The sequence below is a fragment of the Aquarana catesbeiana genome, linkage group LG09 (assembly GCF_042186555.1).
Source record: "Aquarana catesbeiana isolate 2022-GZ linkage group LG09, ASM4218655v1, whole genome shotgun sequence".
NCBI lineage: Eukaryota > Metazoa > Chordata > Amphibia > Anura > Ranidae > Aquarana > Aquarana catesbeiana.
This window is the reverse complement of record NC_133332.1, coordinates 72,058,492-72,130,580: the sequence shown is the minus strand read 5'-3', so window position 1 is coordinate 72,130,580 and position 72,089 is coordinate 72,058,492. Positions and strand designations below refer to the sequence as shown.

At 43.4% G+C, this 72,089-nt stretch overlaps 1 long non-coding RNA gene across 1 annotated transcript; it reads left to right on the top strand.

Moving 5' to 3' along the window:
- Window positions 1–38,832: 38,832 nt before the first annotated feature.
- On the top strand, window positions 38,833–52,536 carry LOC141107177 (uncharacterized). The gene is made up of 2 exons (XR_012235807.1): window positions 38,833–39,094; window positions 51,721–52,536. It is a non-coding gene; the product is annotated as an uncharacterized lncRNA (long non-coding RNA).
- The last annotated feature ends 19,553 nt before the right edge of the window (window positions 52,537–72,089 follow it).

The following is a 72,089-nucleotide window of genomic DNA, read 5'->3' as shown; positions in this document are numbered from 1 at the left end:
AAATCTTCAGGCATGCTTATATGAGTGGAGTGGTTAACCCAACATAAACCAAAGGCATCTTTTTACCTTGTTTCTGGTGAGTGTCCATTTTAGAAGGTGGTGGTGTTTCATGAATTGGTGAAAGTTTTTTTAATCACGGATGTGGATTTGTGCACGTGGGATTCGGATAACCATCTTTTGAAGAGGATTATTGGGGCTGTTTTTGTTTAACACATGATTTTATATTTTTTTTCTTGATTAAGAAGGAAAATTTTCTTTATAATATTGCAGTTCAGGACTTAAAATTTACACTGTTATACAAGCTGTACACTCACTACTTTACATTGTAGAAAAGTGTAATTTCTTCAGTGTGTAAGATTTAATAAAATATTTACAAAAATGTGAGGGGTGTACTCACTTTTGTGAGATACTGTAACCAAGTTAACCGCTTGCCGACCAGCCACCGCAGTACTGCAGCAACATGGCTTGGCTGCGTGAATAGCAGTCATGTTATGTCACTTTTATATTTGCCCACTAGGGGCACGCACGCGCCCCCGCTCGCCCACGGAGCCGATGCGAGTGCCCGGCGGTCGCGATCACTGGTGGGCTCCCGCGATCGCTTGGGGCACACGGACAACCGGGAATTGTGTGTGTAAACACACAGTTTCTGGTTCTCTGAAGGGAGAACAGACAGATCGTCTGTTCGTACAGAGTATGTACAGCGGTTTGCGGTGGTTTTAACCCTTTCTCGGCCGCTAGCAGGGGGGTAAAACCCCCCTGCTAGCCGCAGAATACCGCCGCTGAAACGACGGTAAAGCAGCGCTATTTTACCGCTGACGCCGCACCCGCCCCAGTGCGAAAGGGGCCTTAAGGAGAGGAGGATTTTATTCTGCTTTAAGGCTGTCATCAGATCAGCCTCTACAAATTCAGCAATGCCTAAAAATGCCTAAAATGGGAGAGCAACTGAGCATGTGCAGAGCATGGCGAAACAGTGTATTGATGGATTTTACACAGTACAGGCACTTATTTTTAATGTGTTACATAGCTATACCTGCAAAAGGGGCCAGCCTGAAGTGATCTAGCAGGTCTTACTTTCCTGCCTAAAGTTCCACTTTCAGTTCCACCTTTATTACTGCTCCTTGTGTCAGTGTTTTGATTGCAATCCTTGCTGCCAAATCCTTATGCCTGTGTACCCTGCTACAATGTATATATAAGGGCACTCTGAACGTCAGGACCAAGCAGATAATGTCTATATTAGAATGGAGGGTCCGATGGTGAATCTTCAACACTTAGAGCTGCACTTACAAAGAGGAGCAATCTCTAATAAAAATAGACAAAAAGAAGTGCAGAATTAAAAGCTTTTTTAATATCCCCCAAAGGGATTAAAAACACTTACAAGATCTATCATTCATTCATAGTGCAGGTGATCCGGCATCAGGAAGGTCCCCAGTGTATTATAGATACACAGGGCTGTTCATATACTGCGGCAGAAGATCCCAAAAACGCCAACAGAAGAGTGCCCAAGGTACTGGAGATACCGATGAACAGTCGCGCTGTCCTAGTCTATGGAGAGTGGAGATCCCGGAAGTGATGTCAGCAGAGGGGGACAGCAACCAGCGTGGACCGGAAGCTGGATGTAGTCATCAGAATGGAACGCGTTTCGAAACTACTGATTGGTTCCTTTGTCAACCTAATGACTGCAAGTTTACATAGACATAACTTATGCTCTCTGGGCGGGCTCCTGCTCCTGGTTCCTGTACCCAGTCTTGATTCCCCCTTCCTTGCATCCCTGGTATTCCCTGTTACCCGTGTCCCTAATTTTTTTCATATTTTGTATATAGTTAGTTGTTAAGTCTCCTAAATGCCCCTTCTAGCGTTCTGTATACTGTACTGTTTTAGGTCTTATGTCTTACTGTACTGAACTGTACTCTGTTCTCCTAAATGCTCCTTCCAGCATTCTGTATACTGTACTGTTTTATGTCTTATGTCTTACTGTAATGTACTCTGTTCTCCTAAATGCCCCTTTCAGCGTTCTGTATACTGTACTGTTTTATGTCCTTATGTACACAATACTGTAATGTTATGTGTGCTTGTATTGTATACAGGTATTACCCACACCATGTCAGCAAATAGAAAAAGCGTGCTTGCACCTGCTGAAATTGCTCAGAAAAAAAGAAAATCTATTGATCTTGATATGAAAAATAAGATCATTAAGGACTATGAGGCTGGGAAGAAAGTTAAAGAAATAGCAAGTGAATTGGAACTTGCACATTCTACCATTTCAACAATCCTAAAGGATAAAGATAGAGTGAAAAAGGCAGTAAAAGCATTGATAGGATATCAAGCCGAAATAACTAGGCAGCAGAAAGGCCTCATTCATGAAATGGAAAAATTGCTGGCGGTATGAATTGACGACCAAATAAAAAAAAAATGCCAATCAGTCTTTTATTGATTCAAACCAAGTCATGCAGTATTTTTGAGAATTTGAAAGTGGAAGAAGATTCGACTGACACGTTTACAGCAAGCCATGGGTGGTTTCAAAGGTTCCATCGAAGATTCAACCTTCATAATCGGAGTATCAGTGGGGAGGCTGCAAGTGCGTATGTGGAAGCAGCTGAAAAATTTGTGGTGGAGTTTGATAAAATCATCAAAAAATTTGGCTACTGTCCAGAGCAGATATTTAACGGGGACGAAAGTGGACTTTTTTGCCCAAAAGGTCCTACATACACAAAGTAGATAAAACAATGTCCCGTTTTAAGACTTTTAATGACAGGGTCACGTTGTTGTTGGGAGGAAATGTTACTGGGTTCAAGTTAAAGCCTCTCCTCATCTATCATTCACAGATTCTACGTGCATTGAAGCAGGTTAGTAAGCACACTCTGCCTGTTTATTATAGTGCAAATAACACAGCATGGATGACACAAGCTTTTTTTTGATGACTGGTTCACCAACTGTTTCATACCCTCGGTCAAGTGTTATTGTCAGCAAAAGGGTGTTCCCCTTAAAATTATCCTCCTGCTTGACAATGCTCCAGGCCACCAACAACATCTTGATGACCTACATCCAGACGTAAATTAGTGTATCTGCCTAAAAACACAACTGCTATCCTACCAGGGACGTGCAGTCAGGGGAGGCAGGTGAGGCAGAGAATCACCTGCCATGAACATTAAAAAAAAAAAAAAGATGTCGTAGCTTAGCGACCTGAGGTCACAGAGGCCCCAAATTTGAGGGGTAGGTAGCCTAAGTCCTACCCCTCCACTGGTGTAGGCTCCTACGACCTATGGTTCTGAAGATACGGGGCTCCTTGTGCAGCCTGTCAGAAGTTACGTACAGAGCGGCCAGTTTAAATACAAGTTGGCACACTCTGTTTGCAGCAGACTTATAGGTTGAGCTCACAGTGCCTCTTCTCACTTTTTGTCAGAGGCACTCAGCTCAATGGACAGCTTGGAGTCTTGGACCAACGGTAAAGTACCATTAGCCCCAACTGTCCAATAAAAATGCTGCAGCGGAGGCATGCCTCCCCCTGCAGTGTCATTGAAGGGGTATGTGTCTAAAAGACAAATGCTCCCTTCCAGCCCAGCTCTCTTAACTCTTAACTACAAGGAAAAAACATGGGTTTATGTGTATAAGATTTACCCACAATCCCATGTTTTGTGGGTAGACAAAACATGGATAGCAGCGCAGCCATTGGCTCCCACTGCTGTCAATCAAATCCAACGAGGTGGCGCAAGGGGGGCGGGGCCGAGTCCTGCATTCTGTGTGAATGGACACAGATACAGGACACCTTAGGAGAGGCTTCTCCAACGTGGAGACTCGATGCAGGGAGGAGCCACCAGCACCGCTGAGGGACACCAGAAGAGGAGGACCGGGGCCACTCTGTGCAAATCTAACTGCACAGTGGAGGAAAGTAAGACATGTTCGTTATTTAAAAAAAAAAAAAAACTAGGGTTACAACCCCTTTAAGCCACCTGCTTGAGTACAGTTTTTGAAAATATAGTAAATTACCTTAAAAACAATATATAATAATTATTTGTATATTACTTACTTATGGTAATTAACCCCTTGACACCCAGGCCAATTCTGACACTTCTCTCCTACATGTAATAATCATAATTTTTTTGTTAGAAAATTACACGGAACCCCCAAACATTATATATATTGTTTTAGTAGACACCCTAGAGAATAAAATGGTGGTCGTTGCAACTTTTTATGTTATAAAAGAAAAAATTTGCGCTATGTGTAAATAAATGATGATTCCAAGTGAATAAAACAAGTGAAAAAACAGCAGCACTTACACATATGTACACATCATAACAGAAAATAAAAATCAAAGTGTTGCGCTGTTACTCCATGAACAATATTTATAGTGTGCACAAAAGTCCATCTTTTGAAATGTAGTGAGAAAATGGAAAAATAAGTCCAAAATTCCAACTAAGAGTCCATATAGTGAATTTAAAAGAAGTGTCAATCCAATTTCGGTCGGTGCAGACACCTGATGCTCCCCACAGGATAAGTATGGTAAATATATTTGCTTACCAGGTACTAAGACCTGCCAAGGTCTATAAGCACTTCAGTGAGCATTCACCCCTCACTACAGGTATAACTACTTTAGCTGTCCAGCCAACTTGATTGGATTCTAGAGAGATATCCCTCACAGTGATTATCCTTCAAAGAAAGTCAGACCATTCAGCAAATCATATGGAAGAGGAAGATAGACTCATTGTGCAACATTTGTTTAAAAGGCACACACGAGTTTATTAAATGTTCTACTTACATCAGATCAAATAAAATAGGCTTATATGGAAACATTTTTTCGTCCGGCACCCTCCATGGGTGTACCGACATCACTGCTCCTCCGCGCCTAGCCTAATTTTTTATTTTACTTGGTATTTGCGCAGCAATTTTTCAAATGAATCAAATGCATTTTTCATGAATATTAAAGAAAAAACAAAAAAACACTAAAGATAATCCGATTTTTTTGTATAATGTGAAAGATGATGTTACGCCAAGTAAATAGATACCTAACATGTCATGCTTTAAAATTGCGCACACTCGTTGAATGGCGCCAAACTTCAGTACATAAAAATCTCCATAGGGGATGCTTTAACATTTTTTACAGATTACATGTTTAGAGTAACAGAGGAGGTCTAGTGCTAGAATTATTGCTCTTGCTCTAACGATTGCGGCATATGTAACCTGTGTGTATCTGGCTCTGATACTAGCCGGTGCCTCACCAGCCACTGACCTCACCGCACGTCCCTGTATCCTACAACCCATATATCAGGGTGCAATTGCAACATTCAAGGCTTACTATTTGCACAACACCTTTTCCAAAGCTGTAGCAGCAACTGAAAATGAAGTTACCCTTTGTGATTTTTGGAAAGCTTACAACATTTTACACTGCATAAAAAACATTGCATCAGCTTGGGAGCGAGTAACAGAAAAGTGTATGCAGGGTATATGGAAAAATGCGTGAACAATAGCAAAGAGTTTGATGAAACAGATGATGAAGTTATAATTTTAAAAAGTGTGTAACTTGCTAACATGCTTGACTTAGATGTTGAAGTGAACGATATTAAAGAATTCATGGAATTTGTTGAGGGAGAGCTAAGTAATGAAGATTTAATAGGGTTGGAAGCTCAGCAGCAATTAGAACAGGAAGAGGAAGAAAAGGAAGAAACAATGGAAGAAGTACAAAAGAGGTTCACAGTCAGGGGGTTAGCTGGCGTGTTCTCAAAAGCGAATGCAACTTTATTACAGTTAGAGAGTATGGACCCAAATGTTCAAAGGTTCTCTAAAGTGGAACGGCAGATGAAGGAACTTATGCAATGTTATCATGAAATTTATGACGAAAAAAAAAAAATTACAAAGCAGAGCACCTTAACAGAATTCTTCTTGCAAGCTACCCCTACCAGTTCTATCATTTCCTCGTCGTCTACAACTCCTGATGACCCTGCTGGTAACTCCAATGATGATACTGATGACCCTGCTGGTAATTTCAATTTCAGTGATGACACTGATGACCCTAAAACACTATCACCCTTTGAGGGATTTGATGACTAAAATGTTACTCTTAATGGCTACTGTACAGTATACGTTTACTTTTTGGGCACTGTACACTCTATATATCCTGTACAGTACAGTAGAGTATGGTATTTTTGTTTATATTGTTGTGTTCTGTATTTCTGCAAAATAAAACAACATTATTGCATTGGAGTTTTGTGTTTAGACCTTTTTTTTTCAGAATACAGTACAGTACAGTAGTTAAGCATGCTTAAAATATTGATTACTTGTGGTTCCTCATTTAACCACTTCCCACCCAGCCTATAGCTGAATGAAGGCCGGGCAGTGGTTCTGTTATCCTGACTGGGCGTCATATGATGTCCAGCAGGATAACATGCCGGCGCACGCCCACGGGGGCATGCAGAGCGGTGATCGTTGGTGCTGTGTGTCACTCTGATACACCGCATCTCCGATTGTGGTAAGGAGCCTCTGACAGAGGCTCCATACCACGTGATCAGCTGTGACCAATCACAGCTGATCACAGCGTGAAATAGGAAGTGCCGGTAAACGTCTTTCCTCGGTCCGTGCTGACAGGGAGAGCAGATCGGCAGCTCTTCCTGCCGGGGGGGGGGGGGGGGTCTGCGCTGATAATCAGCACATTGATTATCAGTGCAGCCCCCATGAGAGGTGCCCATCAGCTGCCAGTCTATGCCCAATTGGTAACGCCTGTCAATGCCCATCAAAGTGCAAATCAGTACCCATAAATGTGCCAATCAGTGCCCATAAATGTGCCAATCAGTGCCCCATCAGTAATGCCTGTCACTGCCCTTCAGATGCCAATCAATAATGCCCGTCAGTAGCTCCTTATCAGTGCTGCCTATCCAGTGCCATCTATCAGTGCCCATCAGTAACGCCTATCAGTTCCCATCAGTGCTGTCTATCAGTGCTGCCTATTAGTACCCATCAGTGCCACCTATCAGTGCCCATCAGTGCCACCTATAGATGCCCATCAGTGCTGCATATCAGTGTGGCCTATCGGTGCCCATCAGTGCTGCATATAAGTGCTGCCTATCAGTGCCTATCAATTCTAGATATCAGTGCCTCCTCATCAGTGCCACCTTATCAGTGCCACCTCATCAGTAGCCATTAGTGCCACCTCATCAGTGCCCGTCAGTGAAGGAGAAAACTAAATTTTATAACAGAAACAAAGAAAACATTTTTTTTTCAAAAATGTTGGTCTTTTTGCAGTTTGTTTACCAAAAAATTAAAACCGAAGAGCTCTATTTGTGGGGAGGAAATGATAAAAATTTAGTTGGGTACACGGTTGTATGACCGCGCAGTTGTCATTCAAAGTGCGACAGCGCTGAAAGCTGAAAATTGTCCTGGGCAGGAGGGGGGGAAAGTGCCCGGTACTAAAATGGTTAACAACCAATTCGTTTAACGACCTGATCGCTGTAACGGAACCCGGTCGTTAAGTGAGGAGTACCTGTAATGCAATACAACTTAACTAAACCCATGAGATTTTAGTCAACTAAAATATGACTAAAACTAAAACAATTCAGATGACTAAAATACGACTAAAACTAAAATGGCATTTTAGTCAAAAGACTATGGCTAAAACGAAATCAAAATTCGCTGCCAAAATTAACACTGCTTGTTAGGCACTGCTTGTTATAACACCAGAAACTGCACATAACTGCACTTTTTGACTGCATGTTGACATGCATTTGAAGCACGTTTGAAGTGCGCTTGATATGCGCTTTGCATGCGTTTTGTGCTGCGTATTTCAATATGTTTTTGGGCTTGACATAAAGAGACACGGTTCAGTGCATTTGAAGCGTGTTAGTAGCGCGTTACTTGCGTTTGCGGTGCGGAAAAATGCAGCATGCTCTACTTTTTGTAAGTGCGCTGAACTTCACTGCAATGATGTGAAATTTGCCCATCGGATTACCTTGATTTTGGGCTGTCTATTGAGTTGGAGTTCAGTTCAAAATGCATCCAACTGTAACCAACTGCGTTTGGTGTGAAAGTGTCCTTAACCACCTCAATACAGGGCACTTACACCCCCTTCCTGCCCAAGCCATTTTTCAGTTTTCAGCGCTGTCGCACTTTGAATGACAATTGCGCGGTCATGTTACACTGCACCTTAATTAAATTTTTATCATTTTTTTCCCCACAAATAGAGCTTTCTTTTGGTGGTATTTGATCACCTCTGCGGTTTTTATTTATTGCGCTATAAACAAAAGAAGAGGGACAATTTTGAAAAAACACAATATTTTTTACTTTTTGCTATAATAAATATCCAATTTTTTTTTTTTTAACAAATTTTTTCCTCAGTTTAGGCCGATACGTATTCTTCTACATATTTTTGGTAAAAAAAAATTGCGATAAGCGTATATTGATTGGTTTGCGCAAAAGTTATAGCGTCTACAAAATAGGGGATAGATTTATAGCATTTTTATTATTTATTTATTTTTTACTAGTAATGGCGGCGATCTGCAATTTTTATTGTGACTACGATATTGCGGCGGACACATCGGACACTTTTGACACATTTTTGGGACCATTCACATTTATACAGCGATCAATGCTATAAAATTGCATTGATTACTGTGTAAATGTGACTGGCAGGGAAGGGGTTAACACTAGGGGGCGCTCGAGGGGTTAATGTATGACCTAAGGAGGTGATTCTAACTGTGGGGGGAGGGGACTGACTGGGGGAGGTGACCGATCGCTGTCCCTATGTACAAGGGACACGCCATCGGTCTCCTCTCCTCTCTGACAGGACGTGGATCTGTGTTTACATGCACAGATCCACGCTCCTGCTCTGTTACCCGGCAATCGCGGGTGCCCGGCGGACATCGCGGCCGCCGGGCACGCGCACCGGGTCGGGAGGCTAGTGGCTCGGGAGGGCGAGGACGTCATATGACGTCCTCCCAGAACAACAGAAGCCTCGTCCAGCCGTCATATGACGGTGGGCGGTGGCTTAGCGGTTAAAGAGGAACTGCAGTCTGTTCACATAGTTTGTAATAAAAACATCTTTGCTATTCTGAAGCTTCCCTCCAACCACTTTGCATTTTATTTTATATATACTGCGATTCTGTACTTGCCAAATATGATGCAGAAATCTCCCTTCTCTAAGACTTATGACTTATCCCCCCTCCCTTCCTGGCAAACTCTTACGAGAGTGAGAGAGAGAGCTGTGCATGATGTCATAAGCCTAGGCTAATGGCCAGACAAGAAACAGGAAGTGGGCTGTATAAGATATTTGCTGGCAGAAAAAAATTTTTTACTATCCAAAGTTAAAACAACAAGGGCAGAGGATTTAATAGATGGAAGGTTAAAAAAAGACTGAAGGTCCACTTTAACCCCTTGATTACCCGAGATGTTAACCCTTTCCCAGCTAGTGTGATTAGTACAGTGACAATGTATAGTATTATCACTGATCACTGTATTAGTGTCACTGGTGCTGTCAGTGGCAGTTAGTCAGTCCCTATCCAGTGTCAGATTCCCGCCACACAGTCCCACTATAAGTTGCTGATCACCGCCACTAGTAATATAAATAATTAAAAATTCCAGTATATATACACCACAGTTTGCAGTCATTATAACTTTCACTCAAATATACACTTTTTGGGATTTGTTTTCCAAAAGCATTTAGCAGAATACATTTTGGCCTAAATTTATGAAGAAATTCGATTTTTTTACATTTTTTTATTAGATATATTTTATAGCAGAAATAAAAAAATATTGTTTTTTTTTTTTTTTCAAGAATGTTCGTTTATATAATAAAAAGTAAAAAACCCAGTGGTGATCAAATACCACCAAAAGAAAGCTCTATTTTATGTGAAAAAAATTACATAAATTTCAGCTGGGTACAGTGTTGCATGACCGCGCAAATACCAGTTAAAGTAGCTCAGTGCTAAATAGTAAAAAAATGGCCCGGTCATGAAAGGGTTAAAACCTTTTAGAGCTGAAGTGGTTAAAACGTACATTTCTATTCTTCAGGCAGGTCACTTTGTTTAAAAAAATTAAATACGATTGTGGTACAATTGGACAAAGCTTATCAGTAAAAACCTGTCATTTAATTGCTATTTCAGTTTAATCCTCCAACAGTTTCAACGATAATTGAAAAATCATTTTGCAAGAAGTAACTGAATCTAAAATAGTTCATGTAGCTGTAGGCAATGACATCATAATGTCACAGTATACAGCAATATCCCAAGGTATGGATATGAATCCAGAATGTTCCAAAGGATCCAATTTAAAGCTGTTGCTAAAGTTACCCACTAATCACAGATAAATCTATAAATGTGCATGATCCTAATAAGTTGAGGATTCCTTGCTGTGTTTCATGGTATCCTTAGCACCGGTCGCATGCCCGGGTCCTAAAGATCTAAACAAATAGCCAGTGTCTCTGTTGTTGCAAAAATATGGCAATCTTTGTACAATAAGGATTCCTTGTTGTATATAACTGTTGCCCAAGCACCAATCACGTATCCCGGCCTCTGATCTGAAATACATCAAAGAAGAAAGTTGTGTCTCTGTTGTTACTTAAAAGACTTAATTGTTTGTCTCCCATGTAAATGAATTATACTAGCACCAATCTCATGCCAGAAGATGTGTCCATTATGTAAATCCATGCATTGCTAGAGAAACTGGAATACAAATAGAGCTGAATTCAAAGCTGAAACACATGCAAACAGCTAAACACCCAGTTGTAGTTTTACCTGCCAAAGCATTTGAAATTATGTTCAATCACCTTTCTGTTTAAAAAAATACGGGGGTGCTATTAGTCCATTAGTAATGGAAGGACCCACTAATTAGGGGTACTTTGTCGCAGTAAGTGGGCTTAGCACTATATGACCATATAGTGTGACCAAACCCCCGTATTTTTTTATAATAGACTTTGACCAGGTTTTCTGGGCTGGAGCACCCCTCCCCCTCCTCATTACCTCTTATTTAGTGGCCACCAGTGTATAGGATACATCCCCTTCAGTTCTCCCACATAGAGGAGTTCAGCTCCCATGGTTGAGACAAAGAATCTTCCATTCTATTACTAGAGTAGGACCCACTAATTCGGGGTACTTTGTCGCAGTAAGTGGGCTTAGCACTATATGACCATATAGTGTGACCAAACCCCCGTATTTTTTTAATAAGTTCAGGTGTTTTTAACTAGCCTTGCAGGAAATGTCATTCTTGAATGTGTGCGCTGTAAAATATTTTGTACTGTTTGTAGGTCTTATAGCAACACCATCTTGAATTTAAACTCATTGTAGGGTGTGTCCCCCAAATATGTTATTTGTACCTTTTGTATTTCATACACTTCTGCCACACAGGACAGCCAGGAGGGGCACACCATTTTCACTGATAAGGTTTGTTGCCACTAGCAGTTGGGGGGAGGGGGGGTGTTAAAACCACAGTTGGAAAAGCAGCAGCCATGGGTGTAGACATGCTGTGGCCATGATGCTTTGTGCTTTGCGGCCATGGCAGGAGTTATACCCCTGTCACGTTCGGTGGGCGGTAGTGCCAGTAAATGGAGATTGTGCTGCAACCGCCACATAAAACAGTGACGCTAGATTCATTTAATACTATAGATATATGGATATTGACTGAGATAAAAAGGATTTAAAATGATATATACAATATAATAGTCCATATGAAGTCCATGAGAAGTATTCAGTTGGCACAAGGAGGCAGCACCCTTATGCCCTGAACACATGATCGGCCATTCCGACATAAAAATCCATGGATTTTTTTAGGACGGATGTTGGCTCAAACTTGTTTTGCATACACACGGTCGCACAAAGTTGTCGGAAAATCCGATCGTTCTGAACGCGGTGACGTAAAACACGTACGTCGGGACTATAAACGGGGCAGTAGCCAATAGCTTTCGTCTCTTAATTTAATTGCCCACACACGGTCGGAATTTACGCAAACGGATTTTGTTGTCGGAAAATTTTATAGCCTGCTCTCAAATTGTGTGTGTCAGAAATTCCGATGGAAAAATTCCGATGGAGCCCACACACGGTCGGAATTTCCGACAACAAGCTCCGATCGCATATATTCCGTCGGAAAGTCCGACCGTGTGTACAGGGCATTAGAGTGAAGCTGAAGACTCTGTGGAGTCAACCATTTTCCTGCTGCAACCGCCACATAACCGTCGCTGCATAATGGTAGTCCAGCATTTAAGGGGTTAAAACAGGCTCTCTGGAGAGCAATCTGAATGCAGATCACTCTTCAGAGCAATGTGTACGCAGGTTGTGTTATTCTGCCTTAGTTAGTTAGAGGCTGGCCCAGGCTGGGAGGGAGAGTTAGGTATGTGTATGCTCAGGTCCCAGCCAATACACCTGTTCTATAAAAAGAGGGAAGGCTGAGTTCCAGGGCTCTCAGTTTGGCTCTCAGCACCTTGCAGTTTGTTTGGGGCACCAGGATCCCGAAGGGCATCCAAGCCATGGAGAATACCATGGACTACCACCTCGCAGAGGTATGACTGGGCAGACCTTACAGCTATAGCTATTGTTAGGGATTAGACTCTGTTCCATACCTCCTAACATTTTGAGATGGGAATGAGGGACACCTACTAGCAAATGTATGTAGGCATAGGGCACGCCCACTGCCACACCCCCTTAAAGAAAAATTAACAAAAAAAAGGTTAATTATATCCACAAGGGCTTTTTTTACCACTGCTATTCCTTTATATTGGCTTTTAAAATTTACAAATGCAGCCATTTAGAAATTGGATGAAAGGATTAGCACTGGGAAACACTTTTTGAAAGATAAATAAAGCATTTTTTTTACAACTATATGGATCAGACCAAAATGAGGGACAAATGAGCAGGAAGGAGGCACAGAGGGACTTTATTCCAAATCAGGGACAGTCCCTAGAAATCAGGGACAGTTGGGAGGTATGCTGTTCATATTGGTCTGTAATGTTGAACTTTTTTCAGTAAAGTTGCATCAACTGTTCTGAGACTGGTCTAAAGTTATTCAAAGGGGTGCATTTTGGTTCTGGTGTATCTAAAGAACCAGGGTCTGTAAAGCACAAAGGGGTATGAAACAACACCACTACAAAAGGGTTAACGCAGCAAGACAAGGAAGAAAGGAAGGAATGGTAGCTGCTAATGAAACACAGCAAAAGCCTCTAGGTCTCCCTCTTTCTATATCCTCAAAAAGCAGTGATATACTGTATACTACTAAAATACTAGTTATGGATTGCTAATTTGCTAAGAGTAACAAAGCACTAGTTCAAGGCACAAGTAACCAGTCTTTAGGCGTGGTACCTGGCAGTGTTGCCAACCTACCAGATTAAAATTTACTGACACAACACCCAAAAGTTACTGGCACAGCCACGTTTTTACTGACATTTCCAAAATTTACAAAATCACAGTTTTAAGTGCAAATGAGAGTATTTAGGCTACAAACAGATACAATATGCAATTAGCAATATGATTTAAAGTAAATAATAAGGCAAAAAACATATTTCTTATTTTATTTTCGATATAGTAAGTAAGTAGCTCAGGGGCAGGACTCAGGAGGACAAGAAATTAGAATGGGCGGCACACACAAATAAAGCTGACTCTCACAGTGACACTGAAAGCAGTGTGCAGTAGCACAGACTATGATGACACCTCATTGACACAACATGTCCCCTCCTGAGTCACAGTGACAGTCTCTCTCCAAGCCAAGCGCTCCCTCCAGTCTAAACAGCACTAACAGTCCAGGTCCCAGCCTGCCTTGTTCCCATACCGCAGACCCGCACAAGAGGCTCTAGCCACTCTGCTTGGCTCCATTGAACTATGACATCACACGACATGCTCAGGCACCGCCTCCGCCAGAGCCACCCAATCACACTGTAGCAAGCACTAAGATGGTCTCAGCCAACTCTGGACCAAGCCGAGCATCAGAGCCATATTTTTTACTGGTAACCTTTTACTTTTACTGGCATTTACTGGCAGGAGAAAATTCCCTGTTTTTTACTGGCTGCCAGTAAAAATACTCACGGTTGACAAGACTGGTACCTGGTAAAGATGACAGGTCCTCTGGTAGCGAGGGGGTCAATTTTCTGGCTCCCTCCCTAGTGGTCAGTATCCAGTAGCAAAAGGATCTGAATCCACGTTATTGAGATCCATGACCTGGTCACATGGTAGGAGAGTGAAGGAGTTAACAAGTGCATGGATGAGGTCCGCGCCATGTGACCCCATTCTATTATTGGGAGTGAGGTAACAGAGGTACGCTGGACTGCTGGAGTGGGCGCAGGCTCAGTACTTCCCTCCTAATGCAACATACAAGTTACAGTGGGTTGATTTACTAAAGGCAAATCCACTGTGCACTAACAAAAAAAAAACAAAAACTTCCTTTAGTATCAATTTAAAGCCCCACTTTGGAATAAAACTAATTTTTTTACCTTCCCTCTCTCCCACACCATCTAACCCATGCTAATATTCAATTTTTTTCTCCTTACTTTGTAAAGCCAGATAAACACACCTAAGTCCCCCCCTCATTGGTTCTGGGTGTGGAGAAACCATTTATCCTACACTGTAGTGCCCTCTCCCCCCCAGATCACCAGTCCCCTGCTATCTCCCTTAATTAACATTGTAGTCTTCTGGATCCTGAGAGCACCCCTGGACATCCAACTGGAAACATCCATGTCAGGTAAGCACAGACGTGGAAACAAAGTGGATTACATTTTTTTCGGAAGTGCAGAAACCTGGATCCTTTTAATTTTTGTGTTGCATGGTTTGGATGAGCAGAGATGAGAGATAGAGAGGATTGTAGGGGCAGGCCCACCTGGAGCAGCAGCATACACATTGTAACACTTCCAGGAATGTTTGAGGCTTTGAGTGGCATTGGTTTCTCTTCCTGACCTTTATGTCAGCTAAGGTCCTGGCAGTGATTGGGGAAACCTTGTGGAATCTGCATTCACGGTGTTAAAGTTCAAAAAAGGCCACTTGTCAGGTCCTTGGTTGACATTAGGGCCAGGGAGGGGAAGAAGGAACACACAAAGAGACTCCAACAATCCCTGAAGTGTCGAAGATGAATAAGTAAAGACTGAGGAAATAGGGGGAACACAAGGCAGCCCAAGACATTGTTATGTAACAACCTTGAATTGGCATGATTACCTACTTGATCATGGCGACAGGGTTTTCTTAAAATATATTTCCACCTTGCAGTCAAGTTGGGATACCACCATTGGGATACCGCAACTTTATATTTAAGTGTTCTTGCATAGCAAGACCACTTACTGTTATCTCACATATATATTATTATTATTATAGCCAAATTTACCACCCTAACTCCTCCCACAATTTTTACACTACATAGACAAGTAATATACCAAAACGTGCGGATTGTTCCCGAATGGTGTGCTATTACTTTATGGAACGTTTCGCCAAATGGTTCACGAAATATCATCGTTTTTGCGGCGAAATTGGTCCCATAGGAATGAATGGGGAAACTAGAGTGGGAGGTGACAAAAGCTGAAAAATCAGATTTCTAAACTGCCGCCACTCCCTCATTTTCAAGCCCACCTACACAAATCTTATATCAAAACGTTCAGCTATCCCTGCTGCCACTAAACATGTCCATGGCTAAGCCATAGTCCTGATAGTTTTCACAATATGACCATTTGTTTGCAACTCACACCGTCCATTGACATTCATTATAACTACACTCTAGCCCCTTCAAATTTGAAGGGCAATTTCTAAACTGCGACCGTGCCTCCAATTTTAATATTTCAGAGACATACTATGCATCTAAATCTAGGTCTGGGTCTTGTGATTCTCACAATATAAAGATCTTCGCTGTAGGATTTATAGTTTTTAAAATACGGCCATTTGAATTACTGCACAGTTACTACAGCTATCATGGTCCTGTGTATTGTGTATTGAGCAGTATTTGTGAAGCATAAACAGGACATGAGCGTTGCTAGGAAACAGTGGTTGTAAACACAAGATGCTGAGACCCCCCAAATGCATGTGGTCATACTTTCCTCTGCTAGACTTGATAATGCTTGTAGACTCCTCCCACAGTTTTTACACTACAGAGACAAGTAATATACCGAAACGTGCGGATTGTTCCCGATTGGTGTGCTATTACTTTGTGGAACATTTCGCCGAATGGTCCACAAAATATAGTCGTTTTTGCGGCGAAATTGGTCCCATAGGAATGAATGGCGAAATGTTCAATGTCATTTAATTGGTGTGCTATTACTTTGTGGAACGTTTTGCCGAATGGTGCACGAAATATCGTCGTTTTTGCGGTGAAATTGGTCCCATAGGAATGAATGGCGAAATGTTCAAAACTAGAGTGGGAGGTGACAAAAGCTGACAACCCCATGATCAGCCAAAACATTATGACCACCCCATAATCAGCCAAAACATTATGACCGCCCCATGAAAAAAAAAAATTATTTTTGAAAAAAAAAAAAAATCATTTTTGAAAAAAAAAATCATTTTTGAAAAAAAAAAAAATCATTTTTGAAAAAAAAAAATTCATTTTTGAAAACAAAAATTATTTTTGAAAAAAAAAATTTCATTTAACCACCTCAATACTGGGCACTTTCGCCCCCCTCCTTCCCAGCCCAATTTTCAGCTTTCAGCGCTCTCACACTTTCAATGACAATTGCGCGGTCATGCTATGCTGTACCCAAATTAAATTTTTATCATTTTGTTCACACAAATAGAGCTTTCTTTTGGTGGTATTTATTCACGACTCTATTTTTTATTTTTTGCGATATAAGCGAAAAAAGAGCAGAAATTTGGAAAAAAAAACAATATTTTCTTCTTTCTATTCTATTTTAAAACAAATCCAATAAAATCAAATTTTGTCATAAATTTAGGCCAAAACATATTCTGCTACATGTTTTTGGTAAAAAAAATCCCGTTAAGTGTATAATAATTGGTTCATGTGATCACGGATACGTGCGCAAATGATCATGTACAGATGTGCGCAGGTGACATATGTGTGCAGATAATCATTGGGACATGTTATTTTACTGGGACTTATGTGGGGGACATGTGTTTTTACTATGTGGGGAAATGTGTTTTGGGGACATGTGTTTTGGGGACATTGTGTGTTTACTTAGTGTTTGTTTTGTGTTTTTACATTGTGTGGGGTCACTAGACTGGTGATCAGTGAGTAAAAAGCTGTAAAAAACAGCTCATACTCACTGATCACCAGCCGGCTGAAGCGATCCGCTCTCCTCTCCTCACTGACAACTTCCGTGCGAGGAGAGCAGAGCAGATTGCCTAGCAACCGGCTCTGTGTTTACATCACATGACGGCCGTCATGTGATCAGGAGGGCCAATCGCAGATGCGCCGTGTCTGGGTGACACGAGCGCATCGGGATCGCGCCGCTGCGCGGGCACGCGCGCGCGATCCCACTCCTTCTGAGGGACGTTCCTGAACGTCCACTCAGAAGGAGAGAGCGCCCACCCGGCCGTATATGTGCAGTGGCCGGGTGGGAAGTGGTTAAAAAAAAAAAAAAAAATCATTTTTGAAAAAAAATTATTCATTTTTAAAAAAAAAAAACTTTTGAAAAAAATGTTCAGCTCTTTCAGCTAATGATGGAACTTTTTTACTACTATTTATACTTTTTAAAATATTAAGCTTTTTAACACTTTTCACAGTTACTCCACCCACTCCAGTTGTAGAGGCAAGAACACTTTTCACAATTTCCCCAGAAATTGTAGCTTTTCTAGTTGTTACATGTTTTTGTTTAAATAGCATACCTTTGAAACAAATTAAAAGTTGCTGCTTATATATTTAATTGCTCTTTTCTCAAAATTTTACAACTAAAGATTTTTTTTGCTATAACATTTTAACCTCCCTGGCGGTTTTCCCGAGTGTGGCTCGGGGTTAAAATTCAGTACCATTAGCGGTAACCCCGAGCCACACTCGGGATCGCATTGCAGGATCCTGGTGCGGCGTTACTTACCTTGTCCCCGGGATCCTGCGATGTCCCCCGCAGTGTCCGAGGGCTCCGTCCTCCTCCGAAGCCTCTCCGTGCCAGGCTCCGTTCCCTGCGAGCGGCGTGACGCACGGGGGCGGAGCCTGGCGGCAAATTCAAAAAAATGTCAAAATCATAACACATACAGTACTGTAATCTTACAGATTACAGTACTGTATGAAATGATCTCACATCCCTTTTGTCCCCAGTGCTCTGGCCCATGCCCTGCATGCAGTTTTACATGATATACACTGTTCTTTCTGCCTGGAAACTGGAGATTGTCCATAGCAACCAAAAAGTGTCCCTTTATGTCAAAAGTGGCTTTAGACCAGCTAGAAAACAGCGATAGTAAATTAGAACACTTGCAGAATTGAGCGATAGTGAATTGTGGGGAAATTTATTTTATTACTATTTTTTTTAATTTTTTTTAATTATTTATTTTTATTTATTATATTATAATTTATGTTTTTGTGTTTCAAACTTTATCATACCCGGGATATCTACTAGACTCTGGTTTGGACAGATTTAAGTGTGTTATTGTTAAGATTTACAGACCTACAATATAAAACGCCAAATTTCCATGCAAAATAATTGTACCGCTTTCAGCACCTAAAATCCGAAATAATCATACCGCCAGGGAGGTTAAGGAGGGGGTTGGGGAGTTAATGTTTACCATTATTAATCTTGCCTTTACTGTTCTGGTAGATCTTATTATCAGTTGTAAACCAGAAACACTGAGTGTCCTACAGAGAATTACGCAGGTCATACACAGTACAAATTTCTGCAAAGTTCGCACAGTTCCCCCATCAACACAGACAGTGCTGACAGGGGAATCACCTCTACCGAGCAATTGTCTTCTCCCGGCGGGGGGAAGCTATCCCCACCGGGAGAAGATAGTGATTATCACTAGCAGCTATAGCAACCGCTAGCGATAAATGTAAGAGAATCCGACAGGCTGGTTGTACTCAAGTTGATTGATCAATCAACTTAGTACCTTCATTCTGCCCACTAACGGTTAGAATTTCATCTGGTTCCTGCTGAACTGTTCCAGATTTGAATCGTGTATGGCCAGCCTTAAAGAGGGCTTGGATTATGCAATGTATGTGGCCCGTCCATTAGGGGCACCTGGGCGCCGCTATCCTTGCCACTCCCTATATGAATAATGGATAGATAGCATGAATCTATCCATGGCCCCCGCATCCACCCCCTATTTAGGCGTCCGGCTCCTTTCAGGACATCGAGTGCCTGAATTACAGCGGCGGGGGTGTTTTTTTGAAGCACCTGATTAGAGCCATATCTAATAGGCTTCAAAGTAGGGTGCGCTTTGAACCCACCCAGGTGTTACAACAGCGAATGAATATTTGCTGTTGTAACACTGATCCTCAATCTGGCCAATCAGAAGCGGGTGTGAGACCCGTTTTCTGATTTGCCGAAAAGAGAAGAATCCTGATTGGCCGCCGATAAAGAGGGAGGAAATGGAAGCTGCCGCCACCATGGAGACCTGTGGAAAGCAGGGAAATGGGAGGCCGCCGCCGAGCATGGGAAACCGCAATGGGGTAAGTGCGACTGACCGTCCCACCGACCGACCAACTGGGTAAGGGGGTTGTTGGTGGCATACTGTTTGCCGACCCCCCACCCAAAAAAAAAAAAATTCCACCGGCCGCCACTGTTGTATGTTAATGAGGGGAATTTCACTCTGCCCCCACTTTGTCCCTGCACTTTCACTTTGTAATTGTTCAGAGTAGCTTGCGGTCTGCCCAAAGGTCTGCTCCAAAGAAACAACTAGAAAGGTAAGAAATATTTTTTTAACAATGTTTAGGGATGCTGTGTAAATGGGAGCACATAAATATATAATGGGGTTTACTCAAAACTGACTGCAAAAGTAGAAATATACCTTTACTTAGATCAGTAGATAGTCTGTGTTGTAACATATACACAGCTGTAAACATTTGCTATAATGTATGTGGAATGAACTGTAGATCAGCAGCTGCTAAACACTTTTTCATATACAAAAAACTTTATTTGGTTGGATCTTAGCACTGTGATAGGAGTTCAATACCAGTATATATTCTGCACCAATTGCAAGAATAACCTGATGTTCAAATGCTTAGTAAAAATACCTGCAAATCATGAGGGTAAGTTGGCCCACAAGAGGCCCCTATGAAGGCAGTAAAGGGCCAACTTACCCTCACGACCCGTACCCATCCCTTTAACAAAGCATACAAACGGAGTGTTATCAAAAACCAGTTTGATTTATCAAGAATTCTGAAAGAACAACTTTCCTAGAGCAACCAATCACCTCATTTTCATCACCCCTGTGCAGCACAGCCAAATAAAAAGGTAAATCTGAACAGCTATAGAAAGGCTGGTTTGCCAGCAGTCCGAAATTTAACAGACAGTCTATAAAAATCCAAGCAATTAAGGAAAGTCCATAAAGTCAGTGAATCAATTAAATGTACATAAAAATGTTCTGATGTCTCCTTTCATTTGCATATCAGTCAGTCACAGGGTTCTAATCACATTTTAATCTAGCGAAGGCTTAAATATTTATTCTGAGACCACCTCCCATTGGGGAATTGACTGTGAGTCACACAGCACTCTACAAGTCGTACTGCCAACTGCATGTGCATTGATTTTGTCAAAGGCATTGGTGTTGTGTTAAACAGCCAGTCCGCCAAAAACTATTTCAGAGAGTTAAAGCAGAGCTAAACCCTTCTATGTTTTACAAGCAAGGAAGCTGCCATCCTAGCCACTGTTTGATCTGCAGTTGCCATGGTGCTGCACATGTGATCAGTTATGACACCAGCGATTTGAAACCTTGACAGTTCAGTTGAGGAAATAAGCTATTCTAATTCATGGCATGCCCTTCACGTAACTGTTTTGGAAAACAGTTACATTGCTAGGTTTAGTTCCATTGTAAATCTGAATTCCAGTAATTCAGCTACTTTATTAAAACTGCAGGCATCCTATGAGTTAAAGTGGAGTTCCACCCACTTTTACAACTCTTCAGCATCTCTCACTAAACTGTGCACTGTAAACAAATTGGATATTTTTAATTTTTTTTTTTCTCAGCACCTACTGTATATCTGCTGTATTCATTTTTCACTTCCTCCTCCCTGGCCGTGGCCCATTGCATCATTTCCTGTTTGCAATGCCTTCTGGGAAGGGGCGGCAACTTCCTCTAACACTGCCGTTGCTATGGAAACCTGACCTGAAACCTATTACACTGCTTGTGCTGCACTGAGCATGTGTGAGATCTGCAAGGATGAGATCCAGGAAGAAATACAGTCTGGCTTCAGATGCCCACACTTAAGATGGCCACGGCCTGCTGTAAGTTTATAAAATAACAAACTACTGCTATAAACTAACAAAACAGACCTTAGTTTACAGACTAACTTTACTAGAATACATTAAGCTTGTGTATTATAGGGGTATTTTTATTTAAAAAGTATAATTTTGGCCAGAACACCACTTTAAGTCTAACAAGGTGCCTGCCGCCTCCTAGATGTATCTCTATTATTCACATCTGACAGGTTTATTGTGCTCCAGGAGCTTCCGGAGCTCTAACATTGCTCATTGCGGTTTCAGTTCCTTCAAGAGCTGAGTAGCTGGAACTGCTATGCCCACCCTTCCCCTCCTTCTGTCCATTCAAAGAAGCCTTTGTAGTATGTGAACGCATTCATAAAATACAAAGGCTTCTGTGAATTTGCAGCAGAGGGGAGGGGCAGGCATACATGTTCTGTGTGCTTCTCACTGTTCACAGCTGAAGCGATCAAGATGACTGGTAGCAAAACTCACAAAGTGAAGAGGCAGCGGCCGACCCGATACCTGGATGGATATTGCGATCCCTGAAACGGCGTGGGATGTTTCCACTGAGCTGGGTGCTGCTTGGGTCACCGATCAGGGTTCCTGAGCGTAACGGTGGCGGAACGTGTGGGTGACACCGATCCTGGCTCCTGTCTATCTTCTTGCAGTGCTCTCCTGGTCATCTCAGGAAAAACATGTCTTTCTCTCTCTCTGGTGGAGTTCCACCACACAGTCTGGTCACCTCACCACACTCTCACTCTCTCTCTCTTGGCAGTCTCTGGAAAGGCGTGGCTTTCTCTCTCTATAATAGGTCATGCACTCTCTGGTGTCAGTGTGTGTGTCTCTATCTCCTGATGCTGGTACCTCAGCCTGCTCTCCTCAGACAGCTCTGCCTCCTTTAGATGTCTCTCTCTCTCTCTTAGTCTGAGTACTTCCTTCTCTTCCATCCCCTCAGCACTTCCTAAAACTCCCTTTTTTCCCCAATATACTCTGTGTCTCTGAGTTTTTCTGGAAGGACCAGTCAGCATCTCTCTGTCTCCATCTTGTGGCCAAAAAGGAGAAATTGCATTACAACATGCCTGCTACACTCATAAGGGTAGATTTACTAAAACTGGTGCGCACAGAATCTGCTGCAGCTGTGCATAGTAACCAATCAGCTTCTAACATCAACTTGTTCAATTAAGCTTTGACAATAAAACCTGAAAGCTGATTGGCTACTATGCATGCACAGCTGCACCAGATTCTGTGTACACTAGTTTTAGTAAATCTTCCCCATAGTGTGCCTGCACTTTTTGCAAAGTAGCTGAATTCCTGAAGATCAGCTTAAGGCTAGGTTCACATCCAAGATGGATGCGGCTTGCAGCAGGGGTCCGGTACGTCCCTGTTCTCCATTTCAGGGACGAATCAGGGCCAAATTTGTGCCTGAATTCGGCCCTAAAACGGAGCCAAGGCTTGCCACATATGTAAATGAGTCTTAACCCAGATAGCAAGTAATTGTGCTGCAAGTTTGAAAATAACTTGCTAAGCTCTTGCTAGACTTCACAAGTTTGTTGCACAATTGTTGCAAGTCTGCATTGCATGACTCCAAATCAACTTTCTTTGCAAACATTCTGCAAGTCTGCTGAAAGTTCTGGTACAGTTTTTGTATGTTATAGTTATCTCACCACAGGTGGCACTGTGGCTGAATTTTCATGACTAGGGTAGCCAGATACCTTACTGCCCCCACCAACACATGTATACCTTATACTACTATCCATTAATGACACTGACACTTGGATGGATGTAAATGGCCTTAATGGCCTTTATTAACAAAAACAATAACTGTAAACTTTTATTTCAAATATTTAAACGATTTTAACATATTCAAAATATTCAAAATTTTAACTCAAAATCCCAGTAATTATTTGGTTTCTGGTCCCTGATGACCCTCTTTAACTTTCTGAGCCTGTAGCCCCTTTTGTTAGCATCTGTCCCCAGCCGCTAACTCGCCTCGAGGACACACTAACTGACAACAGACCCCCACTTATTACCTGTTGGTCCCAAAGCTGACACTAGACCAACCGGAATACTCCATCCTGGGATGTGTCCCAACTCTTTCCAAAAAACTCATTTTAATTTATATATATATATCTATATATATAGATCTATATATATATATAGATATATATCTATATATATATAGATATATATCTATATATATATCTATAGATATATAGATATATATCTATAGATATATATATATATATAACCTGTCGTCAAGGACCTAATGCCTCCCACTTCTCCAATAAAGTCCTTCCACAAACCACATCCCTTAGGGCGGGAGGGAGGGAACGTTCCTCCTGTTATCTCACCCCACGACTGATGCTTCCCACTCCACCCAGCTCCTGGAGAAATTACACACTCCTCCCCTCTACACTAATCCCCCAATCCAGGAAAAGGATTAAATTCCTTAACCCCTTCTAAATATTAACCTGTTCTTCCCTAAGCTCCTAGCACCCTGTCATGTCTGTACTGCGCTTCCTTTTCAATACTGCTCCGTACATGTCTTCATTGCTCCCTGCTGTGTGTAAGGTTTTTCTTTAATTGGTGCTGGAGCAGCCATAGAATCACTTTGAGAGTGGTGTACAGAGAGGTGAGTGGTAACCATGAGATCTGATATGGAGTTCAGGGAAGTAGAAATCAAGGAGTGACTAACCCTAATATCACATTGGTGTAGCACAATTTGGAATGTTTTATTTTTCCATGTTTATGTGCTGAGATTTAGCAGAAAATGTGTGTATTTAACATAGGGTTGCCACCTTTTCTTCAAGTCAAACCCGAACACTTTAGCGGCGCACAGCAATTTTTTTTTTATAGTATAAACTATACATATATTTTGCTATTAAATAACATTTCTAATCATATGAAGTTAATAACAAGAGTCCCCCTTTACATCAGAGTCCACAGAGTTCCCCTTTTACATCTGAACTTGCAGAGTTCCCTTACACTGTAAGGGGAGACTCTGCAAACTCTGATGTAAGGGAGAACTCTGGGGCCTTTAACATAAGCGATGCTCTGGGAACCCTGATTTAAGGGGGGACACTGAGAACTCTGATGTAAGGGGAAACACTGTGGCCTCTGGTGTAAAGGGGAACTCTGATGTAAGGGGTGCTCTGAGAACCCTGATTTGCCTTAGTGTACTTACTCAGATGTGGGAGAGAGAAGGGGGATACTTCAGTTACAGACAGGGATGGATGGTGAGCTCACTCACCCCTTGGCACCTCTCATCCAGATGTATCTGAGGCTGCTGGACTTCAAATTTCCGGCCTCAACTTTCTATTTCTTAGGCACAGCGCCGGGGATTGGTTTGTGGGTAGAAAAAGAGGGGTAGGGGTGGGGGGAAGAGGTGCAGGTCGAGCCCTCTCTCCCCTCCCATCTGTGTGTGTTTGGGGGGGGGGGGTTGTTAGTGCTGGCTTTGGGCAGTGTGAAAGAGTGTAACAGACACTCTAAGCTTAGACAACTTCATCCAGCAACCCTACTGGGAAGCCATAGTCCAGTCTAAATAAAGTGTTCGGGTTTCCGGGTGAATCCTGGACAGGTGGCAACCCTAATTTAACGAGAGGTGGAAATAGAAACTTCAAATAGGACTACAAATTCCAGCAATACAGTAACAATGCAGAATACCACCAGCTATAGGGGGTGTATATAGAGAGCCATGCATTGTATATAGAGAGTTGACTGCACTGTGTTGTAAAGAGAACCATGTACTGTACTGTATACAGATAGACTCATGAATTGTGCTGTATACAGAGAGATCTCTTTCATGGGAAATAGGTGGATACTTTTATCACCATCCATACTGACAGTAAAGCAGAGAGATGAGCGGAGGGTTCCCCCACTACTGATTCCTCTATTGTGCATCGTGGTCAATAAATGGCTAGTTTTGTCTCCTACATCCTGTGCAACGTTTACCATTACCCTCTTACATTCTGTTGACGTCTTCTGTAGCTTTATTCCTGGATGACTGTTTCTCTATAATCTCTATATTTATGCATCTGTTGACCCTCGTTCTAAAAACACAATGATTCTCATCATGGGATGCCCTGTATATTTGTGTATATGTAATAATAATAATAAAAATGGTGCGCTAATTCAAGAAGCTATGCAGCAAAAATAGACCAATATGCAGGAATGACTATCCCTCGTTTAAAAAAAAATGCAGTAATATGTGATAATGATGTGAAACAATGATAAAGTGCACTGATTGAAGAAACTATGCAGCAAAAATAATCAAACATGCATGAATGACTATCCCTCATTTAGGAAAAGAAAAAAAAATGTGATAATATGCGATATGTGAAACAGTGATGAAGTGCACTAATTCAAGATGCTAAGCAGCAAAAATAGACAAATAAGCATGAATGCCTATCCCTAATTTAGAAAAAAAAGCACAAAACAAAAATTGCAGTAATATACGATAATATGCGAAACAGTGATAAAGTGCACTAATTCAAGAAGCTAAACCGCAAAGATAGACAAATACGAATAAATAACTATCCCGAATAAAAGAAAAAAAAAAAAAAACATAAAATAATATCTGATAATATGTGAAACAGTGATGAAAGTGCAGATATCTGCTTTTGATTCGAGCACTTTTAGCACTGTTTCACATATTATCACATATTATTGTATTTTTTTTTAATTTGGGATAGTCATTTATGCATATTTGTCTATTTTTGCTGTTTAGCTTCTTGAATTAGTGCACTTTATCACTATTATCGCATGTTACTACAATTTTTGTTTTGTGTTAATTAGGGATAGGCATTCCTGAATATTTATTTATTTTTGCTGCATAGCTTCTTGAATTAACGAACGATTTTTCATTATTACTTTTACATATACACAAATATACAGGGCATCCCATGATAGGAATCATTGTGTTTTCAGATCGAAGGGCAACAGATGCATAAATACAGAGATTGCAGAGAACAGCCAGGAATAAAGCTACAGAAGACATCAACAGAATGTAGGAGGGAAATGGTAGACTGTCCCATGTCAGACATCTGTTACTTAGTGAACACAGGAGGTTGCTCCTTCATCACGATGCCATTCAGAAAACACTTTGCGTTTTTCAATGACTGCAAAGCGTTCTCTGACTGGACGAAGTGGAGATCATGACATCACTGTTCCGCTTCTCCACCCTGTCCACTTAGGGAATGCTTTGCATTCATTGAGAAAATGCAAAGTGCTCATGCCAAGCAAGTGACATCTTGTGTTCATTAAGCCGCAGGGCAGCTGCTCACCATGGAACCGTGAAGCTGGTGGAGATCACTGTAGTAGCAGTGCCTACCACAGTGATTTCCAGCTTCCATAGGGATCGGTCAGGTATGGAGATTAAAATGAAAAAAGATGGAGCGCTAGAAACGCAGCTAGTGCGATATGGAAATAGGTCCAGATGTGCCAGTAGGCAAAGTTCATTTACTGCTGAGACCAGATCAGGATTTAGGGGTTCTGGTCTGTATCAGAGTAGAGAGCATAAGTGACTCTGTGGATATGGGTTAGAGAGAGAGAGAGGAGCGGCGCCACTCTGAGTGCAGTATGTCAGTTAGAATTCAATGTTTAATAAAAGTAAGATCAACTCACATTTTGGTGAGATATAATTTGCATGGCATAAGTAGCTTGGGCTCCTGTTGTCTAGCTGGGCAGTGATGGAGGTCAGCAGTTCCCGACAGCTCCGTGGTTTCCGAGGCTCCGAAGCTGAAGATGGTCACACAACAAGCATGTCAGCGGTGATAGACGGAGGCGTAGTTGAGCTCGCATTCAGAGTATGCATGCTCCTTCATTAGGCATGCCTGAGCCTCGGGAACAACCGGAGCCGATGAAGGAGCACGCATGCTCCGAACGCGAGCTCGACTACGCCTCCCGTCTATCACCGCTGACATGCTTATGGTGTGACCGTCTTCAGCCTCGGAGCCTCAGGAACCACCAGAGCCGCCGGGAACTGCTGACCACCACCGCTGCACAGCTGGACTATAGGAGCCCAAGCTACTTATGCCATGCACATTACATCTCACCAAAATGTGAGTTGATCTCACTTTTATTAAACATTGAATTTTAACTGACATACTGCACTCAGAGTGGCGCTGCTCCTATCTTTCTCTATCGGCCAGGTATGGAACATGCATACTTACATCCAAGCTGGACTAATGTAACTATGCAAAATGGACCATACCTAAACTTCAGCTTTAATGATAAAAGGTACAGCTTTTTGACTTGTAATGTTACTGAATGGTCCACTTTTAAATAAATGTGATATTTATAGTCCAGTGAAAAATCACAGATTATAGACTTAAAGAACATTTTATACATTTTTACTTATAACAAACTAAGTGGATAGTCCTGCCACTGTGTTTCAATTAGCAGGTCTGCCTGCATACTCATTCATGTCTATTCCCAAAGCTCGAAGCCATTCATCCGCCAGATAATCTTAATCGGGACCTTTCCTCACCTCTCTCGTAATTCCGGGTAATGCTGCAGAACCAATATATTAAATAATACTTTAAACTGCAGCAAATCTCTCCGTTTCAATGGCTACCCACTCCTTGCTGGCAAATTGAATTAGAGCACATGCTGGACGATAAATCTACTCTTATTTAATATGAGTGACTTGTTTAGTTCTGGCATGAAGTTGCCATAGCAACATCTCATCAGCACCACTTCATTTTACAAAACATCATTAATCCCTTTCCCGTGTCCCATTTAGAGGATTTACACTTTCCTTTTTTAGGCAACTTCCAAGGCCGAGGAGTCCATTTTCATGTTTGATTTATTAATAAGTGGCTAACAAAATCACATAGGGGTGTTGGGGTGGTTTCGGCTTCATCAGCTTTACAAAGAAATTGCTTTTAAAGCAACTTATACTGGGAGAAATATGTGAGCTACCATTGCTGGCCTCTCAATGTAAAAATATTAGTTGCCTGGCTGTCATGTTGATACGCTGACTTCTTCCATTTTTTTTTTAAGCCATTCTCCTACAACAACAATTTTTTAAATCACTGAGATGTTATATCAGCTGTCCTATACATGTTCAGTAGCTCTAAAAGTATTGAAATCAAGTGCAGCCAGACTGCTGGCAATTGCAGGTCAGCAATGACAAACTATATATACCTCTCAGTAAGGGTTTCCCATAAAAGGACAGAAAAACCTAAAACAGTTATAAGCACAACAAGAAGTGAGATGGGAGAGTGAGGGACTACCTTACAATTTTGGATCTCCTATCATTATTTGTCCTACTCTATCGTTATCTGTCCTTTAAAAGCAACTCTAAGCTACTAGTGAAGTTCGTTTTTAAACTGCCCATGCTGTTCAGCAAACACTAAAAACTGTAACAAATATGCCAGCTTCATTCAGTTTACTATAATCTGAGTTTATAAAATGCACGATCGCCTGATTTGCAAAGAGATGCATCATGCAGTAGGAGTGCAACATCTGCTCAAATGGCTGTGTGTTATCTAGCGGTTCTCTAATAAACTGGAGGGAACTTAAAATGGCGAATTTAAAACTCGTGGGTAAATTCAAAACTACCCCTGCAGTGGGCCTTCCCCTGTGCCACAAAATGTTTATTAAGGTTGCATCAATTGTTTTAAGCCTGGTCTGAAGCAGTGTTGCCAATCGTCAGTATTTTTACTGGCAGCCAGTAAAAAGTGGGCACTTTTCTCCTGCCAGTAAATGCCAGTGACAGGAAATAGTTGCTGATAAAAAATATGACGCTTGGCTCCGAATTGCGCATGTGCAGTTCTTGTCTGGAGCCGGCCAAGATCCTCCGAGAGCCTGCTACAGTGTGTTCATGCGGCGCCGGCAAGTCGGGCGGAGGCAGTGCCTGAGCGTTGCATGTGATGTCATAGTGCAAGGGAGCCGAGTGGAGCCTCGTATGCGGGTCTGTGGGATAGGAGCAAGGCAAGCCTGGAGCGGGACTATCAGTGTTGTTTGGACTGGAGTGGACTGAAGGGACCACCTGGCATGGAGAGAGATGGTCACTCTGACTCAGGAGGGGACGTGCCATGTCGGTGAGGTGTCATCATCATCTGCGCTGCTGCACACTGCTTTCACTGTGAGAGTCAGTTTCATGTGTGGGTGCCTGCTCATTCTACTTTCTTGCCCTCCTGAGTCCTTTCCCTAAGCTACTTACTTACCATATCGAAAATAAAATAAGAAATATGATTATTGCCTTAATATCTACCTTAAATCACATTGCTAATTACATATTGTACCTGTTTGTAGCCTAAATACTGAAATTTGCACTCACTGAAAACTGTCATTTTGTAACTTTTGGAAATGCCAGTAAAAACTTGGCTGTGCCAGTAAATTTAGGGTGTTGTGTAAGTACATTTCAATCTGGTAGGTTGGCAACACTGGTCTGAAGTCATTTAATGGGGTGCATAAAGGTTCCTGGCATATGATAGAACAAAGGTCATGTGGGGTATGAAGCAAAGCCACTACGGAAGGTGTACCCAGTCATCAAGCATGGTGCCTGGTGTAGGTGACAGCGAGGGGTTCGGTGATCTGGCTCCCTCCCTAGTAGTTGGTTTCTAAAGCAACGAGGACTGAACCGGCGTTACGGAGACCACATGTGTGCCTGGCCACATTGTGCAAGAGAAAAGAAGCCAAGTACATGCATGAGGTCAGCACTATTTGCATGGCAGGACCCCATTCTGTCACTGGGAGTGAAATGGCAGAGGTACACTGGACTGGTGTAGAGGGCACGGGCTCTGTGCTGTCCCTCTTAAATTCAACATTTACCAAGTTAAGGTGAGCTGTCTACTATAGGATTGTCTATAGCAGGGGTCGGGAACCTATGGCTCGCGAGCCAGATGTGGCTCTTTTGATGGCTGCATCTGGCTCGCAGACAAATTTACGTTTACGTAACCGGGTGACCCCACCCCCCTCTGAAAACATGGGGAAAGCTACAGGGGAAGTCCCCGTGAAGTCTCTGTGCATCATAGAAGGGCAGGGTCACCGGGTGGCCCCGCCCTCCATTATATAAGAAGTGTCAGAAGAACCGAAGCGTCACATGGTGGAAGACTCCCACTGAGGCGGATCGTGCGGATGGAACGGAGAAGAACCTGGAGGAAGATGCGGGACGAGAAGAGCGGAGGAAGAAGAAGATGGAGAAGAAGAAGATGGAGAAGAAGAAGATTGATGAAGAAGAAGAAGACCGAAGGAAGACCAGAAGAAAGAAGATGGAAGAAGAAGAAAGTAATAAAGGACTTGTCAAAAATCGTCTCTTGTGTTTTTTAACCTTTTTTGACACTTTTTTTGTGAAATGGTAGGGGTACATTTGTACCCCATTACCAATTCACACAGGGGGAGGTCGGGATCTGGGGGTCCCCTTGTTAAAGGGGGCTTTCAGATTCTGATAATCCCCCTGCCCGCAGACCCCCACAACCACCGGGCAAGGGTTGTGGAGATGAGGCCCTTCTCCACATCAACATGAGGACAAGGTGCTTTGGGGGGGCTACCCCAAAGTACCCTCCCAATGTTGAGGGCATGTGGCCTGGTACAGTTCAGGGATGTGCTCTCTCGTCCCCCCCTCTTTTCAGGCGGCCTGCCAGGTTGCGTGCTCGGATAAGGGTCTGGTATGGATTTTTGGGGGGACCCCACACCATTTTTTTAAATTTTGGCACAGGGTTCCCCTTAAAATCCATACCAGACCTGAGGGGTCTGGTATGGACTTTGAGGGGGACCCCCACGCCATTTTTTTTTAATCTTGGTTCGGGGTTCCCTTGTGGGGAAATTCCATGCCGTTTTTTATCAATGAACTTTTATGTGTATTGCCGGACCGACAATTCATTATAGTCGGCGCTAGCGATAGTAGTTTTACATGACTTTTTTTCCTTTAGAAATGTAATTTTCCTGTCAGACTGTTCTAAACACGGGAAACATGCGCCTCTTTACAGGCATACTATAGACACCCCCCCAGGTACGAAATTTAAAGGAATATTACACTTTTATTGTTTCACTTTAGCATTAATAAAATCACTGCTCCTGAAAAAACATCCATTTTTAAAACTTCTTTTTGCATTAATACATGTCCCCTGGGGCAGGACCCGGCTCATCCCTATACATTACAATGTTTTATATTTTTAACGTTAATTATTTTTTTATTAAAGATTTGTCTGCGAGCCAGGTGCAGCCATCAAAAGAGCCACATCTGGCTAGCGAGCCATAGGTTCCCGACCCCTGCTCTAGACCATTGGTTTCCATTTCAACAGACCCTGAGAGACCTGCAATTCTTACTCCAGCAATGCGCTTGACTCAAAAAAAAAAATGTATGCATCATTATCTCCTCCTGTGAGTTCACCTTAAAAGATCTTTACAAGTGTCAGTGGAAGCAAGTTCAGAACCTTGCTGACACCTTTTGGAAAATTTGGAGGCAAGAGTATTTATCATCAATCCAAGTAAGAAGAAAGTGGAAAGAGGAGAAACCAAATGATGAAGAAGGAGATCTTGTGTTGTTGAAAGACCCTCGGGCAAAGTGCAATGATTAGCCAATGGGTCTTGTATTGAAAACCATTTCCAGCGATGACGGCAGAATTTGCAAAGTAGAGGTCAAAATCATTAAACAAGGAATTGCTAAAGTATATCTCAGGCCTATTTCAGATTTGATTGTTCTTGTCCAAAAGATAGAGTCACCTATTTGAATAGTACAGTAATTCATAGATTATATAGTAGTGGTATATATTTATACCAGACTTGGATTGTGCTGTCTATTATAGAATTGTCCATAGGATTGTCATTTTGAGGACACCTGGTGGTTGCCTGTTGCAATTGTGGTTCAGTGCTTCACAGGAAAGAAACAAGAAGTCTTGCCTTTGTTAGTAACGTTTCTTATTGAACAGCATAACGTTTTTATCTCAGTTACAGTAGCCATTTTATTTCTGATGCAGATAACTCAAGATATTCAAATTTGCCTCTAGATACACAAATGCCTGTAAGTCTATTTATCATTTCCCAAAGTTCATTTTACACTTTGGCTGCATAGTTATGTGTTTGATATATGATTTAAATATAAGCTTTCTGTATAGTAATATTTAATGTTGTACTTATTGCAAAGTATCACATGTAATACATATTGAAATTCTAAGTTTCTAATTGTATTGCAGTTTACAGAACTATTGATAGAAGTAAATTCAGTTTTGGAATAAAACACAATGCTATTTCTTTCTGTTTTGTTAACTGGCTGTCAGCTAAGGGATAGTAGGACAGCACATAAGGTGTGTAGTGACATGGGACAGAACTATACAGAAGGACTCTATATATTTTCTAATGTACAATGTGCATGGCTCATCTCTAAGTCAGGGAATGGCCATAATCATATGAACGCAGTCCCAGCCTAGTCCCTGGTATTGATGAGCGCACAAAAAGGTATCTTCACATGCAGGGCGAGCGGCCCCGCCCACACACTTCTTTTCAGTGCTCTGTCTTTTGGTCACACTCTAATGTCATCATTTACCATGCAGGACCAGAAGTCCTGTATTATAAGTAAGGATGTCAGGGGTCTGCTACAACCAGGAGTGGTGATAGGAACAGGAGTTGACTTCCTAGGGAATGAGAGATACAGTAGGGTAAGTAAAGCTGGTTTTAATGTTCCCCCCCAAAAAATAGCATTTACTCTTTATAGTCTCTTCAGGTGATGTCCATGACATGCAACAGATTTCCCCTTATCTCTTTGTTGGGGGGCCAAATCTTATGCCCCGTACACACGATTGGACCTTCCGACAACAAAACCGTGGATTTTTGTTCGAAGGTTGTTGGCTCCAACTTGTCTTGCATACACACGGTCACACAAATGTTGGCCAACAATTACGACCCTGGGAACGTAGTGACGTACAAGATGTACGACGAGGCGAGAAAAAGGAAGTTTAGTAGCCATTGCGGCTCCTTCTGCTTGATTCCGAGCATGCGTGAACTTTTGTGCGTCGACTTGTGTACACACGATCGGAAAATCCGACAACAAAGTTTTGTTGGTGGAAAATTTGAGAACCTGCTAGCCAACATTTGTTGGCGGAAAGTTCGACAATAAATGTTCGATGGAGCATACACACGGTTGGACTTTCAGCCAACAAGCTCACATCCAACATTTGTTGTCAGAAAATCCGATCGTGTGTACGGGGCATAATAATTTGGATTTCCCCATGTAGCAAGGTGTTATGGTGGAGGGTTGGGAGTGGTTCTCCCCATCACAACCAACCTTCCAGGGGGTGCCCACTGAGTGACATTGGGCAGGACTGTGTTCTGACGCTACCTCGGTATACAGAGTATTCATGTGATTACTACTGTGCTTGAGCACTAGAGGGAACCTTGCAGAGGACAGACTTGATCTCTGCAGTGGGCTCCTGGGCGGCCAAGCCTGTGCCTTTAAAGACATGGGATTCCTGCAATATTTGATGGTCATTTTGGTGCAAACATGGTATTTAAATACAATGGAGAAGCATTGATGGGAAGTGCACAGAACAGCACCCTGATAAGAATGAATAGATTGTTCAATGTGGGTAACTCTTTGTGAGCACAGGGCTATTTAGGGAGATGTATGGAGGACACTGCTGAGCTCCAGTCCGACCATGGCCCTTTCCCTTTTGGAAAACCATAAATCCCCTTACTGGAACTGTATAGATGGTGCAAAGCGCTGTGAGTACCAGTGCTGTGTCTTGGCCTAGGCCGACAAGGCCTAGGCCTAGGGCGGCACTTTGCGGGGGGGCGGCGGCTTTTTGCCGCCCCCCCACGTGAAACCCCCCCCAACTCGTCCTCCCCACGTCCCGAATAGATTCGGCCTCCCGCGGCCAGCTCCCGCTCTGATACAGCCTCCCGCGGCCGGCTTGCCTTATTATGTATTGTGCACTCATCAGTACTGGCACAGTATGGGCACGTACTTTGGCCGAGGGAGGGAGCGACTGCCGCCCCCACAAAACGGACCATGACAGACTGTCAGCTTGACTGATGGAGGCGGAGCCTAATGCTCCGCCTACCCACCTCTGCAGTCCAGCTCGGGGAGTCGGGATGTGTCTCTTTGGTTACCAGAGGAGGAGGAGGAGCGAGAGAGAGGACGACGACGACGGCGGGAACCCTCAGGTAATTGATTTAAAAACTTGTATACTGTAACCCAGGCAGCCACTGTGCCCCCAAACGCATCCACTCTGCCCCCAAACGCAGCCACTGTGCCCCCAAACGCAGCTACTGTGCCCCCAAACACAGCCACTGTGCCCCCAAAGGCATCCACTCTGCCCCCAAACGCAGCCACTGTGCCCCCAAACGCAGCTACTGTGCCCCCAAACACAGCCACTGTGCCCCCAAAGGCATCCACTCTGCCCCCAAACGCAGCCACTGTGCCCCCAAACGCAGCTACTGTGCCCCCAAACACAGCCACTGTGCCCATCAATAGCTGCCACTGTGCACATCAAACGCACCACTATGCCCATCAATTGTCACCACTGTGCCCCCAAACGCAGCCACTGTGCCCCCAAACGCAGCCACTGTGCCCCCAAACGCAGCTACTGTGCCCCCAAACACAGCCACTGTGCCCCCAAACGCAGCTACTCTGCCCATCAATAGCTGCCACTGTGCCCCCAAACACAGCCACTGTGCCCATCAATAGCTGCCACTGTGCACATCAAACGCACCACTATGCCCATCAATTGTCACCACTGTGCCCCCAAAGGCAGACACTGTGCCCCCAAACGCAGCTACTGTGCCCCCAAACACAGCCACTGTGCCCCCAAACGCAGCTACTGTGCCCATCAATAGCTGCCACTGTGCACATCAAACGCACCACTATGCCCATCAATTGTCACCAATGTGCCCCCAAACGCAGCCACTGTGCCCCCAAACACAGCTACTGTGCCCCTAAACGCAGCCACTGTGCCCCCAAACACAGCCACTGTGCCCATCAATAGCTGCCACTGTGCACATCAAACGCACCACTATGCCCATCAATTGTCACCACTGTGCCCCCAAAGGCAGCCACTGTGCCCCCAAACGCAGCTACTGTGCCCCCAAACACAGCCACTGTGCCCCCAAATGCAGCTACTGTGCCCATCAATAGCTGCCACTGTGCACATCAAACGCACCACTATGCCCATCAATTGTCACCACTGTGCCCCCAAACGCAGCCACTGTGCCCCCAAACGCAGCCACTGTGCCCCCAAACACAGCCACTGTGCCCATCAATAGCTGCCACTGTGCACATCAAACGCACCACTATGCCCATCAATTGTCACCACTGTGCACATCAAACGTAGCCATTGTGCCCATCAAACGCAGCCACTGTGCCCATCAAACGAGGCCACTGTGACCATCAATTGCCACCACTGTGCCATCAAACGCAGCCACTGTGCCCATAAAACGCAGCCACTGTGCCCATCAATTGCCACCACTGTGCCATCAAACGCAGCCACTGTGCACATTAATTGCAGCCACTGTGCCCATTAATTGCTGCCACTGTGCCCATCAAACGCAGCCACTGTACCCATCAATTGCCGCCACTTTTCTATCAAATGCCTCCACTGTTCCCATCAAATGCTGCCACTGTGCCCATCAAACACAACCACTGTGCCCATCAATTGAAAGAGGAAGGGGTGTGGTTTACAGGGCGTGTCTTAAATAGGAAGGGGTATGGCCTTGACAGGAAGGGGTGGGTCATATTTAAATGAGGGGGCGTGAGTTAAGTCAGGCCTAGGGCAGCACAAAACCTAAATACACCACTGGTGAGTACCCATGCTTGGAAGGACTTTACCCCTAGTTTCATAGAGACTTTGTGGGGACAGACAAAACAGAGGTACCATTTTTTTAGGAGACTAATTGTGCAACCAAGGTATAATAGTGTAAAGCTGTTAAAACACAACCTGAACCTGTGTCTGTGAGGTGTTTGTATGGAGAGAGTGAGACTAATAACGGACTCTGTAGGGAAGGTATAGTTGGCCTGTGCCAGCGAGGGCATTGTGATAACGCTCTTGGTTCTTCCATTAGATGGAATTGACCGACCACTTGTGGCTGCAGGATCCCACTGGACTGGTAGAGTATTGGCTCCTTGTACAGTGCCCCGAGCTACTGGGAATAGAGAGGCCTCTTGATTCAGGGAGTTCGTCTTCTAAACCTGAACTGAGTAATAGTGAGCCGTAGATATGGCCTGGGATACTGGCCCTCTTATTTCTGAACTCTGGAAGGTCAGAGGCTTGGATGAACCTGCTGGAAGGGGTGGTTGCAATTTAAATGTATCCCATCACTAGGAGGAGTCTGGCCTTAACAATCTGCTATACAGTGGGGGAAAAAATAATTTGATCCCCTGCAGATTTTGTAAGATTGCCCACTTGCAAAGAAATGAAGGGTCTATATTTTTTATCATAGGTATATTTTAAATTAAATAGACAGAATATCAACCAAAAATCCAGAAAAAAAACATAAAACAAATGCTATAAATTATGCTGCAGTTCAGTGAGTAAAATAGGTATTTGATCCCCAAGCATAACATGACTTAGGACTTGGTGGAGAAACCCTTGTTGGCAAGCACAGAGGTAAGACGTTTCTTGTAGTTGGTGATCAGGCATGCAAACGTCTCAGGAGGGATTTTGGTCCACTCTTCTTTACATAGCTTCTTGGCTGTCTCTTGGCAACTCGAAGTTTCAGCTTCCTTCATAAATTTTCTATAGGATTAAGGTCTGGAGACTGACTAGGCCACTCCATGACCTTAATGTGCTTCTTCTTGAGCCACTCCTTTGTTGCCTTGGTGGGTCATTGTCATGCTGGAAGAACCATCCACAAACCATCTTCAGTATTCTAGAAGGAGGAGGGAAGAAGGTTCTCATCCAAGATTTTACAATACATGACCCCATTCACTGGCCCCTCAATGCGGCAAAGTTGGCCTGTACCTTTAGCAAAGAAAAAGCCCCAAACCATCATGTTTCCACCTCTGTTCTTGACTGTAGGGAGGGTGTTCTTAGGGTCATAGACAGCATTTTTCTTCCTCCAAACACGGCAAGTTGAGTTAATGCCAAAGAGCTCAATTTTGGTCTCATCTGACCACAGCACTTTCTCCTAATCCTTCTCTGAATCATTTATGCCCCGTACACACGGTCGGACTTTGTTCGGACATTCCGACAACAAAATCCTAGGATTTTTTCCGACGGATGTTGGCTCAAACTTGTCTTGCACACACACGGTCACACAAAGTTGTCGGAAAATCCGATCGTTCTAAACGCGGTGACGTAAAACACGTACGTCGGGACTATAAACGGGGCAGTGGCCAATAGCTTTCATCTCTTTATTTATTCTGAGCATGCGTGGCACTTTGTCCTTCGGATTTGTGTACACACGATTGGAATTTCCGACAACGGATTTTGTTGTCGGAAAATTTTATCTCCTGCTCTCCAACTTTGTGTGTCGGAAAATACGATGGAAAATGTCCAATGGAGCCCACACACGGTCAGAATTTCCTACAACACGCTCCGATCGGACATTTTCCATCGGAAAATCCGACCGTGTGTAGGGGGCATAAGATGTTCATTGACATGACTGTACATGTGCCTTCTTGAGGAGGGGGACTCACTATGTTTAGAGGAAAAAAAATGCTGACTATGACCCTAAGAACACCATCCCTACACTCAAGCATGGAGGTGGAAACATTATGCTTTGGGGCTGTTTTTCTGCTAAAGGTACAGACCGACTTTGCCGCATTGAGGGACCATGTATTGTAAAATCTTGGATGAGAACCTTCTTCCCTCAGCCAGAACACTGAAGATGGGTCTTTCAGCATGACAATGACCCAAAACATACCGCCAAGGCAACAAAGGAGTGGTTGAAGAAGAAGCACATTAAGGTCATGGAGTGGCTTAGCTAGTCTTCAGACCTTAATCCTATAGAAAATGTATGGAGCTGAAAACTTTGAGTTGCCAAGAGATAGCCAAAAAACCTTAAGGATTTAGAGAATATCTGTAAAGAAGAGTGAACCAAAATCCCTCCTGAGATGTGTGTAACCTGGTCACCAACTACAAGAAATGTCTTACCTCTGTGCTTGCAACAAGGGTTTCTCCACCAAGTACTAAGTCGTGTTTTGCTCTGGGATCAAATACTTATTTTACTCACTGAACTGCAACTCAATTTATAACATTTGTATCATGTGTTTTTTTTTTCTGAATTTTTGGTTGATATGCTGTCTCTATCATTTAAAATACATCTATGATAAAAAAAATTATAGACCCTTAATTTCTTTGTAGGTGGGCAAACTTACAAAATTTGCAGGGGATCAAATAATTATTTTCCCCACTGTATGTGGGGTGAAGGCCATGCCCAACACTCTCATTTTCTTTCTTGGTGACATTTGTCCATTATAGAAAGGTGAATCTGGCAAATGGGAACACAGGCAGCAATAAAAAACTTGACAGAGGGTCTAACCCTTCCCCACTCTATAAAAGCTAAAAATATCATTTTAACCAGAAATATACTTTAATTTTAGCCCATCTATCTTCAGCAACCATTGGTGTTGGGAATTTTGCTGGAATTAACTGACAAAAGTAAATTCCAGTTTGAGTAGGATGAACCTTGACAGTGGTCTGGGTATGAAAAAAAAAAAAAGTATCTTTGTGATACAAGATGTATTTTTTGTGGGATATTAATAGGCTTCATTTGTCTTCTTGTGGGGACGTTCTATGGCAGAAGACAAAGGACAGAAGGTTAACGATGCCGGATCCTGCGCCGGGGACCTATAATCTGTGGAGGCCTCAGCTGCCAGGCTGCCTCCAGCAAGTGGCTGCAGAAAAGGAGATATTAACACAATTGATGGTTGTGTCAGGCACGTTTGTCTTCAAGACTCCTTCATCGAATCTAAAGGTAATTTAAAGCAGAATGTACAGTACGCAGAGAACTATCTAGTTTATTTCTAATCTTGCACCTGGTTGTAGCAGGATCAAGTCAGGGGTAATTAGGCCTTTTGTTCTTGCCGCTGTCTTCTAGATAGATCAATTAACTGAACAATATGGAACAAAATGCATCTGTCATTGTGTGTTGTATGCGATGGGGAAGAATTATAGAACTATCCAAACATCAGATCATATTGTGTATTGTAGGCCAATCTGACTGCTATGGATTGATAGTGCCTCAGCTGAACCTCTGAATGGTGCTAATTTTATTGACATGCACCATAGAAGTCCACCAGCTAATTCACAATTGTTATAGTCATCAAAGGGCCTTTGTTGAAGAGCAATTTTGGGCCCCTCTATTCAATTACTGCCTAAGCACAAATTCTCTGAAATAGATAGATAAATAGATAGATAGATAGATAGATAGATAGATAGATAGATAGATAGATAGATAGATAGATAGATAGATAGATAGATAGATAGATAGATAGATAGATAGATAGATAGATAGATAGATAGATAGATAGATAGATAGATAGATAGATAGATAGACTGCACATGGTTGTTTGCAGGCATAAAATATACCTAGCATTCTCTGCATTTTCCTGGCTCCGGGGAGCTGCAAGTGGGACACCATAGAAGTAAATAGCTGTAAACCCTTGTAGTCGTGCAAACTTTGAAGCTTCTGTGGCATTTACCTGCACATGCACGTAAGTGTGAAATTTTTATATACTGTACATAAGCATGGGTAAATGTCAATCCACAGAAACATCAGCGTTTACATGAGTACAGGGGCACAAAGCCATTCACTTCTAAGACTGACTGTATGCCCCAACTGTGGCTTGGGGAAAACGTTGGAAATTTTATGTTAGGCATATTATATGCCTGCAAACATCCATGTGCATGAAGCTTTAAAGTGATGATAAACTGTTTTTTAAAAAATTCTATTCAATCATGTAATCTTGACGCAGAAAAAGTATCTTCTATTGCTTTCAGCCTCCAAATCTCCATTTCCTGTTTTTTTGTTTGTTTTTTGCTGCTGTGATACGACTTCCTGTTAGAAGGTGGCTACATTGGTTCTCCATGGTCCCACTGTATGTAGGAATGTAGCCACCCTCTCTTTCTCACTTCTGAGATGGACTAGGAATTAGAGAACAATTTCATAAAAAATAGATTACAAGGCCATTAAGTAGTGGATGTTATGATTATTTTTAGAGAATATGGATATCATTTAGTGTCACTTTAAATAAAAAAAAATCCAAGAAGGCAATTAGATCCCGATGAAGAACATCTTTTCTCATTTGCCCTAGTAGCGAACAATGTCTAGATCTACAGTGCCTTGAAAAAGTATTCATACTCCTTGAAATGTTCCACATTTTGTCATGTTACAACCAAAAATGTAAATGTATTTTATTGGCATTTTATGTGATAGACCAACACAAAGTGGCACATAATTGTAAAAGTGGAAGGAAAATGATAAATGGTTTTCAACATTTTTTACAAATAAATATGTGAAAAGTGTGGGGTGCATTTGTATTCAGCCCCCCTAAGTCAATACTTTGTAGAACCACCTTTCACTGCAATTACAGCTGCAAGTCTTTTTGGGGATGTCTCAGTTTTGCACATCTAGAGAGTGACATTTTTGCCCCCATTCTTTTTTGCAAAATAGCTCAAGCTCTGTCAGATTGGATAGAGAGCATCTGTGAACAGCAATTTTCAAGTTTTGCCACAGATTCTCAATTGGATTTAGGTCTGGACTTTGACTGGGCCATTTTAACAGATGAATATGCTTTGATCTAAACCATTCCAATGTAGCTCTGGCTGTATGTTTAGGGTCGTTGTCCTGCTGGAAGGTGAACCTCCACCCCAGTCTCAAGTCTTTTGTAGACTCTAACAGGTTTTCTTCTAAGATTGCCCTGTATTTGGCTCCATCCATTTTCCCATCAACTCTGACCAGCTTTCCCATCCCTGCTGAAGAAAAGCATCCCCACAACATGATGCTGCCACCACCATGTTTCACAGTGGGTATGGTGTGTTCAGGGTGATGTGCAGTGTTAGTTTTCCGCCATACATAGCATTTTGCTTTTATGCCAAAAAGTTCAATTTTGGTCTCATCTGACCAGAGCACCTTCTTCCACATGTTTGCTGTGTACCCCACATGGCTTCTCGCAAACTGCAAACAGGACTTTATATGGCTTTCTTTCAACAATGGCTTTCTTCTTGCCACTCTTCCATTAAGGCCAGATTTGTAGAGTGCACTAATAATATTTGTCATGTAGCGGCCATGTCTTGGTAGGTTTGCAATTGTGCCATACTCTTTCTATTTTCGGATGATGAATTGAACAGGGATTTTTTTTTATAACCTAACCCTGCTTTAAACTTCACCACAACTTTATCCATGTCCTGTCTGGTGTGTTCCTTGGCCTTTATGATGCTGTTTGTTCACTAAGGTTCTCTAACAAACCTCTGAGGGCTTCACAGAACAGCAGTATTTATGCTGACATTGACACTATACTGACATTGAATTACACACAGTTGGACTCTTTTTAAAAAATAGGTGACTTCTGAAGATAATCGGATCCACTAGATTTTAGTTAGGGGTATCCGAGTAAAGGGGGCTGAATACTAATGCATGCCACACTTTTCACATATTTATTTGTAAAAAAAATGTAACCACTTTAGCCCCGAAAGATTTTACCCCCTTCCTGACCAGAGCACTTTTTACAATTTGGCACTGCGTTGCTTTAACTGACAATTGCGCAGTCATGCAATGTTGTACCCAAACGACATTTGCGTCCTTTTTTTCCCACAAATAGAGATTTCTTTTGGTGGTATTTGATCACCTCTGCTGTTTTTTTTTGCGCTATAAACAAAAAACAGCATCAATTTTGAAAAAAAAAACAATATTTTTTACTTTTTGCTATAATAAATATCCCCCGAATTAAAAAAAAAAAAAAAATCTTTATCAGTTTAGGCCAATATATATTCTACTACATATTTGTGGTAAAAGAAAATTACAATAACGATCACAGAAGGTACCGTCCCACTTTGCACGGCGCATGCACATGCAAGTCGATGGCGCTGTGTTCCCGGGAACACTGCTCATCACCAACGCTGGTAAACAGCCATTGGCCAGCGGCTGTTTACCACCTGATCAGCTGTGACCCTTTCACAACCGATCACTAAATGTAAATATAGAGCGGTAACCAGATGTTACCCGATTCTCCTCCTCATACACCGATCGTGTGTGAGAAGGAGATTGCGGTAACATCTCCTTACCACTTACAGTATACACTAACACACACTGATTGCCCCCCCCCCCCCAATAAAGAGGACCTGTTACCACCCATCAAATACCTGTCACCGCCCTTCAGAGTACCCGAATACCAGTCACCAGCCCATCAGAGTCCCCGAGTACCTATCTGTAGCCCATCATATATGGTGGCTATATACATGCTATGTGTTAGAAATATCTTATAAATTGACAACTTTGTGTAAAAAAAATGTGTTTTCATTTTTTTTCTTACACATTTTCCAAAAACTTCTGGAAAAAAATGAACCATTCAAAAGACTCATTATGCCTCATTATATAGATTATACGTTGGGGTGTTTGCTTTCCAAAATGGGGTCATTTTGTGAGCAATTCCTTTGTCCTGGTGCTCCAGGGCCTTCAAAAGTCATGTCAATGTCATTTATGCTCGTAGAACGCCTGAAGGTGCTTACTTCAATGTTGGGCCTTTGTATGTGGCCAGGCTGTGTAAAAGTCTCACACATGTGGTATCGCCATACTTGGGAAGAGTAGCAGAATGTATTTTAGGGTGTAATTTGTTGTATGCATATGCTGTGTGTGAGAAATAACCTGATAATATGACAATTTTGTAAAAAAAAATCTTAATTTTACAAAGAATTGTGGGAAAAAATTACAACTTAAAAAAACTCACCATGCTACTTGCTTAATACCTTGGAATGTCTCCTTTCCAAAAAGGGGTCATTTGGGGGGGTATTTGTACTTTCCTGACTTAGTTAGTGTTATGCCGCGTACACACGAGCGGACTTTACGGCAGACTTTGCCCGGCGGACTGGATTTCGTCAGACAATTCGATCGTGTGTGGGCTCCAGCGGACTTTGTTTTCTTAAAAGTTGGACAGACTTAGATTTGAAACATGTTTTAAATTAATCCGTCAAAATCGAGTCCGGTCGAAAAGTCAGCTCGTCTGTATGCTAGTTCGACGGACAAAAAGCCACGCTAGGGCAGCTATTGGCTACTGGCTATGAACTTCCTTGTTTTAGTCCGGTCGTACGTCATCACGTACGAATTCAACAGACTTTGGTGGACTGTGTGTAGGCAAGTCCATTCATTCAGAAAGTCCGTCGTAAAGTACGTCGAAAAGTCCGCCGGGCAAAGTCTGCCGTAAAGTCTGACTGTGTGTACGCGGCATTAGTGTCTCAAGAAATGAGATACACCTGATGTACTGAAGGCCTGATCAGATGTGATCAATTTTCAGTTATTGGCACCATAGTTTGTAGACTCAATAACTTTCACAGAGACCAAATAATATACACTGATTTGTGTTATTTGTATTAAAGCTATAAAGCAGTATAAATTTTGCCCAAAATTTATGAAGAAAATGTACTAATTAGCAAAATTTTATGACAGAAACAAAAAAAGGCATTTTTTTCACAAAATTTACGGTCTTTTTTTTTTTATAGCACAAAAAATAAAAAAACACTAGTGATTAAATACCACCAAAAGAAAGCTCTATTTGTGTGAAAAAAAGTTGCAAATTTCATATGAGTACAGTGTTGCATGACTGAGTAAGTGTCATTCAAAATGTGAGAGTGCTGAAAGCTGAAAATTGATCTGGGCAGGAAGGAGTTGTAAGTGCACTGTATTGAGGTGGTTAAAGGGAAAGATGTACCCGTACGGGGTTTCGCCCATCGGTGCCAGTCTGCCGCAGTATATACACGTGAGCCGGTCAGGAACCAGTTAAAAAACATTTATCATTTTCTTTCCACTTCACAATTATGTGCCACTTTGTGTTGGTCTATCACATAAAATCCTAATAAAATACATTTACAATTTTGGTTGTAACATGATAAAATGTGGAAAATTTCAAGGGGTATGAATACGTTTTCAAGGCACTGTATGTGACAACAACATCACCCACCCCACCATGATGTACAGTATTATAAATAGGCCCCTAAGTCCAAGAGAACACTTGTGTAGCTGCTCAGTCTGTACCAATTAAACCCTTGGTTGCAGGTATCCTCTGATCCTGTGAAAATGTTACCCCGTGGGGTTGATTTACTAAAACTGGAGAGTGCAAAATCTGGTGCAGCTGTGCGTGGTAGCCAATCAGCTTCTAACTTCAGCTTGTTCAATTAGGCTTTGCCAAAAAACCTGGAAGCTGATTGGTTTCTGTGCAGAGCTACGCCAGATTTTTCACTCACCAGTTATAGTAAATCAACCCTATGTTTCACCCAATGTTGGTGACATTTTAGCCAAAATGTATTTATTTTTTTAAAAATTCAAATGGGGCAGGATTAGAACACCTGCCAGGTTTTTAATGTCATCTGGGACTCATTTAGTGAGATTTCCCTTCACTTAAGCTGGTCAAAGACAGTTTGAATCTCAGCCAGTTCAGCAAGGACCAGCCAAGATTCTAACCATGTATGCTGATTGTACCCAATAAATGTCAAATGTGCATTGGACATGGTTGCAGGGCAATTGCGGCATGTCTTAATTCGCTTGAATGGGTCACATTCTGCAGGGCTACTGCCCGCTGAGCACTTCAGGAGTGATAGTTTTTGCCCCAGGCTGCATGTGAACACCCCGTCTTCTGCCTTTGCAGCTTAAGCGCTGGTTCACACCAGATGCAGGCCAGTCCGTTTTTACTCTGCATCAAAAAGGCATGGACGGTGTTTAACATGGATTCCAATGATTCTAGTTCACACTGGTGCAGTCAAAAAAAGTAGAACACATTACATTATTGTTGTATAGAATGCATTTGAAACATAGCAAAACGTATCAAAAAATGCACATATCCTCAATAGTCCTTAATTGACATGATGAAAAAACAGGGGAAAAATGCAGTGGAATGCATTATTATTGATATTATTATACAGGATTTATATAGTGCCAACAGTTTATGCAGTGCTTTACAATATAAGAGCAGACAGTACAGTTACAATACAATTCAATACAGGAGGAATCAGAGGGCTTTGCTCGTTAGAGCTTACAATCTAAGAGGAAGGGTCAAGAGATACAAAAAGTAATAACTGTGGGGGATGGGCTGATGGAGAAAATTAATGTACAGTTGTTAGGTGAGACAGGATAGGCCTCTTTGAAGAGATGAGTTTTTAGGGATCGTCTAAAAGTTGACATAGTAAGAGATAGTCAGACAGATTAGGGAAGGGAGTTCTAGAGGATGGGAGAGGCTCTGGAGAAGTCCTGAAGGCGAGCATGGGAGGAGGAGAGGAGGAGGTCTTGGGTGGAACAAAGAGACCAATTTGGTTGGTATTTTGAGACTATGTTAGTGATGTAGAGAAGGTTAGTGATGTAAAAAATGAATTGGAATGCTTCAAAAATGCGCATGCAGAAATGCATCTGTAATGCAGAAATTGTAGTGTGAACCGACCCTAAGGGGTTTGGTTTGGAGCGCTAAAAAACATGGCTTAACCCCACGTTTTTAACATCCCCAACAGCAAGTCTGAATAAGCACCTTTTTTTCTGCACTGGAACACACTGGAACTGACTGCACTGGCATGAACTATGCCTTTGGAACCCACATGAATGATCTACTGTCCATGCATTTTGCGTTTTTGATGCAAAAAACAAAATGCACTGGACTGTATCTGGTGTGAATCAGCACTTAACCTGTTGTCGCCTGCGCTATAGCCGAATGACGGCTACAGCACGGGCTTACTTTGTCGGGAGGGCATCTATTGACATCCTCCCATGATCTGAAGGTGATCCCAGATTGGGGTAAAGGGCCAATCATAGCGCGCCCTTTACCCCGTGATCAACACGGGATGTCAACACAAGCCAGTTATTGGCTTTTTTCTCCTCACACTGTCAGCGTGAGGAGAGAAGAAGAAAGTTGATAACCGGCTTGTGTTAAAGGGCCATCAGCACTGATAATCAGGGTACTGATTATCAGTGTCCTGATTATCAGTGCAATCCCAACAGGGCCCACCAGTGCAGCCAATCAGTTCTCACAAGTGCTGCCAAAAAGTGCCCTTCAGTGCTGCCAATCAGTGCCCATCAGTACCTCCTCATCAATGTCACCTATCAGTGCTGCCTATCAGTGCCCATCACTGCTGCCGATCAGTGCTCATCAGTGCCACCTAACAGTGGCCATCAGTGCCACCTATCAGGGCCCATCAGTGCTGCCTATTAAAGCAGCCTCATCAGTGCCTCCTCATCAGTGCCTACCAGTGCTGCCTTATCATTGCCCATCAGTGCTACCTCACCAGTGCCCATCAGTGCAGCCTATCAGTGCCCAACAGTGCAGCCTATCAGTGCCCATCAGTACAACCTATCAGTGCCCATCAGTACAGTCATCAGCGCACATCAGTGAAGGAGAAAAATTACCTATTTGTATATTTTCTAACTATGAAAAATATTTTTTTTTCTAAATCTTCGGGGGGGGGGGGTTTTGTCTGTTTAGCAAAAAAAGAAAAAAATGATTGTAGAAGTCCTTTTGGGAAGGACTTGTGGATGGCCAGTGATTCCCTACCATTCTTTTGCTTCTTTTCTTTATATCGCTGCATGCTGAAAAATAGAGTATAAGTTTGAATAATAGAGGATAAGTTGCATGATATTTAATTGATTGGTGGAGCCTTGTACGGTAAGACGATGGCTACTCATTTGGTTCTCCTCCGGAGGCGGCCCCCCAGGTTCGTGACTTTGAATTCATCTTAGACTCAGGTTTAACCCTGGTCCCTCAGGTAAATAAGGTGGTCAGTGCATGCCACTGGCAGCTAAAACTCCTGAGGGTGTTGTTCAAATACCTGGATCTTCCGAACAAGAAAACCATCATCTGTGCCACGATAGGCAGCTACCTAAAATACTGCAACTCATTATATTTGGGATTGCCAAAGAAAATAGTGCAGAGGCTTCAACTCATACAGAATGCTGCGGTAAGGCTACTTATGGGCGTCCTTTTTAGGGATCACATCACCCCCATTCTTTGTGCCTTGCACTGCCTGCTGGTTTACCATCGTACTCTGTTTAAAGCAGGTTGTATCATGTTTAAAATCATGAGAAGCCTTGCTCCGAGTTACCTCTGTTCATGTTTCCACAAACGAGTTCTGGGCAGATCACTTAGATTGAGCAGAAGAGACCTCCTCCTCATCTCCGTGCCTAAGAAGACCCGACGTGGTGGTCAAGCTTTCTCCCACCAGGGTGCCGTGCTGTGGAATAGCCTCCCGAAGGGAGGCTATTCCACAGAGCTCCAGGAGGCCCTTACCATCCTGGTCTTTCGCAGGAAATTGAAGACTTGGCTCTTCATACAAGCCTTTCTGGTTCCATTTTTAGTGCTGCTTTCCTGTTGCTGTCTCCTCCTAGTCCCTGGGTTTGTCCCTTCGGGGTAAGACCGCGCTATATCAAGATACCTCTCAACTCAACTCAACTACTGCCCACGGATTGTTTTTGGTCTAATTAGGAATGGGAGAAACGAGTAGCAAACAGTACCCCCCGCTCAATCTCAGGGAAACATGCAAAGATTATGTAGCTAGAGTATGTGGAATGGAATATTCTTTAATAAATCCTTTTATAGATGAACTGGCAGGATGGACAGTGAGTATGCATAGCAGTTCCCCTTTCCCACAGGCGGGTGCCAACAATGAATTCCATAGGGACATGGTCAGAGGACTCTGCCTGGGGGACAAAAAGGCTTTCCCATGGTATATGGGGGACCCCGAGTGGGACATAAAGTACATGAGAGAGGCAGGGGAGAACTGGGTAAATGTAGCCCCTTATTGGCGTAGTATGCAGCCAGAAGGGAGTAAAAAGTATAAGTGGGGCAAAAAGAGTTTGAATACAAAACCTTTCTCGCTGCCTTTTACAGCAGAACAATTGCACTTATTGGAAGCAAAAGTAAAGTGACCCCACATACAGCCAGCTGCCCCTGTCCTTTTGCCGACTAACCCGTTCCTCACCATACTGCCTGATGCACCCCTTCAGCCACCACCACCTGCCTACACACCCCTGTATCCAAGCATACCTGTGTGCAAGGCTTCAGGGGATGATGAGTTGATCCAATTAAACGCCCTGGCCATAGGCAACCCAATAAACCCAGTAACCCCCCTCCTTCAGTGGTAGCGGCTTCACCTCCATAGGTACTCCAACAACAGATACCCATGGTGGTACAAGTTAAGGAAGCTTTAGACTCTGATGAAAGCAAGGCAGGATCAGAAATAATTGTTGAAAAGAAGATGTTAAAAACCCTTATGCAAAGAGCAGAAGATATCTCAGATCAAGTTACTGAATTACGACAAAAACAAACCAACTCTGGTGTAACTTTGGAGGAGGCACCAGAACTAGAACTAAAACCCAGAGCCGCAAAAGTTACAGCGATGCATAAACTCACCACAATCAAATCTCAAACCAAAGGGCAAAAGAAATATCAAAAACAGGGACTCCCCATCCATCCTCCAACATTATCTGAAGGAGCCACGTCTCGGGAAGGCATAGTTTCTGGTAGTGAGGATGAGGAGGAATACTCATCCGCACTAGGCGCATCAGCGCCTGATGTGGATGAACCCGAGTCGGATGGAGTGAAACTGACCCTACCATTACTCATTATGGGAGATCAGATGATCCTGAAACCATTATATTTTGTGGAACTTACCACTATAATAAAAGGAGCCCCCAAACCTCAAGTTAACCCTATGGCTTGCATTGCTTTCTTAAAGAGAGCATGCAAAGGTAGAAATTACATGCAGGAAGATAGGTAGCTGATGATAGATGGTATTATGGGTTATGATCAAGAGAGTAGCTGGGACTGGAGAAATGTTGACAGCATACACAACATACAGCCTGCTGGCATGACAGCCAGTGCTTATAAGCTTAAAACAGAAGATGGCCGTACTGAAATGTGGACATAATTAGAGGCAGAAATGAAGAAAGTTTTTAAGGAAAGATCTTCCCTCCCCATGGCCATAGCTTGTAAACAAAAGCTGAAGGAAGAAATAGCAGAGTTCTACAAGAGGTTTATGAAAGTGTGGAAGGAAGAAGCAGGTTTAGGCACAGAGGAAATAATGGGATCTTTGTTTATCCAGACCTTCATTTCTAGCTTGGGAAGTGAGGCAGGTTTGGTAGTAAAACAATTGATCTCAGACTGGCCTGGATTAACAGTGAAAGGATTCACTGCAAAAATAATGGAAAGAAAAGCAGCAGGATGTTTTGATCTCAAAGGGTTCATTACAATGCATTATCAAGAGGGATTACAACACTGTAACCCTCTGGATGCTAGACCCCAGGATGATACAGGTATGATTGGTTACTGCCGCCAATGGATACCTAATTGCTCCTACTATGACAACGTAATTGAGACAGGCTGCCTTGCCCGACAGCCCTGACCTTGTAAAATGGAATGATGAAATGGTTAATGCATTTGGGTATCTTAAAACTGCTATGGTAACAGCTCCTGGTCTGGGATTACCTTAATATTGTAAAGTGTTTCATTTGTTTGCAAGCGACAACTGCAAAACCATGGCTGGGGTCCTTGCACAAGAGCATGGAGAAAAGCTGAGACCTGTAGCTTTTTTTTCTAGAGTAGTGCCAGTTCCGGTACAAGCCATGCCGGCGTGTCTAAGGGCCTTGACCTCGTGTGCCATGGCTGTGGAGATGGCCACATCATTTACACTGGGTCACCCTACAGAACTGCACATCACACCTCAGGTTGCATATTTACTGAAGAACCTTAATACCCAACACATGTCTGCACAACGACTAAGCTGGTATGAGGTCATCCTCATGAGCAATCCCTCCCTACAAATCAAATACAGTGCCCCCACAGCAGGTCCTGCTCCTTTCTTGAACACCTTACTTGGCATACAAGGAGAAACAGATGAATTAGTCCCCCCTTCATGACTGTATAGACATTGTATATCAGGACACATCACCTTGAGCTGACCTAATTGCAAGCCCCATTGAGGGAGCACACACTATGTTTGTGGATGGGTCTTGCTCTTGTCCCGATGATCACACCTACTATGCCAGATATACCGTGTTAAAATTGCCTGACATACTGATAGAGGCACAACCCATCACTTATCAATCAGCTGAAGTAGCAGAGCTTATTACTCTTACAAGAGCATGTCAGCTTTTAAAAGGACAGGAAGTAAACATTTACACAGACTCCAAATACACTTTCGGAGTCGCACGCGACTTCGGAATAATATTGCAGAGGCGTGGTTACATAACTGCAGATGGGAAATCTATTTCTCACTCTTCTCTGGTCACCAATCTTCTTGAAGCCATCTCCTTACCCAGCAAAATAGCGATCATTCAATGCAAAGCACAAACACACTATGCTGATGATGTCTCCAGGGGAAATGCACTGGCAGATGCCACTGCCAAACAAGCTGCTCTCACAGTTCCAGCCTTTCACCAAATGCCCCCCCTTACGCCCCCAACTTTATCTTGGAAACAGGTTTTACAGGATCTACAGGCTATGGCTTCATCAGAAGACCTGGCCTATTGGCATAAGGATGGTCTGACGCTGAGTCCTGAAACTGGACTCATTGCCAAAGAGGGATAACCAGGTATACCAAAAGCAAGTGCACTTTTATTCATTTCACAATACCACGGCCTAGGACATAGAGGATGGAAGGCCACAGCCGACATCTTAACACAACATTTCCACATCCTGACTAGGTTATTATGTAAGTCTTTTGTGTCCAGATGCATTGAATGTATCAGAAACAACCCAAACACACCAAACAAGCCCAAACATGAACACCTACTGTATCCTACCTCAACTTTTACACACCTACAGATTGATTTTTACCCACATGCCAAAGTTGGGAAAGAGACAGGAATATTTACTCATCATAGTAGACATGTTTTCCGGGTGGGTAGAAGCTTTAGTCTGTACTAGGGAGGATGCAAGGACAGCTGTAAAAATTCTGACACAAGAAATAATACCTAGATGAGGATGCCCGTTGCAAATTAAGTCAGATAATGGCCCAGCCTTTGTTTCAAAGGTATGTCAGGAGTTATTCAGCACCCAGCAAATAGAGTGGAAATTCCACATTCCCTATCACTCACAAAGCTCGGGTATAGTGGAAAGAATGAACAGAACAATCAAGGACAAGATGCAGAAAGCTACAGGTGGCACGTTTTCCAAATGGAAAACTGTGCTCCCTGCAGTTTTAGCAGAGATTAGAATGACTCCTTCCAAGATTAATCATTTGTCACCCTTTGAAATTCTGATTGGTCGACCATTTCCCACCCCTAGGCCAAGAAACCTCTGGTAATAGAACAAAGGTGACCTGGGCATGATACAAGAAGAATATTGCAGAAATTTGATTATGAAATTGAATGGCATCTACGGTAAAGTGTCCTCTTTTCTCCTGTTACCCTCACAGGAACCAATGCATGAATTCCAGCCTGGTGACACGGTGGTGATTCGTCAGCTGAACCGGACCAAGAAGCAAGACTATCCCTTCGGCCCACCCACTACTGTCATCACAGTGACCAGAACCGCTGTCCTTACAGAACAGTGTGGAGCAGAGAGGTCCATGCGGAGAGGTTAAAGAAAGTACCACAAAGGACCCAGAAGCAAGACACAGATAAAGGAGGTGAAACAGGTGATATAAATCCTCGAAGAGCAAGTGAAACATGCAGGTGATAAAGACTCTGAAAAAGATGACCTCACTACTTTCTCCACAGACTTCTGGCAAGATCTTGTGCCTGCTCTTTATGCTGGCACTGATAGAGTTTTTGACCACTTGGATCATTACTAACTGTATCTACCACCCTGAGGACTTGGGTGCCATTGGTATTATATGTGGCCGCCCTAGTAATGAGACCATGACCCGAAACAAGAGAGAGACTAATGCACAGAGCCCAGATTCTTTTACTGATAAAATGTTGTTGCTTCAGTTTAAGTACTCTTACGTCCAGAAATCAGGATATGAGAAATGCTGGGTGTGTTGCAAATTGCACCCCGGCACGGCTCAAATCCCTCCAATGGCTGTCCCCTTGAATATAACCACATTTCTGAATGGTACCCCTCCTGTGACTATAACCAATATATCAGCTGTATTTTTTACGGTGAACAGAATAGTGAAGTCACCCGAAAGCTATTAAGCAACCATGGTGAGATCACGTTGTTATCTAAGAGGGAATTGAAGGGTTAGAAAAAGTTAATGCACTGTAACATTAAATGCTTGAGAAACAAAGTGTCCTTCTGTTGTACTTTCACACATAGCATAACCGCAGGACAAACAAGCTCCATAAATAACTGAATGTGAGACTATGTCCCCGGACAGGCTGACCACCAACATCCTGTGACAGAACGTTGCTACTTGCTAGTTTGAATTATATATCTAAAATGCCATACTATATACATGTATATGCTTGATGTCTTGTTCCTCCCCCTTGTGCTACGTGACACCTTTTGTTCTGAGTTTTTATAAAAACTCAAGCCAAGCTACCATTAAAGCTGAGCATACTTTGAAATCATTTTTGTGTCTTTTTCATTGTTTGCCCCCAGAGCTCTGTAGAGGAATCCACTGGACAGAAACCGGGCAGAATTAACCCTTTCAGGGGTAAAACAGGCAAGTGTTTAAAGTGCTTTCACTGCTTATTCATAATATGTTAATATTTTAAGGTGCAAAGCTTGGCACAGGGTAATTTTAAAGCTGCATTCACACCTGAACAATATGACGCATCTTTTTGCAGCATTTGTTGGCACATTTTTCACACAACAACAAAGGGCAGCCCATTCACTCGAACGAGCTGCCATACATGCAACAAACACATCATAGTAGCTCACGTATCTTTTCTTTTTGGCACTGAGCCAAGCACATTTTGTTGCCCGACAAAACATGGGGCTATTATGCACGTTTTGGGTGCCATCATGAAATAATGTCACCACAAACACAATGCCAATTTTGAGGCTTTTCCATGTGTTTCCAGAAATGCAGGAAGAAACGTGCATTTCTGCCCACATTCCTGGATGCTTAGGTGTGAATGCGGCCTAACGTCAAGACTTGTTCTTCCCAGAAGGACAGCAAATCTGAACTTTGACCGTCCCTTTCTACAGAGATCATGTGGCCAAGTACCTAAGCCCTCAGACAAGCGGTGAACCACTGAAGGAAATCTGTAGCAGCATTTTCTCCAAAAAAGAATTTCAGCTCCACTATTACTTTTTTTGTTAGCTTTATGTAAACATTATAGACCCACTTCAATTCAAAGTTAATTGAATGAACATGCAGCTGAAATGGGGTTAGCAGGTCAATGATGGCTATTATTTTTGTTCATTTTAAGAGGATCCTCTGCTTTGGAAATAAAATATTCATCAATCATTGTGATGCAAGTTATGACATTTCCTAGCACACTTTATTTCACAGAAATTCCTATTATCACAGCTACAGCTTTACATTTAATTAGTTGGCTTTTCTCTCAGCTTTAAGTCTGGCCTACAGGGTACAGTTTAGGATATTCATCCTATATACTGGAGGGATCTGGTTCCCGATTACCCTGCTTTAGAATCTGCTGGTCTTTTGACATTGTAACTGGCTTAAAGCCAACATTTTCTTCCTACTGTGCTGCATCATCTGCCGGTCTAACTGAATACTGCAGGCTGAAAGTGTGTCTCCAACATTACCCAGAGCCATGTTAGAGACTTCTCATTACAACAAAAACCTTTACTCAGGAGTACCTGGGAAAATAGTGTTGCTGCTTATTTGCAAGGATTTCGAAATCCTGACCTGTGTATGTTGACCTGTATATCAAGAACTATACATCCACCTTTCTGAGAGCCTGTCTGCCTCCCAGGTTATGACCTTGGCCTGATCTCTTGATACTGCAATCAGTCATCTGCTGTCCATCTTGACCTTCTGCATGTGATGCACTTTTACCTAAACCATTCCTGCCCAAACCTTATCCTATCCTGAGATTATAATTTTACTTGTTAAAGCAGAAATAAACCAGGCAGTCTGATCCTATAAAAACACAGAACCTCCTTCACAAAGACAAGCATTTTCATACTAAATAATCAATATACCATTATTAAAATAAATAAATAGTTATTTTTGTCCTTGGCCATTTTCACTCCCTACTGCTGAAGCCAGGACTTTTTTTTCCTTAACTCACTGCTGCTTCTACCCTCACAGAGAGAAATCTTTAGCATGCGTGGTTATATGGCTAGTTACCTGGAGATTTACCAGGAAGAAACAGGAATTGCGAGATCACATGCCTTGCTAGAGACAGATCACAGCAAGGCGCTCTGCACACCTCAGCACAGTCAGGATGCTGGGAATGAGCCAGGAGTCAGAAGTGCACCGCTAGGTAGTGGACCCTAGGACTGACTGTTGTGGACTGAACCCTGGGAGGTTCAGGAAGCAGGTCTACTGGATCACTGACACAGATCCCACTGGGAGCTAGAGCATAGATTCCCCAGGGCGCGGAGTCTAAGATCCAGCAGGTGTTCGCCAGAGCCTTTAGTGGTAAGGATGGACTGTGCTGCAGTCTGGCTCCAGGTCGTGGCCCCCAGGGTCTCACAGCTCACGCTCACGGTAGACTACAGGAGAAGAGGAAGGAGGCAGCAGGCTGAAACAACAAGGAAAGTAAGGGACAAGCTAAGGTCAGGGCCACAAGCAGACAAGGACAACAGAGTTCACGCCAAGGTTCAGGGTCACAGGCAAACAGGGATGGTCGGGGACACACCAAAGGTCAGGGTCACGAGCAGACAGGAATAGTTAAGAACAGGCCAAAGTCGGTAACTGGAATCAGACGTAGGAAACACAGCAAGTACACACGAAAGCTAACACACAATGGTTGATCAGCACTGCTGGCTTGCAGTGCACAGGTTAATATAGGGTTCCCTGATAGGACCTGGGGTGGGGCCATGCTTAGAGGAGAGGTTATAAAACTAGTCAGGTGAGAGGCAGCTGGTCTTTAGAGATGAACACATGGAGACAGGTAAGCTGACAGAAAACTCTATTGCATAACCATGACACGCTTATTGTAATTTGATATATATTACTTTTGCACTGGACTATTATTTTGCTTCACTATTCCACATTTGAACAATGCACTTTATTATTGTTATTAATGTTGCACTGGATTTTCACTTTGAGTTATTTATCTAAACAATATTTTTACTTTTATATGTTTTTTTAATATTTTATTGGTGCATTATAATTGACGCTGCTCCATTATACAGGCTTTAATAAGAAGAGGTAATTGTCATGAGTATCCAAAAGGAAGAACAGCTACAGCAACCAGTTATTTAGCATGGTACCTGGTTAGGTGACAGGTCCTCCGGTAGCAAAGGGGTAAGTGTTCTGACCCCCTCCCTAACTGTCCATCTCCTCCTTCCACTGGGAGCAGACTAGCGTTCTGGGATTTAAGGCCTGATCACAGCTACGGGGGGGGGGGGGGGACAGTGGGCTAGGTACGGGAAGGAAAAAGCTAACGAGTACGCATTGGGGCCCGCTGTGTGCTTGGTGGGACTCCATTCTGTTAATGGGAGTGAGGTAACATAGGTACGCTGGACTGGAGGAGTAGGTAATAGCTCTGCATGTCCCTCCGAATGCAACACATACATCAATTCAAGTGTGTAGCGACTTGGGAAAAAGCATCTTAAAGGGGAACGCTGTATATTAGTCTACACACTATTGGCTCATCTCTGAGTCGGAGACTACCATAATGTTTGCTTCTTCACATAACCAAAGCCACTGCCTGCTCCTGGGCATTGGTGAGCATACCTTTGGGCGCAGCCAGACTCCGCTCACAAACAGTACCTGCTTTCTTGAGGCACAGATTGCAGTTTCTGCAGTAAAATCATTTTTATTAGTAGCACATCAGATTGCACAAACAGTAGAATGCCCACAGACATTCCTGACCCTGTCCAACACAGAGTTCATTGTAGAAAAATCTTTTGTTAGAAACCAGGCTGTGCTTACAAGAATTTATATAAATAGTTTTTAAAAACATCAATTTATATAATCTGAAGTGTTTAAAGCAACATCAAATATAAATTTCCAAAAGCTATTATAGGTTCCCTTTAAAAGCATTTTTTGTTGGAGGTGAGGACTTCTCCTTGTAATTACCAAGGGTAATCACTAAGGTTAAAACTAAATGGTTAATTCCTTTTAATCTGTATTTCTAGGAATCTAGAAAATTGGAGAGTTGGTGTTGCTCTCTTGAGCTTGATGAATGTATTGTAACATTTATTGTACAAAGCCTCTTGTGAATTTCTTGCTGGTATAGGGGGATCATTGCCTTCTACCTTATTAAGACCTTAAAGTAGCTTTGGGCCAGGGGCTGAAATGAGAGGTAATGAATTATTAATGCTGGCGATTGAGAAACTGCAAGACTTTGCTTTATTTCAAGTGTGGTGACTTTGTTATCCTAACTTGCAGGTTATAAAGGAAAAAATGTATATATTTGTACAGCAGCTCCAGGTTGTGGCTGGATGAATGACAGGAGGGTCAACTATTTAGAGTTGTAAAGGTAAGTAAAGTTGTGTCCCACTGCCAATGTTTGTTGATGGGTAAAGCTAAAAAAAAAATATCTATCTATCTATCTATCTATCTATCTATCTATCTATCTATCTATCTATCTATCTATCTATCTATCTATCTATCTATCTATCGATCCAGTATCTCACAAAAGTGAGTACACCCCTCACATTTTTGTAAATATTTTATTATATCTTTTCATGTGACAACATTGAAGAAATTACACTTTGCTACAATGTAAAGTAGTGAGTGTACAGCTTGTATAACAGTGTAAATTTTCTGTCCCCTCAAAATAACTCAACACACAGACATTAATGTCTAAACTGCTGGCAACAAAAGTGAGTACACCCCTAAATGAAAACTTCCAAATTTGGCCCAAGGTGTCAATATTTTGTGTGGCCACCATTATTTTCCAGCATTGCCTTAACCCTCTTGGGCATGGAGTTCACCAGAGCTTCACAGGTTGCCACTGGAGTCCTCTTCCACTCCTCCATGACGACATCACGGAGCTGGTGGATGTTAGAGACCTTGCACTCCTCCACCTTCCATTTGAGGATGCCCCATAGATACTCAATAGGGTTTAGGTCTGGAGACATGCTTGGCCAGTCCATCACCTTTACCCTCAGCTTCTTTAGCAAGGCAGTGGTCATCTTGGATGTATGTTTGGGTTTGTTATCATGTTGGAATACTGCCCTGCGGCCCAGAAGGGAGGGGATCATGCTCTGCTTCAGTATGTCACAGTACATCTTGGCATTCATGGTTCCCTCAATGAGCTGTAGCTTCCCAGTGTCGGCAGCACTCATGCAGCCCCAGACCATGACACTCCCACCACCATGCCTGACTAGGCAAGACACACTTGTCTTTGTATCCCTCACCTGGTTGCTGCCACATACGCTTGACGCCATCTGAACCAAATAAGTTTATCTTGGTCTCATCAGACCACAGGACATGGTTCCAGTAACCCATGTCCTTAGTATGCTTGTCTGCTTGTCTTCAGCAAATTGTTTGTGGCCTCTCTTGTGCATCATCTTTAGAAGAGGCTTCCTTCTGGGATGACAGCCACGCAGACAAATTTGATGCAGTGTGCGGTGTATGGTCTGAGTGAGCACTGACAGGCTGACCCCCCGCCCCATTCAACCTCTGCAGCAATGCTGGCAGCACTCATACGTCTATTTCCCAAAGACAACCTCTGGCTATGACGCTGAGCACGTGCACTCAACATCACCATGGTGAGGCCTGTTCAGGTGAGAGAGAGAGATTTATTTTAAGTTGGGTCAATATGAAATTTTATATATAAATATTTTGTATACTCAAAAATACATTTGAGTCACCAGGTAAAGCTCTAGGTCCTTTTTTTCTCATTTGCACCTTTGTTGTAAAAAAAACCCCTTTGTTTACAGAGTTCAATTGTTCAAGCAGGAATGCGCACATTAATGATTGTACAGCATGTGATGGCACTGTACAACATGGAATGACACTGTACGGCATGTGATGACCGTACGGCATGTGATGGCACTGTACAACATGTAATGACACTGTACGGCATGTGATGATTGTACAGCATGTGATGGCACTGTACAACATGTAATGACACTGTACAACATGGAATGACACTGGACGGCATGTGATGGCACTGTACGGCATGTGATCCTGTAATACCCTATTTACAATGAAGGGAACATTATTTCTATAGGGGTAATAGGTAATACACCAATTATGGGGGAGCAAAGCTCTGTTCATGTCTGAGGAGCTCTGTGCTTCAGTATGAAAATACAAGTAGATGTGAATGCAAGGTTTATATGTCTCATATAAAAATCCAGATAGTCAATAAAAGGATTCATTCACAATGTTAGCTCTGATTTTATTTACTTTTACTTTTACCAGTAAGGCATGGAATGCCTGTGTGCTGTCACATCCATATGTGTATTCTGCTTTACAAATATATTGTTTTCACTCTGGTCTCCTCTACATTTTACTATCAGTGACTTCTCCTACCTTAGTCACTGACTGAAGTGCTCTTATCTTTGCTGGATTTGTCTGAGGATGGGAAACATGCAGCTGAGGAGAAGGGAGGGGGGAGGAGGGAGGGGGAGCAGATACGCTCTGTGAAGTCTCAAGAGTGAGCAGAGAGCCGACATCAATCAAGCAAAATGACAGGAAAGTGGATGGATCCAGACTCCAGAGCCAGACCATTGTCGTTATTACACTGTATGAAAGTCTGTAGACCCTCCCACAGGTATTTAGCTAGATTTTAACATAACGGGGGGCACTTCTGAGAGGGCTGGAAGGATTTATAGATATCAGCAGTTCACATAGAATAGATGTTAGCAAAAAAAAAGGAAACCCATACTTCTCTTTTAAGCGGGCCATACACAATACAATTTTCTTATTCAATCTTCTATAGATTTACCTTCAACTATGTAGTGCAAGGGCCTGCCTGATTGCATACAATTTGAAAGTGTTTAGGTTTGACCTCATATTATATGGTTTTGCTAAATCTAAAGGAAAGTTGTACAATACATTTGGATAATGTATGGCCAGCCTTAGTGGACAAACAGCATCATGAAGGCCAAGGAACACACCAGACAGGTCAGGGATAAAATTGTGGAGAATTTTAAAGCAGGTTTAGGTTGTGAAAATATATCCCAAACGTTGAACATCTCATGGAGCACTGTTCAATCCATCATCCGAAAATGGAAAGAGTATTGCACAACTGCAAACCTACCAAGACATGGATGTCCACCTAAACTGACAGGCTGGGCAAGGAGAGCATTAATCAGAGAAGCAGCCAAAGAGGCCCATGGTATCTCTGAAGAAGCTGCAGAGATCCACAGCTCAGATGGGAGAATTTGTCCACAGGACAAGTATTAGTCGTGCACTCCACAAATCTGACCTCTATGGAAGAGTGGCAAGAAGAAAGCCATTGTTGAAAGAAAGCCATAAGAAGTCCTGTTTGCAGTTTGCCAGAAGCCATTTACGGGAAACACCAAACATGTGGAACAGTGGCGTCACTAGAGTTGGTGTCACCCGATGCAGTAAAACATGGTGTCACCCCCTCCCCCTCCATCAACTATAGTCGCTCTTCAGTACATACCCCCTTTCAAGTATAGTCCCCCCCCTCAGTACAGAACCTTCCTCCACAAAGTATAGTCCCCCTCAGTATAGACCCTCCATTTAGTACAGACCCCCTCCCTCAGTATAGACCCCCCACTAAGTATAAACCCCCTCCATCAGTACAGACCCACCTCAATACAAACCACCCCCTCCATTAGTGCAGACCCCTCCCCCTGGAAAAAGCACCCCCCTCCATTAGTATATACCCCATCCCCCAGGACTAAGCAACCCCCTCCATTAGTACAGACCCCTCCCCCCAGGAAAACCACCCCCCTCTATTTGTACAGATCCCTCCCCCCAGGACATACCACCCCCCCTCCATCAGTACAGACTCCCCTGCCCCCAGGACAAACCACCCCCCCTCCATCAGTACAGCCCCCCCAAGACAAACTACCCCCCTTATCAGTACAGCCCCCCGGACAAACCACCCCCCTTTATCAGTACAGCCCCCCGAGACAAACTACCCCCCTTTATCAGTACAGCCCCCCACCTGTCACAACACTGTGGAGGACATCCCCCCCCAATGCAAGCCGACACCCCCCCTCCCCCCGCCAGTTAACGCACCAGCTGGGGCAGCTCAGGTACATAGAAAACCCGGGTGGCAGCTGTAGAGGAGGGGACAGTGTGCAGCCACGCTGCCCAGGTGAAGAATGGATTGTGACAAGCTCAGGCAGCAGCGCACTAGTGAGAGACAGAGAGGAGGAGAACACCCGCGGCACTGGAGGTGGGTTTCCAGCTGAAAAAAAAACTGCCAAAGGGAGCAAGGGCTTTCCTCACCCTCGGGATGGTGTCTCCCCTGTAGCAAGTGGCACCCAGGAGCGGACCGCACCCCCCGCACCCCCCCCGCACCCCCCCGCACCCCCCTAGCGACACTACTGATGGGGAAGAAGGTGATCTCGTCACATGAGACCAAAATTTAACTTTTTGGCCTAAAAGCAAAATGCTATGTGTGGTGGAAAACTAACACTGCACATCACCCTGAACACACCGTCCCCACTGTGAAACATGTTGGTGGCAGCATCACGTTGTGGGGATGCATTTCTCAGGGACATCGAAGCTGGTCAGAGTTGATGGGAAGATGGATGGAGCCAAATACAGGGCAACCTTACAAGAAAAGCCGTTAGAGTCTGCAAAAGACTTGAGACTGGGTCAGAGGTTCACATTCCAGCAGGACAACGACCCTAAACACACAGCCAGAGCTACAATGGAATGGTTTAGATCAAAGCATATTCATGTGTTAGAATGCCCCAGTCAAAGTCCAGACCTAAATCCAATTGAGAATCTGTGTCAAGACTTGAAAATTGTTGTTCACAGACGCTCTCCATCCAATATGACAGAGTTTGAGCTATTTTGCAAAGAAGAATGGGCAAAATTCTCACTCTCTAGATGTGCAAAGCTGGTAGAGACATACTAAAAAAAAGACTTGCAGCTGTAATTGCAGCGAAAGGTTGTTCTACAAAGTATTGACTCAGGGGAGCTGAATACAAATGCACACCACACTTTTCAGATATTTATTTGAAAAAAATTTCGAAAACCATTTATCATTTTCCTTTCACTTCACAATTGTGTGCCATTTTGTGTTGCTCTATCACATAAAACCCCAATAAAATACATTTATGTTTTTGGTTGGAACATGACAAAATGTGGAAAATTTCAAGGGGTATGAATACTTTTTCAAGGCACTGTATAACATGTTTTTTTTTTTTTTTTAAACAACAAACACAATGCTTTACGAAGCTTTACTTTGCAGTGTGAACCTAGCTTAATACACCTCGCACAAATAGCTGAATTGGTCCACTGCACAGCAGCATTATACTAGGGCAGTGATGGCGAACCTTGGCACCCCAGATGTTTTGGAACTACATTTCCCATGATGCTCAACTACACTGCAGAGTGCATGAGCATCATTGGAAATTTAGTTTCAAAACATCTGGGATGCCAAGGTTCGCCATTACTGTACTAGGGGGTTCAAATGCTTTTCACATTAAAGTCAATAGGGGACATATTTTGATAGTCACCATTTGCTCTTTGTATGACTTTAAGGCCTCTTTCACACGAGGGATCCGTATGTCCGTTTTTCATCCTTCCGTTTTCGGATGAAAAACGGACATACATGTATCCCTATGGAGCGTCGGATGTCAGCGGTGACATGTCCGCTGACATCCGACTCGCTCCGATCCGAAAAGTGTAACGGAGGAAAACCCTACTTTTCCATCCGTTTTCGGATCGGGTGACGACGGACACTACGGTCCGTCGTCACCCGATCCCCCATAGGGGAGAGCGGCGCTCTGACAGGTCCGTCGCTGCACGGTGTGCAGCGATGGACCTGTCATCTTCCTGCTCAGTGGGGATCGGCGGAGCGATCCCCGCTGAGCAAGCGGGTGTTCACGGGGCGGATCATCACTGATCCGCCCCGTGTGAAAGAGCCCTTAGGCTTGCTATGTTTACCCAGTTGGCTGTGGTGTACTTTTTTTGGCAATGTATATTTGGCTATGAAATCAATATTATTTTCTTTTACAATTAGAGCTACAGACCTTAAGTAATTTGGTGATAGCTCAAACACCTGAAACTGCAATTCCTCCTATACCATCTAATAGAACAAGTCATGTTCCACCAGATCCTGGCTTGCACAGCTTTACAGTGGCAAATACCCCTGTAATATTGTTATGGTTTTTAGTTAAAAAAATTTTTTTTTAAATTTTTTTTCATTGTATTATTTTTATACTTATTTTATATCTTTTTTCTGAATTCTTCTGAGAAAGCTGTCTCTTTTCTCCATAATCATGTAGATTGAAACCTGTCCCTCTCCATGGACCACACTGTCAGCGACAGGATGCAAATCACCATCAACCATCAACGTAGATGCCTCCTGACACCTCTCCTTCTCCCCTTTCCCTTAGCCAAAAAGAACTAAAAGGACTGCAGCTTTAATTTTTAGGAAGATGTCTGCCTGTGGCTTGTGTATTGCCATTAAACTGTTGTATCACTGGCCAATTTGAATCCATCAAAGAGATAAGGCTATATTTTTTAAAAATGTGATATGGGGGGTAGGGGCTGCAGGGCATATGGGTGAACAACTAAGGGTTTAACAGCTGAAGAGCTAGTATTCAATCAGTTGTTGCTGGGGACTTTCCTTTTCTTTTGCTTGCTTCCTGATTTCAGGTCATCTCTAATTCTACCCATAGTTACTTGGCTGGTTGTCTTCTGTTCAGAATCTATGGCACAGCTTTATGACTGCAAGCAGAATGTATATTTTATACCAGTCTCTTGGACATCATGTCTGCTCTCGGTGTGAGCTTACCAAGCCACGCTGCGCTTTCGTCGGGGCTGGACTAAGTATGCATTGGTTCAATGAAAGACGTGCTTGGCTTACAAATGTTCGCTCAACTTCATATGTAATGTTGTTGTAAAATAACATAAGCTGACTTTTTATCCTTTACAGAACCAGCACGCCCAACATGACTCAAGAATGCCATGACTGATGACATCAACCCTTGTGCTACTTCTGCCATGCCAGTCTTTCTTACCAATCATCATTAGCTAGATCCATCTGCTGCTAACCACAGTTCAAGAGAGGTACCTCTTCCTCTACATCTGAGGGGAAGATCTGAAATGAGGGAAAGCTCTGCTGATTTTATCATCCAATCATTTACTAGCAAAAATGCTGTTTTTTTTATTTTCCTTGCATGTCCCCCTCAGATTTACAGCGACTGCACTTCCAAGTGCACTTGCAGTGCACTTCCAGTGCAAAGTGGATTTGCCTTTTGTAAATAACCCCCTGTGTGTCACATTGGCAGGGACAGAATCCAGGAATGTTGCATGTCAAGCACCTAAGACAGTGGTCATCAACCCTGTCCTCAGGGTCCACTAACAGGCCAGGTTTTCGGTATTACCTTGGGGAGATGCAGACTAGAATACTGCAATCACTTAGCAGCAAATTATATCATCTGTGATGTTTTTCAGTTATCTTGCAAACCTGGCCTGGTAGTGGGCTCTGAGGACAGGGTTGATGACCACTGCCCTAAGAAACTTAAGGCCCCTTTCACATGGGCTGTCCGTTCAGGTCTGCCTATCCGTTTTTGAAGGCAGACCTGATCGAACCCTCCAGTCTCTTCTATGGAGCGGCGGATGTTAGCGGACGCATATCCGCTGACATCCGCCAGCATCCTATCCGTTCCTGTCCGCCAGAAACATACGAATGGTGATCCCATTCCCCCTCCGTCTGGTGGATCAGAGCGGATGGAAATGGACAGGCGGTCCGTTTCCATTCGATTGCCCCATAGAGGAGAACAGGACTGTGTCTGTGTCTGCTCTGCATAGCGTAGCGAACACAGACCTGTGATCCATCTGCTCAGCAGGGATCAGCAAAGAGATCCCTCGCTGTACAAGTGGATTCTGCTTAGTGGAGGCGCCCGTGTGAAAGGGGCCAAACTGTGTTATAATGTCAGGGACGAGTTCTAGCGATGTTGCACTTAAAAGACCAAACATGACTTGATCAGTACTGTATACCTACTTTTGGCCTTATAATCCTCATGACTGCTGGAGTTGTCAATTGCTCCCCCCCCCCCCCAAGCAATCCCCAATAAATACACAGATTGCGCAACATGGATTTTAAATAGCCACAGCAACCCTTTATTAACTAAACAATTATTAATTTAAGAAAAATAACCAAAGCAAATAACATGACAACTGTTGGATTCTAAGAGTCTTATCCTAGGGATTAACTCTGATGCCGCGTACACACGACCGGTTTTCCCGTTGGAATAAACTCTGAAGGTTTTTCCGACGGAGTTCCGACCGAATTCCGCTGAAACTGTTCTGCGTACACAAGATCACACCAAAGTCCGACCGTCAAGAACGCGGTGATGTACAACACGTACGATGAGACTAGAAAAAGGTAATTCAATAGCCAGTAGCCAATAGCTTCCATCTCGTACCGTCTTCAGAGCATGCGTCATTTTTGGTCCGTCAGAACAGCATACAGATGATCAGTTTTCCCGATAGGAATTGGTTCCGTCAGAAATATTTAGAACATGTTCTATTTCTAGGTCCGTCAGAATTTTCGAAAAAGAAAAAGTCCGATGAGGCATACACACGATCGGAATATACGATGAAAAGCTTCCATCTGACTTTTTCTGTCGGACATTCCGCTCATGTCTACGGGGCATGATACAACCCTATCCCCAACTGCACCTCACCAGCTCAAGGACAGCTCCAGACTGACCATTTTCTGTCTGCCCAAGGGACTGAGCCCCACTGAAGACAACTAATACCAAAAGTGGGAACACTATACCACCAGATGGGCCCCACCTTTTGTAATCATCCCACTATTCCACAGATGCTCAAAGACCCAGCACCCACCAGGCTGCCATGAGAAGTCTTCCTAAAATCCAACCTAGCAGACAAACAAGGGATGGGTGGGTAGGACAACTTTAACCTCTTGTCCATGCTTCTGAAATAATCTTCCAGCAATACCCACAGCTCCTCCCAACCATTTGACCGTAAGACTCCAAACAGGTAAGGTCTCTTGCTTACTATCCAGATGTATTTTAACTTATTCCTGTGAATATCCCCCCCCCTTCAATCATGTAGCCCCTCCATTAATTTTATTCCTGCAGGGGGCATAGATAAGGAGGGAGCTAGTGCTGACAGATGCACCAGGCAACCAAAGCAGAAGCTGTTCCTGCAGCTTGTCAGTTCACAGACTGCTTCTTCCTGGAGTCAGTCACATGACCCAGCCAAGAAATAACTTACCTTATTGTAAAATGCCCAGGTCTGGTAAGTGTGCTTTATGAAGGGGGATAGCTGTATTGAGGGGTCAAAACTATACTGGGAAGGGGGAACTGTACTAAGAAGACAGAGCTGTACTAAGGGGGAAACCTGTACTGGGGGATAAGAGCTGAACTGGGGGGGAGAGCTGTTCTAAAGGGAAGAACTGTACTGAGGGGGTAGAGTTGTACATGGGAGGGGGGAGAGCTGTACTGAGAGGGCACAACTATACTGGGTGGTGAACTGTACTGGCGGGGACTGTACTGTGGGAGTCAATCTGTACTAGCTGAGGGGGTGATTTTGGCTTAGGGGGAATAATTGTTTGTTTGTATATTACCCCTGTGCTCTGTGTTACACTTTCCTACCCCCTGAATTATGCGTTATTTATTCCTGACCCCTGTACTCTTCACACTTTTTGTTACACACTCCTGGATCAAGTACTCTGACCCCTGCTCTCTATGTGTGTTACGCACTCCTGTCTGCTGTACTCCATGTGATATGCACTCCTGGCCCCTGCACTCTGTGTATTAAACCCCTCTGACCCTTGTACTCTGTGTGATATGCACTCAAGTCTTAAACTCCCCTTCCCACATACACAACTACACTATTACTTCAATTTTTCCTAGGGTACAATTTGCCACATTGCACTGCACACACTACCTAATCTTTTTCGTCTGGGTTCCCGAAGCTAAATAAAAATCTGCTGCCCTGTTCCTCTAGGTCTGTCTATATCTATAACGTAAAAGAAATAATAAATGAATGAAAATGAAAAATAAATACATTAAAATAAAATGCCATGATCCCATTAGTAATGTATTCCTACATTTGCCATACCTTGTATATGCCCCTAAGACTTTTACTTTCATTTAGGAACACATTTTAAGGCCTCTTCTACAGGTTAGAAGGTCTAACTAGTGTGGAATTGGCCAATTTTCGGTTGACTGACCCTTTAAAATGCGACGGACTTCTGTAAAGTAAATAAACCACTTTGGGTTATTTTTTGTTTTCCAGAAAATTATATCTTTGTGCAGCAGCTTTTTACATTTTCTTTTCTAAGACCAGGAGTTGAAGTGGAGTTTTCTGACCACTTATAAATGCATGTAAGATGTAATAGTCAGATGCCGGGAACACAAGTAATGAGTGTACAGGCATTGGTTGACACTCGGCTCTGTAATAGCTCGGCTTTGTGATGCATCTCTCGAGTCAGTCTGTGATTAGATTTCAAGTGAAAAATGACAGGGAACGTCCTTTTAGAAACACATGGCAGCGATGCATGATTGGGTGACCGAACACATCTCGAGAGATACAGACAGAGAGATCCAAACAGCTTGTGACACTGATTGTGATAAAATGCAGCTTTATCGGAGATGTCACCTGACCCCCGAGCTTCTATCCTGTGTGAGCCGACAGTGCAGATAACGCAGCAGGGCACCTTTTGCAGCCACAAACAAGTGTGTCTTCTCGGTCTCGAAAAGCCATTTAGCTGACGATCTCGGCTTTTCGAATTATCTGAGGCGTGCACTGGACCTCCGGGCAAATGTGTGAAGTATCCATTTAGTCCTTGAACTCCGAGGAAACCTAAAAACAACTGTAGAAGTAGGGCTTTTGCCTAAGATACCACTTAAATGCAGTTTTACTTAAGTTTTCCCTCAATCCCACACAGTACGACTGGTGCCCCAAAGCTGCTTCTCTTGAATGCTTTGTCCTTTGGTCACACTCTGATGTCATTGAGTACAATGCAGGACCAGCAGTTCCGCATTGTAAATGAAGACACCAAGGGCTTGCCCACTAGGAGCATCAAAAGGAAGAGAAAATCACTGGCTGCCAGGGGAGTGAGGGATGAGGTAGATAAAATGGTTCTCCTGGACCAGCCTTTTTCAACCAGGGTGCCTTGAGGTTTCTTCAGGGGTGCCTTGGCAAAATGCCTAAAAATGTATCAAAAATTGTATACAGGCCAGCAGGTGGATCAAGCCTGCCTTTTAGTGACACAAAGCCATTGGTTTGCATTATGCACCATTACGACTTTCTAGACACCAATTATGTCATTAGTTTATAAGGATTATGGCTGTTGCTACCACAGCATACTTGTTTGATCCTCCTGTGCCTCTCTCCCTCAGCACTGGAGTGGCATTAGCTGACTGATGGAGAGAAATTGAGGGAGAAGAGAAACATTGGAATACTAGTCAGTACCATTGTGCAAAAGTGTATTTGCTTTGGAAGAATAAATTACTTCTAAGGTTGGGTGTCCTACATGCGTGGATGTTGCTGCATTCTGTAAAGCTATTAGAATAGATTTTACATTTTAGAATGTGGTGCCTCGAGACTGTCCATAATTTTAAAGGGTGCTATGAGATTGTCTAAAATTTTAAGGGGTGCCTTGACCAAAAAAGGTTGAGAAATACTGCCCTAGACCAAACTTTCTCAAACCTGGAACTCGTGGAACCCTATAGTTCCTCTAGTGGTTTCTACGGTTTCTGAAAGGAGTTAGCAATTTATGCCTCTCAGATGAGGGTGGCATTCCTCCCATTGACCACTAATGTAAGGAGCATGTTTAACTCTGACCACCAGTGTAAAGTGGGGCCTTTTCCAACTCACCACCAATGTAGAGACATTACCATTTTCATTGTCTGTATTTCTTTTCTGGCCATAATCACTTGATTAAATATTTTTATTTTTACTGAAGACAATTTTTGTGCTATACAACAACTCTGGGTGTCAAATACGCTAAGGCAGGCCATAGATGATGTGATTTTCTTTCCTGCAACCCGCTTGATTCCCCCATTAATATAGGCAGTGTTGCTAGGGAAATCCCTCCCGAGGAGCTATTGTGTTCTCCCAGCAGGGGGTGCGGGGAGCTGTCCCTTCCGGGAGAACACAGTGACTATTGCTAGCGGCTATATTCACTGGTAAAAATCACATGCTAGAAATCCAACATGCTGGTTATACCCAAGTCAATAAGTACAATAAGCCTGCCCATATATGGATCGAATCTCAGCCGGTCACTGCTGAATAGGGATGAGCCGAACACCCCCCGGTTCGGTTCGCACCAGAACCTGCGAACGGACCGAAAATTCGCACGAACTTTAGAACCCCATTGACGTCTATGGGACTCGAACGTTCAAAATCAAAAGTGCTCATTTTAAAGGCTAATTTGCATGGTATTGTCCTAAAAAGGGTTTGGGGACCCGGGTCCTGCCCCAGGGGACATGTATCAATGCAAAAAAAACTTTTAAAAACGGATGTTTTTTCGGGAGCAGTGATTTTAATGATACTTAAAGTAAAAAAAAAGTGAAATATTCCTTTAAATATCGTACCTGGGGGGTGTCTATAGTATGCCTGTAAAGTGGCGCGTGTTTCCCGTGCTTAGAACAGTCCCTGCACAAAATGTAATTTTTAAAGGAAAAAAAGTCATTTTAAACTGCTTGCAGCTTTAATGTAATGTCGGGTCCTGGCAATATGGATGAAAATCAGTGAGACAAACGGCATGTACCCCCCCAGTCCATTACCAGGCCCTTTGGGTCTTGTATGGATATTAAGGGGAACCCCGCACTCAAATTGAACAGCAGTATACAGGTGGTGCAGACAAGACAGTGACTGTAGGTTTGTTGTTAAGTAGAATCTGTTTGTAATTTTGAACTGGTACATTTTTAACGTGTTTAGCTCCAGCCAAAAAATCTATTTTAAGCTTTTTGGAAAACATAGGGAAGGGTTATCACCCCTGTGACATTTGTTTTGCTGTCTGTGCTCCTCTTCAGAAGATTTCACCTCACTTTTTGTCCCAATGACAAATGTTTTTTGGGTTGTTTTGTGAAACAAGGATTGGTGATAAAGCATCAGTGGAAAGGAGAAATGTTTTTCCCATATTAACTCTTACAGGAGAGAATTTCCCTTCCTAGGGGTAGATTTCATCTCACTTCCTGTTGTCTCCTTCCGTTTGCAAGTAGGAGTAGTTTGTAAGTTGGATGTTTGAAAGTAGGGGCCTGTCCTATACACTCAGCAGAAATTTGGGCCTTAGGTGTTGTTGTGGCCACAACACTGTAAGCCCTCACAGGGCCCTGCTGTGAAATATTAGATCAAGAATTGTAATTACATGCCCCTGTTGAACAGGGGCAGAAAAATTGGGCTTTTAGTGGTGGTGGTGGTGGTGCTGGTGCCACAACACTGTAAGTCCTCACTCGCTCTTGGTGGGCGCAGAAACGGGCCCTGCTGTGAAATATTAGATCAAAAATTGTAATTACACGCCCCTGTTAAACGGGGGCTGAAAAATTGGGCCTTAGGCACTGGTGCTGGTGCCACAACACTGCAACCCCTCACAGATACTCTAGTTGGAACGCAGGAACGAGCTCTGCTGCAAAGTATTGCATCAAAAATTGTAATTACACGCCCCTGTTAAACAGGGGCTGAAAAATTGGGCCTTAGGCACTGGTGGCGGCGCCGAGAGCCAAAAATGTTCTTACAAGCTATCAGCGTTATCATTGAGGAGGAAGAGGATAATTATTCAGAATAGTCAGCATCAGCATAGGCAGTCTTTGAAGGGATCTGAGATTTCAAAAAAATTCGGTTACATCAGCATCAGGTGCTTGGTAGCTGGTGGTGATCCAAGACTGATTCATTTTTATGAAGGTCAGACGATCGACTGAGTCGGTGGACAGACGCACCCTGTGATCGGTTACAAAGCCTCCAGCTGCACTGAATGTGCGTTCCGAAAGAACGCTGGATGCAGGACAGGCCAGTAGCTCAATTGCATACTGTGCAATCTCTGGCCATTGATCCATCCTCAAGACCCAGTAACCCAGAGGATTTTCGGTGGGAAAGGTGTCCAAGTCAGATCTTGCCCCTAGGTATTCCTGCACCATGTAAAACAGACGCTGCCGATGGTTGCTGGAACCGATCATACCTTGGGGCTGCGGACTAAAAAATTGTCTGAACGCATCAGTCAGATGGCCACCTTCTCCACCGCTCCTTCTTTGACTGACTGAAGCCTCAGCAACACGTTGTCCAGAAACAGGAGTTTGTAACCTCCCAGTCTCTGGGAACGCGTTGCACAGACCTTTCTGCAAGGCCTCCCGAAGATGTTTCATCCTCTGCTCCCTCTGCGATGGCAAGATGAGGTCCGCAACCTTACCCTTGTAACGTGGATCAAGGAGGGTTGCCAGCCAATATGGGTCCTTCTCCTTGATACCACGAATACGAGGATCCTTACGTAGGCTTTGCAGGATCAGGGAGGCCATGCAACGTAGGTTTGCTGAGGCATTCGGTCAAGAGTACTCTGGGTCACTAAGGACGACATGGTCCGCAGCCACCTCCTCCCAGCCACGTACAAGTCCATGTGTTTCCTGGGACTGATCCCGTAAAGACTGCTGCTGATGCTGAGTGTCAGGCTCCACCTCCATACTGACACAATCCTCCTCCTCCTCCTCCTCTTCCTGTGTGATCGGCGGGCACGCAGGAACACTGTCTGGATAAAGGGGGCCTTGAGAGCTAAGGAAGTCTTCCTCTTCCTGCCTCTGTTCTGCCTCAAGTGCCCTGTCCATTATTCCACGCAGCGTGTGCTCCAACAGGTGGACAAGGGGGACAGTGTCACTGATGCATGCACTGTCACTGCTCACCATCCTCATGGCCTCCTCAAATGGTGACAGGACAGTGCATGCATCCCTGATCATGGCCCACTGGCGTGGGGGAAAAAAAAAACAAGCTCCCCTGACCCTGTCCTGGTGCCATAGTCGCACAGGTACTCATTGATGGCCCTCTGCTGCATGTGCAGCCGCTGCAGCATGGCCAATGTTGAGTTCCACCTGGTGGGCATGTCACAGATTAGGCGGTTCTTGGGCAGGTTAAACTCCTTTTGGAGGTCTGTCAGCCGAGCACTGGCATTATATGACCGGCATAAATGCACACAGACTTTCCTGGCCTGCCTCAGGACATCCTGTAAGCCTGGGTACCTGCCCAAGAACCGCTGCACCACCAAGTTAAGAACATGAGCCAAACAGGGCACATGGGTCATTTGTCCCTGTCGGAGGGCAGAGAGGAGGTTGGTGCCATTATCGCAAACCACCAATCCTGGCTTAAGTTGGCGTGGCATCAACCACCTCTGGACCTGCCCCTGCAGAGCTGACAGAACCTCTGCCCCAGTGTGGCTCCTGTCCCCCAAGCACACCACCTCAAGCACCGCATGGCATCTTTTGGCCTGCATACTTGCGTAGCCCCTTGAACGGATATGGAGCACCGCTGGTTCCAAGGACAAAGCACCGGAAGAGGCCATGGAGGAAGAAGAAGAGGAGGGGGTGGAGGAGAGAGGTGTGTCACAATCATTAGTAGTGGCATTTTTGAGGCGTGGTGGCGGAACAAGCTCCAACACTACTGCACCTTGTCCTGCATCC